Source organism: Balaenoptera ricei, chromosome 6 (assembly GCF_028023285.1).
Source record: "Balaenoptera ricei isolate mBalRic1 chromosome 6, mBalRic1.hap2, whole genome shotgun sequence".
Lineage (NCBI taxonomy): Eukaryota > Metazoa > Chordata > Mammalia > Artiodactyla > Balaenopteridae > Balaenoptera > Balaenoptera ricei.
Window position 1 is genome coordinate 119,775,421 of NC_082644.1, and position 69,960 is coordinate 119,845,380.

The 69,960-nt window shown below is 57.3% G+C and overlaps 1 protein-coding gene across 1 annotated transcript; it reads right to left on the reverse strand.

The window, feature by feature from the left end:
* Positions 1–29,400: 29,400 nt before the first annotated feature.
* Positions 29,401–56,951, reverse strand: OLFM1 (olfactomedin 1). Its single transcript, XM_059925957.1, has 6 exons — positions 56,704–56,951; positions 54,581–54,730; positions 48,874–49,029; positions 45,875–46,094; positions 37,515–37,621; positions 29,401–31,097 (listed from the first exon to the last, which is right to left on the reverse strand). The coding sequence occupies exons 1-6, from the start codon at positions 56,851–56,853 to the stop codon at positions 30,423–30,425; spliced, it is 1,458 nt and encodes a 485-aa protein (XP_059781940.1). The 5' UTR covers positions 56,854–56,951; the 3' UTR covers positions 29,401–30,422.
* Between the last annotated feature and the right edge of the window lie 13,009 nt (positions 56,952–69,960).

The following is a 69,960-nucleotide window of genomic DNA, read 5'->3' on the forward strand; positions in this document are numbered from 1 at the left end:
CCCAAGGCTCTGCTCTCCTCGGAGGAATGAACAGCCGGTGCTGGTGTTTCCAGAGCCCGGGGAGGCTCCACCCCCTCCTGGCTGCATATGGCGGCGTGCCTGCTACCCCCGACTCATCCCGAGACACCCCCACCTGCTTCCTAGATGCCTCCGTGCACCTGCAGCCCGGTGCCGGGAAGAGCTGGTTAACCTCCAGCTTCCCCGCCACGTCCCTACTTTCCATGCAGATGTGTCTCAGACCCCCGACATATGGTCTAGCTCAGGCGCACTCTCCTCTCGAGGGGGGACCGTTCCCCCAGAGGACATGCTGCCTTCACGCGCCAGCCTGGGTTTCAGCGTCAGAAGCATTGGCTGTGCACGCTTCCCTGCAGGCTTGGCGTGCGGCTCTCACATGGCCTTGGAGGCCAGCAAACCAACCTGCCCCAGGCTCCGGCCCCAGATGACCTCTTCTGCCCCACCTGCACTGCCCTGCCCTTCAAGCTGGGCTCCAGATGCACCAGAACACTGTTGGGTGAATCACATTTCTAATGAAGTTGTGAGGTGTGTGTGTGTGTGTGTGTGTGTGTGTGTGTGTGTGTGTGAAAGAACCTGGCTGGTTTGATTTCTCTCTTTTTTTTTTTTTGCATTTTCCAATTACCACCTTGGAACTAAAAAAACAAAACAAAACACCAAAAATCTGCTGTAAGCCTATAACAGCAAGACAGACATGAGCTCAGACTTTGCACCAGCTGTGAGTTCTTGGTTGGCATCCTGGCTCTGCTGCCCATCAGCTCTGCAGCCTTGAGCTGGAGCTTGTGCTTCCTGAGCCTCAACCTCCTGATCTGTGAAATGGGGAAGCAGTAATAGTGACTTTAGGGTAGTTGTGACGATTACATGGAATAAAGAGTGGGAGGCGTTTGGCACGGCCCTGGCACAGATTTGTGCTTGGGAAGCGGTAGTTACTCGTGTTATTTTCATGAGGCATCTTGTTAGACAAATAGAGAAAGAAAGAAGAGAGGGAAGGAGGGAGGGAGGGAGGGAAGGAAGGAAGGAGGGAGGGAGGGATGGAGGGAGGAAGGAGGGAGGAGGAAGGTAAAATGTCTCTAACTTAGGGCAGAGCCAACCCGCCCCCCCCCCCATCTCAAATCCTAGAATGGGCTTTAATCAGGCTTTGAGCTCTAATCCTCACAAAGAGCCATTTCTAGAGGTCTGCGGCCCTGAAGGTGGGAGCCAAGATCAGACCCCACGGAAGCATCTATCACTTGCTCCTTGAGCCTTCAGGCGACTCTTTGCATTGCTGCTACCCCAGGAGGCAAAGTTCGAGCTCTGTCCGGGGTCTGGGGAGCTGTGGTAGCTGCCCCAGACCTCACACTTGGTGACCGCCAGGCTGCAAGACGGGGTCAGGGGGGCGAGGGGTCGGGGGAAGATGTTGATTGTCCAATGAGCACCGCTGGGACCCGAGACGCACACATCTCACTTTTCTTAGGGCCCCTGCCCAACTCTTTTGAAGCCAGTTTTCCCTCCTGCCAGACAGCTGGTGGCACTCCCAAACTGGTCGTTTTCAAGGAATAAGGAGAGCGATATTTTTCCCAGACAGGCAGGGAAGACCCCATTCAGGGAGGGTGTGGGAGATGCACGGTCTCTGGAGGGACCCATGGCCCTGGGGTCTTGGCAGTAGTGACTTAGCCAACAAAGAAAGAAGCACCGGTCATGATGTGAGCACGATGATGCAGCCACACCCACCAAGTGCTACGTGCAAGCTCTCTATCCAGGGCCTTCGTGCATGACCCTGTCACTGGGGGCGTGTTCAGAGAGGACCAGGACCTCCTACTGCAGCTAACAAGGGAAGAAGCTTCCCAGGAGTCGGGGTTCCTTAACAGCTGAACAACGCGTGCGCCGTGCTCTGAACTACTTCACCAGGATTAAATGCCTCTCCCTCAGCCTTCTGGCCCGTATTCCATCCTGTCTCGTGAGGGTGGAGGCACCCCCAGTGGACAGCGCTGCAGCTTGTCTCCTCGAAATCCCCCCTCCCCTCCCTCCTTAGAAACCGTTTGTTTGTTTGGCACAGCAACATGCTTAGCTGTGGTTATTCCCAACCACACATCCCAGAAGCTAGGGTGGCCCCTGAGACCCGGTTCTGGTGGAGATGCATGTAAACTCAAGCCTGGCAGGTGGGACTCCTGGAAATGCCACCATTTTCTTGACCATAGGAGGCTGATTCAGGTGCTTATACCTTTTGCCCTTCACCCTTCTCCCTTCCTCCAGCATAAAGTGTGAATGATGTCTGGGGTTGCTGCAGCCATTTTGTGACCAAGAGGCTGAGAGTGGGTCCCTGATGTCACTGTGGGGTATGGATGGCAGACCTCTGGATTTATGTTATGTTATGTGGGGGAGAAAAAGAATCTGAATTTGGATAAGTTACCACAGTCAGGCTTCTGTGACATAGGTCAACTCTACCCCACCTGGTCCCCGACCTCACTGAACCTTTACTGAAGGGATCTATGTAAGCAAACTTTCTTGGTCTGTGCATGAAATGAGAGTTAAGACTGAAATGTTCCTCCTGCCAGTTACCTGGGCTGGTTCTTTTTGTAGATGGAAGGATGAGACCGCCAGTTTAGTGATGAAGTTCAGTATGGCCTGCAAGGGAACCGGTCCCCGTCACAGAAACAGCAGACTCGATGTTTGGCCTGGAAATTCAAGAGAAATCGTGATCTGTTCAACTGGGAACTACCTGCAACAGGATCACCTGGGGAGGCTGATGGGATTCCTGGGCCCGGCCAGACTCTCCCGATTAGAACCCCCGGGGGTTGGAGGGTGTTATCTGCATTTAGAACAAGCCCCACACCCTCCCGAGCCGAGTCCTCGCCGCTCTGCAGTGTCAGAGTCCCTGACCTGGTCCCATCTCTTTTCTCATTTGGGAAAAGCAGCTCCGGAGTCCCTCTAAGCCTCCCCTCCATGGGCAGCACAGTATAGGCTGCCTCCCAGCTCAGGGCGTCTCCTGTCTTGAGATTTCTCTGACCATCCAGGGAAGGGGCCGCTTACCTGCCCCTCTTCCCTCTTGAAAGTACACAGCTCAGCCCGGAAAAAACTGACATTAATGACATTAAAGTGCTGCCCCTGCAGTTCCTGGCAACGCGCGGCCATCCATCTTCCCTCCCCCATCAGCCACCGGCCCACAGAGCCGTCCACCACTGCCGGGCCCTTGACCTCGCTCTTCTCCCTGTACCCTTCTCTCTGTGAGTGTGTGCGTGTGTGCAAACGCGTGTCTGTGTGAGACAGCGCACTGGCCCTTCCCCGGGCTCTCCGCACGTGCATGTGCACACGTGAGTGTGTGTGTGTGCACGCATGTGTAAGAGACTGCATTAGGCTTCCCTGGGCCCTCCACACCTAAGCAGGATGCTGAATGTGAAATCGATTCAGGACATACTTTCTTAGGCAGTTAGCAAAGTCATCTGCGTGAACAATCGCTGCATCTCTTCCAGGTGTTTAGCTGGGAGCTGGAAATGTCACCTCCCTCGTCTCATAGGAGCCACTCAACAGCCCCATGAGGCAGGGCCTCGCTGTCCCCAACTTACAGAGGCGGAGAAGAGGCTCAGGCTGGTGATGAGACTTGCCTGCCTCCCAGCTGGTGGGCGGAGGGGCCGGGATTTGAACCCAGGACGTCCTCCCTTTTCTACAGCGGGGGTGCTGGCTGTGGACCAGGGACTCTCCAGCAAGCCCGGCCCGAGGCCCCCATGGTCAGACATGATGCCACCAACCCGCACACACCCCAGGGATCACTTTCATCAGCCCCTTTCACTAAGAAGGAAACAGGCTCAGAGGGCGCTGAGCTGCCCGGGGCACACGGCTGGGCGCTGCAGAGCCCAGGGAGGCCTGGGTTTCTCCGGCTGCATTTTACAGAATAGTTGCCCACTGACAGCCATCCGTGCTGCACCTCCCGCGTGGAGCCTGGACCCACAGCCAGGCTGTGTTTGGGCCACTATGTTACTCGGCTCCCAAGGCCAGTTTCTCTAAGCTAGCAAGAGGAGCAGGGGATGGATGTCAGGACAGGATGAACAGGAGGGCTGGCACCTGGGGACAGCAGTGAGGACTTGGGAAGGTGGCCATCAGGCCCCGCTGCAGAAGTGGGGGTACACCTGCCCCGCCTTCACCCCATCAGCAATCTCAGAGATGTCCCCCACGTCTTTCCTTGGCTCTGACACGGAGGAAGAGGAGGGAGCAGGGAGAAGAGGAAGGCATGGAGGCCGGCAGGAGCCCACCGCCAGCTCCTCGAGGGACTGGCATGAATTATCCAGGAGGGGGTTCTGCTCCAAGGGGAGCCTCGGCCCTGAGTGTGTCACCCGGGTGGTGTCAGAGTGGGTGAGATCACACTTCAAGGGCTGCTCCCCAAAACCCAGATGGAGAGCTTCCCTGGGACCGGGCCTTCAAAGCACCTGAAGCATCTTCTTTTCATATGTGGACTGATTTATTAATTGAACAAACACTGAGCACCTGGGCCCGGCACTCGGGGTGGGGGGGGGGTCCCTGCCCTTAGGGCGTCACAGCCCCAAGGCTGCAGTCCTGGGGGTGGGCACAGGTGGTTGTGGGGACGTTTCTGCTGCGGTGTCATTACCACGGTTCCCCAGGTGTCTCCCTCTCCACTCCACTCACCTCCGAGAGCACTTCCTGGGTCCCTGTGGGTGGTCAGGCCACGTGACAGCTTCTGACCAATGAGCTCTGAGCAGAAGGGGGTGTGGCACTTCCAGGCTGAGCATTTAATCGCCAGGACAGGACCCTCCAGAGCGCTAGTTCCCTCTGCTTCTAGGGGCTGCTTGGCCCACCTGCCTCGTGAGTGGCCAGAGCCTGAGGCTGACCCCATGGCCATGCCCATACCTGGGCCCTAAACCCTCCTTGTATTAAGAGACAGAGATTCTGTCAGGCTGCCCTGGCTGATTCAGGCGCTGAGACCCTAACCTGTGATTCCACACGAGATTGTGGTTCGGGATGTAGGCTTTCCCTTGGAAGTCTCTGAGAATGGGTTTGGGAATCCAAAACCTGTCACCTGTGGTAGAGGGAGAGGGGGTTGAAGGTAGGGTCTGGGGGGGTTCCCCCTACCTTCCCTACTTGCTCCCGGACGTGTGCTGATACGAGGTGACCCGAGATGGAGGGTTCTCAGTGACACCATTGTCCTTCTTAACGCCCCTCCCAGGGCTGCCCCGGACCCCCAGCGCCCGCCCCCACTGGCAGGCTGTGCTCAGCACCCCGTCAGAGGCCAGGTGGGCAGGGGAACCCAGGAGAAGCAAGGCCAGCCCAGCCAGACCAGGCGGCTGTCACACGGCCAGAGGGCCAGCTGGCGTGGGGCCCCCGGGAAGCAGAGAGGGAGGTCGGGCACGCCCTGATTCATGGCCCTGTCTGTCCCAGGCTCCTGGCAGGCCCGCGGGCACATCTGGCCTGGAGGGCAGCATGCACCGTCTCCTCTCATCAACAGAGCTGGCTTCTCTTTCTCCCTGACGGAGGGAGAGGTGAAGGTGTCTGTTCCCCATTAATCTTTGTGAGAAAGCACCACGGGCTGATGTAATTAAGCCCGTGCCTCTGGTTGCCATAGCGTTTCTGCCAGCGCCAGTGCCCATCAGCCGGCAGAAGTGGGTCACACGTTCACCTCCTTCTCGTTTGTGAACTTCTGTAAAATGATGAATCAGATCCATCCCTGTCCGCTGCTGTGAACTCACCCCCTGGCTGCTTCCCGCGCTGCCTTAATGAGCTGCCAGCCTGACGAGGGGGCTCCGCCTGCCCGCGCGTCACCTCTGGGTGCCAATTTGTCTCTGTTCCGGGGCCTGCTTGCAATTTCTGCAGCGGAGGCCCAGGCATCAGCCACATACAGTCCTGAAGGTCCTCCGGTGAGTCTGACGGTCCTGCCTCCCGAGATGTCTGTGGGGCCACCCTGTGATGGACGGACGCTGCGGCGGGGGAGCCTCGTCCAGACTGTAAACGTCTCCACGCTGGATTTTTACCAGCCTGGGCGGGGGGCCTAGAAGGGACTCCTGCTCTGCCCTCATGCCCCACCTGGGATGGCCCGGAGCAAAGTGCCAGCGTTTACAGAGTACCCACCTGCGCCAGACCCAGAGGATGTAGAAACGAATGGACGGGCTGCTGCTCTGGCCACGAGGAGGGCAGAGTCAAGCTTTTGCAGGTGCAGAGGTCCTAGGAAATGGGAAGGAAAAAAAGCACATTGTAGTAGGTCGAGTGGTGGCCCCCAAAAGCTATGCCCACCCCGAGTCTGCGTCTGTGACCTTGCTTGCAAAGAGCGTTTGCACATGTAATTAAATGAAGGATCTCCAGATGAGGTCATCCTCGATCAGGTGGGACCAAAACCCAGTGACAAGTGTCGTTAGGAGAGAAGGCGGGGAGACAGAGGAGGCCACGTGAGGACGGAGCCACCAGCCACGGGACACTGGAGCCACCAGAAGCTGGAAGGTCCTCTCGTGGAGCCTCCGGAGGGAGCGTGGCCCCGCCACACCTTGATCTTGGACTTCCGGCCTCCAGGACAGAGAGAACACACTTCTGTGGTTTAAAACCACCCAGTGTGTGGTAATCGGTTATGGTAGCCCCAGGACACTGATCCACCCCAGACGCACATTTGTGGAGGCCTCCCAGGAGCTGCCCTGCTGCCTGGGGGCACTTCTGATGGGGGAGGAAGGGGCTGCGCAGAGCTGGGGGGCGGGGTCTCGGAGGCACACTGTCAAGCTACAGCTTTTCACATGTTTCTAGCATCTCTGACCCCTGGGGCAAAGTACCAGCCTGGGAGCACCGAGATGGACTTAGAACGGGAAGAGTTCCCGGGAGCAGAGGACAGCACGGCCTGCCCGCCGGGTGCCTTGGGGAATGCGTGGAGCCTGGAACAGGCTCTGCCCTCTCCCAGCTGTGGGGTCCCGGGCGACACTCAGTGACATCACAGGGCGGCCGGGGGCCTGGGCGGGGGCGGCAGCGAGCGAGACCACCCACCCGTGCGGACTCTCCCTTGTACAGCTTATCCTCCAATGTGTGGGAGTTGGGGGGTGAATGAACAGATGAGGAGACGGGAAAGATCACAGTAGGAGCGACTGGGCAGAGAAGCAGGTGGTCGGAGTATACGGGATGGGGGACGGCACGTGGGTGCGTCCAGGGATGCAGTCTCCCAGGAGGTGACGTTAGGCTGAGATCTAATGACAGAAGGAGATGGCCCCTCTGAGATCCAGGGTCTGAGAGCTGGGCAGCGCATTCCAGGGGGAGGAGCTTCCCGCTGGGGAAGGAGCTTTGAAGGACAAAGCCTGCAGGCAGGAGGGCGCCAGGCAGGGCGCAGGTGCACCAGGTGTTCTAAGAAAGGTGTGGGGACTCTGTGCGAGCAGCAGACGCAGCCCTGGTGTCTGGTGACGGATGGCAGGGACCGGAGGAGGTGGTGGGGGACCTCTGGTGGCACTGGCTCGGGTCCAGGAGGTGAAGGTGATTCCAGTGAAGGTGGGATTAGATAGGGGGACCCATATGGATTTGGAAGGTGCTTTGGGAGCTGAGTGGACATCACTTGATGTTGGCCGGAGAGAGGAATGTACGAACAGCACCTCCCGGGATTCTGGTCTGAGCATTGGGAGGAATGTGGTGGCCTAGGGGCTCTGGGGACGGAGACCCTGTTAAGGGCAGGCATCAGCGGGCAGCCGAGGTGTAAGTCTGCGGCGAGGAGGAAAGGCCGGGTTGGACCGGGTACGTGGGGCTGCACTCCTGGAAGGGTCTGGCTCACGGTGTGGGCCCAGCAGACGCCGGCCCGTCTGCTGCCAGACTCTCCCCAGCCAGAGGGGATGGGGAAGGATGGGAGGTGGCAGGCGGCCACCCTCAGGAGGAAGAGCAGGGCCTCCTCCAGGGGAGGCTCCAGAGGGCACAGAGGGCTCTGGCCCGGCCCGTGGCTTGGGGAAGGTGCCGCTGGGTCCCGGCAGGCCCGGCAGGGGAGCCAGAGGCCGTGCCTGCAGCCTCCACTCTGCATCCCCGGGACCGCCTTCTGGGCCCTGGTCGGAGCCGGGGGACCTGATGTGGATGTGCCACACTGCCAGCCCTCCGGGCCCTGGCAGCCCTCCCTCCCCCAGAGACAGGAAACTGCATCAGCCTGGGGCCCGGCCCACACCTGCCGTTGCGACCTGAGGCCCCAGGGCCCTGTCTCCTGCAGGCGTATTTTTGGTGCTGACCGCCTGCCTCCTCGGTAGCAGGAAGGTCGGACTTCCCATGAATGACCTTGGGGAGCCAAGGGGGAGGGGAGGTGATGTGGGCTGGAGAGCCTTCCGGAAACACAAGAGATTTCATTTCCAAAGAAAAACACCCAGCACACCTCATCTCGGAGCTCCCGGGCTGGGCGGGGTTTCTGAGGGACACGGTCCAGGGTGAACTGTCTGCTGTCATCATGCCCTCTGGGCTGGCTCACCCGGGCCCACCTGGTGGGCGACCCCTCTCCTCCCGGGACTTGTGGATTCCTTCCTGATTACCAGACAGGATCCTCCCCTCAGCTGGACTAAAGAGGCTTTCACAGGGGCTCTGGCTGGAGGTGGTGGAGTAAAAGATGCCCACGGCACGTTCCAGCCCATTCATGAGCTTCATCGGATGCCCTGTGGGTGCCCGAGTCTGTGCCAGACTCGGGGGGCCAAGTGCTGGGACGGACCCTGAGCACTTTCGTGGGAGGCGAAGGAAGTGTCCCTGTGATAATTTGAGGGTGATTTGGGATGGATCGGGGCAGGGGGAGTAAGTGTGATGTGGGAGGCCATCTTGTTATGGGTTGAATCGTGTTCCCCAACTCCCTAGGTTGACGTCCTCACCCCCAGGACCCCAGAATGTGACCTGATTTGGAAATAGGGTCTTTGCAGATGTACCCACTAGGTTAAGATGAGGTGACGCTGGAACACGATGGGCCCTTAATCCAGCTGAGGAGGCACGGGGCCAGGAGGTGCACAGCAAGAGTGCAGTCAGCGAGGGCTGGTCCATGAGCGCGGTCCGCAGGCAGGACGACTCGGTGCGGGGCACACAGGGAGAGACATGCCCCCACCCGGGACACCAGAGGGCCTGGAGTCCCCCAGGACGGCCCAACAGGCTGTTCCCCGCAGAGACTGGAGGAGGGAGGGAGGAATCACGGAATAGCAGAAGGGAAGGTTCTGTGACTGCCTGGACCATCCCCCAACCTTGTGCATCACTCGGCTTCTGCAAAATATCACCCATTGTCATCGCCTGTTCCACCTGTTCTTGAGATTAGCGACTTCCGGGGAGGGGACGGATATTCCAAGGGCTGCCTTCTGTCCCTCGCCGATGCTGGGCATGTGGGCCTTGTGGGAGAGGGGAGGGCACAGCTGGTGGACTGACAGGTGCTGTGGTCCTGCTCCCAAGCTCAAGGCCATTCAACTCTTCCAACACTTTTCCCACCTCTCACAGACCTGAACCCTACAGGTGGGATTGCCGCCAGGCTTCTGAAGCTCTTCCTGAGATGAAAGGATAATTTACCGAAAGATCCAGAAGCTGGGGGGGTGGTGGGTGAGTGTGTGTCTCTTGCCTGTGACATCTTCCTCCGACCCCTTCCCAATTCTGGGCTCTGTTTGCCCACGTGCAGGGCTTCGGCCAAAGCTGGACGCCAGCCCCAGTTGAGCTCAGCTTTACAGACTCAGAAATGCTGTCTGCAGGCCAGTACAGCCCTCAGAGCTCCCAGTGATGAAACGCCATGCTCCAGGCGTGGAGACCTGCATTCTAAACTTGACATCACCAGTAACCAGCCAAGTGACCACAAGCAAGACACCTCGCTCTCCGGTCCTCCGTTTTCTCATCTGCAAAAGGCTCCCCTTCCTCTAGGAGATGATGGAGTCTAACGCACCAGTGAGAGTGAAAATGCTGTCAGCTGTAATATGCGATGCTGTGTTTAAATATAAAATACACAGTATGGCCATTATTAGCAGAGTCTAGGAAGACACATATACGCACCCACACACACACTGCATTTCGTCCTTACTGTCCTCATCCTTCAGTCCCCTCATTGCCTCAGAGCCAGAGGGGCCCTTGGTAGTGACCCAAACTGCACTTGTCAGGCTGGAGCCTGAGCCCACAGAGCTGGGCAGCCCGTGTGAACAGGTAAACACTATGCATTGTCCCGCAAAGTCCATTTCACTCAGAGATCTACAGGGAAGAAGGTGGAAACATTGCTTTACTACCAAAACAGATACAGCTCTATTGTGGAATAGAATTTAGAATATCGTGCCATCTTGAGAAAACGAGATTTCAAAGCACTATTGGTCCAAGTCTGACCACTTTAGGCTATGTCCCTACCTAAAAGCCAGCAGGAGCTTTGGTGGGAAAGCCTGGCAGGCTAAGCCCTCCAGTTTTCAGTGGAGGAAACATTTCCCAGCCTCCCTCACATGATAGATAGTCATGTGACTAAGTATTGACCAGTGGGATAAGCGAATGTGTCCTATGACAGCTCTAAGGACAGTTCCTAAAAGGCAGTTTGGTGAGTACCCTGTGACTCCTTTCTTCTTTGTCCCATCCTCCATCCTGCTGCCTGGAACAGAGATGTGATGGCTTGAGCTCAGGCTGCCATTTTGGGCCATGAAGACAAAGGCTACATCCTAGGGAAGGCAGAGGTGGAGGCTGGAAAGGTCTGGGTCCTGGTAGTTGAGCTGCCAAACCATCCCTAGGCTGCCCAGGTCTAGTCCTAATGGAGAGAGTACCTCTGTAGATGTGATGTTTGGAGGATGAAGGAGTTGGCTTGCCTAGAGTGGGGAAAGCATTCCCAGCAGAGGCAACGGCCTGAGCAAAGGTCTGGCAGTCAGAGCAAGATGTCATGGCTGAGAACGGCTGGAGCGTGGGGAGGAGGGTCTGAGGGCCTGAGGCTGGGAGGTTGTCAGGGGCAGACAGCAGGGACTGGGGGTCTTTGCACCCAGCATCCTGCTGGTCCCACCTACCTCCTCCCTGCAAACCCACCCGTCCTCAGGAAAGGATTCCATACCGGTCGCCTGCACCTGCCTGTGAAGTCAGCAGGAGTCTTGGGATGATCCGCCCCCAGACTGAATGCGAGGCTCTGTCCGCTGGGGAGGGGCTCCAGACACCACCGAGGGGAAGTCTTTGATCTGGGGATGTCTTCCTGCCTGAACCCCATCACTGGCAGGACCAGGGGAGCCCCAGGCACAAGAGTCCTGGCGCAGCCCCTCAGGGACTGACACGAGGTCAGTGCCCCTGACGCCCCTCCCTGCTGATGCAGGGAAGCCCCTATGGCTGAAAATCGGCCTTTGTGACCTGCTTTCGGTGAGCTCGGCTGTGCAGGGACTACTTTCCAGGCACAGAGAGGCTGTCAGGTCCCATGACGCTGCAGCCTTCCAGGCCCTCCCCCTGGCAGGCAGACGTGGGGGTCTCCTCCCAGAGGAAGCCTGGTAGACAGGACCTGTGGGATCCGGGCCTGGAGGTGAGGGTCTGGGTGGACTCACTCTCTCTCTGAGCACCCGGGGGCCGTGCTGATAAGATGGGGGTGGGAGGTGAGCCCTGGAAGACGGGGCGGGTCCAGGGAGCAGAAAACCCAGCTTCAGTCTCATCTGGTCTGTTACGTGTCTGTTCCATGTCCCCTTGGACTGGGGCTCCTGAGGGAGGGGCTTGCTTCAAACCTGTGCTCATCTCCACAACAGTTAGTCCCAGATGCGTGTCTGCAAGAATTTGTTCAGCGAGCCGTTCAAAGTCAACGCCATCTCCTTTGCTCGGAGCCGGGCTCCAGCCATCCCTGCCTGCCTCCTGCAATCTGGCCTGGCCCGTGAACTCACTCCCTTCACGGGACACCGGCAACAGCACCTCCAATACACCCATCGCTGTATCGCTCGGCTGGCTGCCCCCAGGCCTCGCCATGGCCAGACTGTAAGCTCTGAAGGGTCAAACTCGCTCAAGGTTGTACCCAGCACCAAGCAGATGCCTGGCTCAGACATGCCCCCCAGACAGGCGTGGGGGTGAAGGAAGGCGGGGTGGCCTAGGGAGGAGGGACGGTGCTGGAAATCCCAATCCTTCCCGCTCCCCGCACCGGAGCCGACACTCTGCAGGGCCCCCAGGACTCACCAGGCAGACCCCTGAGTTTTCTCATTCTTTCTCTTCCCCTGGGGGAGAGGGGCCTGGGCTTTTCCCTCCCAGAGGCCTCACTGCCTATAACGTGAGGGGCTGCCCTGTGATCCCAGCCCCCTTTGGCGAGCTCTGCCAGGCCTGGGGGTTGGGGGTGGCCATGGGGGTCACACTGCCCCGTGGCGATTCACGTTACAGCCGCGTTACAACGGGTTTTTTCCACTGCTTCCTCTGCTGCAGCCTCTTCCTCTCTGGCAGTAACTTAATTAGCTCTCTCTGTTTTCCAAACAGGCAAGCGTGACTCAGCACTTTTGCATGCGGTCTAAATTTGTCGCTCACCCCCTAGGTGTCTTTTAGCCCAATCCTGCGAGAAATTAGAGCGTGGGGTTAGAACAGGGATTAGAGGGTGGTTTCCAGCAGCTTCTGGCTTCCTGGTCTGACAAGGTTGGGTCCCTGTCGGACAGCCTTTTCTCCTGGCCGGCTCCCTGCTGGGGTGTGGTCACACGTGCCTGAGCTCCTTCCTGGGATTTTCCTTCCCTCTCTGGGGCGGGGCGGGGTGGGAGGGGCTCAATCCCCCGCAGTTGCTGGAAGTTAAAAAACAAGGTCATCACCCTCTATTGATCCGTCATCGAAGGCTCAGGACCGAAAAGCCCTCGGAGCTTTCCTGGGGCTCTTTGGGGTGTCAAGGGCAGCCTTCTTTCTGCTCTGTCTGCAGCCGGCTGGGGTCGGAGTCCAGGATCACCCTCCCTCCTGGCCCCCCTCCACCTCCTTCTCCTCTGCCCTCAATCTTGCCCCTCATCCCCGCCCCCCAGTTTCTCCCTCTGTGCCCAGCGTGTGCTGGGGTCTGGGGGACGCCGAGGTGGAGGCTGTGGACGTGGTCCCAGCCCTCGAGGACCTTAGCAGGGGGCCAAGGAGTAAACCAGCTGCCTGCTGGTGTGCTGTGACCCGGGGGTAGAGGGGCTCTGGGGCCCGTGGGGAGGAGCTGGGTCCACCACCCCCAGCGCTGACCGCTGGCCAGAGCCGTGAACACCCTGCACCAGGGGCCCTCACGTTGGCTGTCAAGGGTGATGTAGCCCAGGGGCTGTTGGGATGATGGGGGTCCCCAACACCCAGACCCGCTGGGGCCCCTCCTTGCCCACCTCTCTTCCTCTCCCCCATGCACACCCCCTTCCTCTCTACCTAAAAGCACCTGCTCCCCCTCCCAGGTGTGGGAGCAGGTGTGGCTCTGGCAGGGGAAGCCCAGGCTTCCTCTCTCAGGGAGCAGCTAGAGGCAGGTGTCTGAGCCGGGGGCGTTTCTGTGTCTCTGGACAGAGACCCCCTTCCCTCCACCACCCCTGTAGTCCATCTCTCTCTGCAGTGTCCCCCGGACCTGAGTGGGCAGCAGAGAGGCACCGGGTACACTGAGGGGACGTGTATAAGCTTCCTGGGGCTGCTGTAACAAACCGCACCGACTCAGTGCCTTAAGTAACAGAAACGTATATAAGTCCTAAAATCAAGGTGTCATGGTTTCTTGTGGCAGCTCCAGGGGAAAGTCCACTTCCCGGCCTGTCCTTGCTCTGGAGTTGCCCGCGTTCCTCGGCTCTCGGCCCTTCCACCGGCTTCGGGGCCGGCAGCGTCTTCCCTCCTCGACCTCGGCCTCCGTCCTCACGCCTTCTCTCCGCTCTGCCCTCCTCCCCCCTCCAGTAGGGACCCTCATGATGGCACTGGGACCACCCACTTCTTCCGGGGTAACCTCCCATCTCAAAACCCTTAACTCGGCCGTGTCTGCAGAGCTCCTTTTGACATGACAGTCACCTATCCACAGGTTCTGGGCATCAGGATGTGGGCCTCTCTGGAAGGCTGTTATTCTGTCTACTGTAGAGTCACAGCCTGACTCCTGTCACCCCAGTTCTGCTCAGCCTGAGAATAGCACCCATGGGCCTTGAATAACCCAACTGGCTGAGGGTCCGAGAGGTCCGATCCTCATTAAGGCCCAAGGCCAACCGCCACCGTCGGCTAAGCTGGAGGCACAGTGCTCTTTCATCACTGGCTGCAAAACATCATTACAGAGGTGGAATCAATTACACGTTAACATGTGTGATGCGTCCCTGTTTCTCCCGCCATCATTAAGCAACTGGACAATATGGCCAGATGCTCGGAAGCAGGCTGCTGACGGCGGTGTGAGCACCGCCAGAGCCGAGCTGGAGGGCCCAGCGGGCAGTGAGTGATGCAGAGGGCTCTTTACTGCCCTTGACCGGGGTCCCTGGGCCCCCTCGCCCCATCAGGCCTCTCCTGTTCGCCTCTCCGGCTCTTCCCAGGGATGCCGGCAGGAGCGACAGCCTCCCACCAGGGCCTTCTGCCAGGGCCCCGACTTGTCGCCATCCAGGCCTGGGCTCTGGCCCCTCCCCACCTGGTTCCTCCTTTGCCCCGGGTTGGTTTCCTGGAGAAACGGAGTGGGAGTCCGCTCACTTGTGCTGCTGCTACAGAGGTCCCGGTGTGGGCCCCTCCCCCAGGCCCGGAGGGGAGCCCCGAGTCCTGGCTCTGGCTTGACCTCCTCTCGTCGGAATTTCAGGAGCCACTGAATTTCCATTTTCTGTGGTGGAAATCGGAGTGGTGATCTCAGGCTGCCTGCTTCACAGCCTCGCCCCATGCCCCCTGGACCCATCTCCTTAAGAACCCGGGTGTGGCCTGTTCCCTGCTCAGCGCCCCCGGGGCTGCCCGCTGCCCATGGAGGTCCAGCCCCTTTGCAGGGGGGTCCCCTCGGAGGAGAACCTGGAGCCCGTCAGCGTGCTCGCCTGCGCCTGCGGGGAAGTGGAAGCGCCCAGCTCACGGGGGAGAGGACTGACCGCAGGGGGCACGTAGCCAGGGTCCAGGGACGTCACGCGCTGCCTGCCGACAGTGGCCACTGCGGGCCTGGCCCCAGCAAGCTGGCGTGTGTCCTTAGGAAGGCCCTCTTCCTCTCTGGAGGGGCCACCTTTGGCCATTCATCCACCGTGTGGGTGCTGGCTTGGAGCCTGTCACCCTGGCCCCTCCTTTAGGGATGAAGGGTAAAGGGAAGGTGGTCTGCTAAGGCCACTCGTGGGGGCTTGTGCCGCACGTGAAGATGAAATGCACCAGCGACACACACACACATGTGCACACACACACACACACACGCATGTACATGCATACGGTGGCCACGCTTGGCACTGGGCCAGGGTTGGTGTCTGGTCCTCACCGCCCTGCCAGCCCGGGTGAGCCTCTCCACTGGGGTAATGCAGACACGAGCTCAGAGAGGCTGAGTGACCTCCCAAGATCACCCAGCACTGCACCCCGACCTCTCTGAAGCCAACACAGTGTTTTCCGAGCGTGGCCCCAGATACGATTTGATTTCAATAACTGTGGCAAGGACTGGTCCCCGTCAGCCACCCCCACCATGTCCTGCTTCCCCAGAATCCGGGAAACTACAGCTCCCAGCCTCCCTTGCACTTGGATTGGGGCCACGGACTGACTCTGGCCGGTGACAACCACATGGCGTGTGCTCTGGAGGCTCAGGGATGAGAAGACCCTAGAGGCTCGGGGATGGAGGGATGGAGATCCTGGATCCCTGTGGCCCCGCATGGAAGGGAGAGGCGGGGAGGAAACCCGGGCCCTTAGTCCACTGCCCTTCCTCGTAAAGTATCAGAAAGATTAATACAGCCCATCGGTCTGTGGGTCGGAGACACGGTTGCTTCACACGAGAGGGGTCTCTGTCTTGGAAATGATAAGTGTCCAGAAGGTGGGTGGCTTTGACCGAGCTTGGAAGGTCAGTGCCAGGCCCCGCTGATTCCCCAAGCCAAGCAAGAATGCTTCCCGATCCCCGAGGCTCGGCTGGCATGGGGCTGTCATCTTCTGCCTTTAAAAGACCCCCGCATTGGCAGGTGCCTTTTGGAAAACCCCGTCTCCCCTGTGCCCTCTGGCAACCTCGGGGACATCTGGGCCGGCTTCCCTCCCAGTTTGGAGCTCAACCATTTCACATTCAGAAAGGGAGGCCAAGCCTCCAGTGCAGCTCACTTCCCTGATTTATAAAGTCAGCGATTCCGCGCAGCTCGCCTGGCCCGTGCTTCATGTTGCCCTTTTATACGCACTATCCATTTTACGACTTAAGGAAGAGACAGGAAAGCGCGTACTTCTCCCTACGTGGGAAATCGACAAGCCCAGCATCTCAATCAATACAGTCATATTCTGCTGACTTTGAGACTAGGCTGAAATGTCATCTTGGGGTGGGGGAGGGGCGGGGGGGGTTCTGGCCGGGAGCCAGAGAGATTTCTCAGCCGTGATGCTGATGTTATCGACAAATGATCTGGCACGGTACACAAACAGATGGTCCCAGCGTAGGGCCGTGCCTCTTGGAGGAGCAGTGCCGGGGAAATTATCCCCACCCAGCCAGGCCCTGCAGGCTGCAGGTTCCCCCTTAATCAACTCAGTGGGCGAGGCTGCTGGAGCCTCAGATTTACACACCATGGGGGCTGGGAAGGAAATGGAGGTCACCTCCCTTCGCACAGAGGGCACGTCTCCCCGACACCCCACCTCTGCTTGCATACCCCCAGTGCCAGGAAGCTCACCCCCGGGCTTCCTGAACCCGCTCCCTGAACCTGCCAGGCCCCTTGCTGGCTCCATCTCTTAAGGCTGAAGCGGTCCAATCCTTCCTCATCCAGAAGTGGGGAGGCTCCCGAGACCGGAGGTGGCCAGCCCAGCTCCTGCCCAAGTCACGGGGCTTGTCAGGCCATGGCTCTCCGCTGCTCCCTTTGATTCCATGCCCCTTCCCCCACCCCCCACCTCTCCCTGTCCTAGCTCTGGGCCTTGGTTCCCTTCGCCACACCTGACGTGGACCCTTTCCCCCTATCTGAACTCACCCCGGCCTCCCTGATCCCGCGGTGAAGCCTTGAACTAGGGCCTGCCGTCCGAAGACGCCTCACTCCACCCTCCTGCTTGGACACCTGCCCGACCCCGGGGCTGGGGCCTTGCTCCCTGAAGCCTGCTGAGGGGAGGCTGTGTTTCCCGCCCTGGACCCCCCCATGGGTGGGCCCTCCTGTCTCCACATCGTCAAACCCTCTCTCCTCCTCTCTGCGAAGACCCTGCCTCTTCCTGCATGGCCCATGCTGGGCAGCGCCCCCCCTCGTGGCCCCGTTGGAGTTCTGCGCACGGTCCCATCCCCGTGGCCCCTCAGCTCCGGACTCCGACTCCTGCTCATCCCCCAGCCTGGCCGCCCTGGTGGTGGGCCGCGCCCTTGACAGCCCGGGGCAGCCCCTCCTCCTGAATCCTGGTTCCAAGCCTCCGTCTCAGACCTCAACTCCTCGGACGTGGCCACGTTCTCACTATGAAACACGGCCGCTCCCCTGCTCAGCCCGCTGGGTTTTCCGGACTCTGCCATGGCCATCGGGCTGCCCTTCTCACTCTTCCGCTCCCTGGCCCTGCCCCCCAGCAAGCCGTGTCTTCGTGGACCAGCTGGGAGTACCCGGAGAAATGGCACCGTGGGGCATGGCGCTGTGGATCTCCTCTGAATTCTGACCACAGATTCCAAACGGGCACCCAGCACGGCCGGCGGACCAGGTGTCGCCCTGCCTTTCAAACCAATGTACTTCCGCCTCCTCTCCCTGGAGTCCAACCCCATCCTCATCCGTCTCCTTCCACTGACGTTGACCTTGACTCAGTTCATTGAGAAACAGGAATAGACAGTAAGGAACTCATGTTATCCCCCCAGAAGCCCCTATCTGCCTACCCCCTGCTGTTCCCGGCCCCCATCTCGGGCCGGTTTTCCTGTGTCCTCCCGTCTCGACATCCTAAGGGTCCTTCCCCTGACTGCCCTGCCCCCCCCCCCCCTTCCTGCACCACTGGCTTCTCCTGCTCTCTGATGGTGCCGTGAACATGCCCCACTTCAACAGATCTGTCCTGGGCCCACCTCTTCTCAGCAAAGCCCCTTGGAGGGGTTACCAACGTGGGCCTCTGGCTCTGCTCCTTCACCTGCATCTTCTCACCCTCCCTCCGGGCTCCAGCCACCTGCTAGCTTCCTTTGGCTTTACGCTCTCCAGGTCTGTGTCCATCTTGGGGACTTGGATCCAGCTGGGCCGTTGTACCTCCGAGAGGGTACCAGCCTCCTTATCGCCCATCCCGATTCGTCCGGGCCCCTGGACGGCATCTCCCCGTTGCTCCTTCCCCCTCCACCACCCTGCCTGGCGTTTGTTGCTAACTCTATCCCCCCCACCATGCGGTAGGCCCACGGAGGGGGGTCCTTGCAGTTGCCTTCACCACTGTGTGCCCAGAGCCTGACAGGGCATCAGGCACATAGCAGGTGCTCAGGAAACAGTGAAGGGTGGAGGGTGGACGGTATTTGGATAACTGAGGCCAGAAGCAGATACTCACAGCCCCGATCAACCGACACATCAAAGCAGCCGCAGAATAGCCATTGCCCAGGCCCCGAGCACAAGCCTCTCTGCTCAGACACCTGGGTTGGTGGTTCTTTGTGTTCTCCATGGCTCTGGGCGGGGCTTCCATGCAGCAGGTGCCCGTGGATGGAACCCCTGGATGTCAGAACAGAAGGGCCTTCGATCTTGGAGCTTAGAAAGGGAATGAGGTTGAGAGAGCCACGGCCTTGCCCGGGCCCAGCAAGCCTGCCTGGGCTGGGGAGACACTGACCCACCACTCCAGGTCCTGGGCATGTCCGTCTCTCCCCTCTCATGCTTGTGTGTCGACCAGGAGTCGTGGAGAGATTGTCCCAGGCTCGAGGGCATGTGCCACCTTGACAACTGTGTCCCTGTCTTCTTCCCCAGGGCGGCCAGACCCAGTGTCCCCACCTCCCTGCCCTGCAAGCAGGGAAACTTCTGGACCCCTGAGGGCTTTGCCTGGCACGTTTGTTAACCGATGGTTTTAACACCTGCACCCTCGCTCTGCTCCCACTTTCCCACAGGGGATGCCCCCGTCTTGGGGCAAATAAGAGCTTGGCAGCTGAGCTAAAATGACCTGTGGGTGGGGCTGGCCCCAAGCATGCTGCAGACCCCGAGCCGGCAGCACCCAAGTTGGGGTGGTTGCGTAATAATAAGGGTCTTGCATTCCAACAAGGCCTCTGTCCCCCTGCTTGAGCCATTTGCCTCAAGGCACGTTGGTGAGATCCCTGGCTGGGCCCCATCAGGCTGGTGGGGGTCACGGCGTGGGCTTTTCTGGGGTTAGGGACATAGTCTGGGGTCAGGGTGGGGACGTACGTGAGGGGCTCACAAGAACGGAATGGAAATCTGACTTAATCCATTCCAAGGAGATCTACGGGGCACCAGTGATGTGCCGGCCTCGGTGTGAGGCCTGGGGACCGGGCGGTGAGTGCGTCGGAAGGGCCTTTGTCCTCCAGGAGCGCGTGTGATAAAAATGGGGACCTGGGAGGTGGGTGTCAGCCTGCAGAGCAGAGCTGGCTGAAACTGGTTTGAGGAAAACAATTTACGAATATTGTTCTCGAGACAGCCGGTGGCGTCTAATCAAATAACATTTCCCTAACTCACCGCTAATTTGTTCTTAAGATCAACCTTAGGAATCCTTCCGACTCGGGATCTATTTTCTGATTCTGTACACAGCCCAGGTCTGTCGTTTCATTTGGCTGTTCTGAATAATTCACATCCTCCAAATTGCTCCGGCTCCTACTGCCGGGCGCCGAGGGAGATGCTGCACGGTGGGGCAGGGCGCGGTGGAGTCCCCCCCAACCTCCTCTAGCGGCCCCTGGGGTTCTGGGCGATTTCCAGCTGAGCAGGACCGGAAGGGACGTGACTGGCCTCCGCTTCCCCCGGAGGAACTCGGGGCTTTCTGGGTCCTTCTCTTCCTTTTTGTGTCGTGGCCCAACTTGGAGATTTGAGAAGCAGAAAGATATGCAGAGACCCCACTCCAAGGGTCACGAAGAATCATCACCGGATGGATGCCCCCAGGTCCCTGAGCCCCCCCGCTCAACAGGACGGGCGTGCCCGAGGGGGGTGAAAACTTCTCCTCGTTCCCAGGGACTCAGCACTCAATGTGCATCTCTCTGGAGGTCTGGAAGGATCTGTTCCATTGGAATGGGGAACTGACTCCGGCCAGAATTTGATCTGCATTTGGAAAGCCCGTTCCCGACTGGACCGCCGTTGTCCCCTCCTCAATGTTAGCATGTACTAGGAGCACACCTGTCATTCATGCATCAGCAAGCGTTCACTGCACACTTACTATGTGCAGGCCCGGGGCTGGGCCCTGGGGATGCACGCAGGTGGACCTCTCCCACGCTGTCATCTACGGGGGGCTGGACACACAGACACCACAGCCGGTGTCTGATGGACGCACTCCTGTAGGCAAACTGACCTGCAGGCGGAGAAGCACTTGGCCGTGTGAGCATTGGAGCCAACGTGCCAGGCGGAGGGGACAGCCAGCGAGAGGGCGTGAAGCTTCAGCTGCATGCCCTGGAGATGGTCACCTGCAGTCCGACATAGGCAGTGTCCCTTTGAACACGTGGCCTCGTGACTCTGAGACGGGCTGTGGCTCTGGCCATCGCTCTGGGGTCCGGGAGGCTGGTCTCTGAGCACAAGGTGGTCAGCAGGCCAACCTGCCTGCAGGAGGTCCCCTGACTGTTCCCACCTGAGCCTCCCAACCCGGGCCCCAAGGACTGCCGTGATGCTCAAGGGCCCAGCCTGGAGCCCAGCACCCTGGGCTCCGAGGAACAGGCAGCCAGGCCAGCCAGCCCCAGCGCCCACGTCCAGGGCCCTGCCTGGGTGCTACCTGAGGGCTGGCGGCTCAGATGTCCCTTGTGGTGACCTGAGGGTGGGTCCTATGTGGATCCCGCCCCTCCAGGGTCAGGGGTGTGGCCACCGTCACATTGCTGCCAGCGGTGGAGCGGGGATTTGACCAGGTCACACTGACCTCCAGCACCTACTACCTTTTTCACTGTCCATAGAATCTCCCTTGGTGTTAAGTTTCCATGTCCCTTTTGGATTCCTTTGTAAAGATGGCTCCCCCTGAAAGCCCGTGCTGGGGAGGAGAGCGGGAGAAGGTGGGCGCCTAAGAACGGGATGTTTCTTACCCAGAAGATCACCTTTCAGATGACTTTAAGCCTGTATTTATAGAACCACTGAGGGTTGGAAGAATTCTTCTGAATTTTCTGAATTTTTCTGAATTTTTCTGAATTTTTCTGTTATTTTATTGCGCTGCTATGGGTGAAACCAGCTGCTGGTTTTGTATCCGAGAATTGGGGCCTCATGACACCTCTGGAACCGTCTTTGTCTCCTCTGCTGGACCGAGAATGCCTTGAGGGCTGGGTGCCAGCATGGAGCTCGGCGCAGTAACTGAATTGCAGGGCTCACCGCCCAGGGCGGCCTTCACGCCAGCCTTCCCGGAACTGGTGCAGACGGACAGCCTCCTGGGAGGAAGGACCTGAGAAAATTCTCCTTCTGGACATCATGTCTGAAGCTCTGAGATGCACAGGCCAGGCCTGGAGCCGCTGAGCTGCAGGAAAGCTTTAACTGAATGTCTCCTTTCCCGGCCCTTCCTGAGTGAACATCAGCTTCTCTGAATGACCCGATGCAGCCGCTGTTTGTCTTCTTTATTATGGCCTGCCACCGCCAATATAACCGGGACACCGGCGCCCGCGTAAGTGAGATAAGCAGCTGGTAGGAGAGCCTGTCCCGCTAATTGAAGGAGATGGCGGCAGGAGCCAGGAGCTGGGCGGAGGGGCAGGGTGGGCGATGTCGTGGGAAGGTGGGCACCCACGCGGTCTCTGGCCCCGTGGACAGCCCGGGGGTCTGTGCTCATGTTGCCGGCCAAGACCATGCTGTTCAGGAGATCCGTGTGCACCACTGATGGGAGAAGCTCCGGGGGAGGCGGGGGGGAGGTGGGCAGGCAGGGGGAGGTCCTCCAGGAATAACCCGAGATTCAATAAGCAGAAATGAAACAATGAAGAACGTGCCCAGCAACATCATTCTCGGCAACCTTATTTTCAAGCCCATAGCGGGAAGGAGAAGATCAATAAGGAAATTGCTGTTTCTTTTCAGAGTCAGCTGCTGGGGCCACCTGTGTTGTCACAGCCCTCTCTCCGGGGCCCGACAGGGGAAACAAGAAACGGCCTGGGGTGGGGGGCAGCCCGTGTCCCTCCCCGCAATCGTGGGGACTCTGGCCAATTAGCAGACAGTGTATGACATCCCACCGATTTCTCCAAACATGGCTCTTCATTTGACACGAGCCGAAGGCCGGGTGTCCGGGGGGATGCCTGTCCCAGGTCTGCCACTGACTAGCCATGCTAACTTGTTGAGGTGTTAACTAGTCTCTGTGGGTTAGGTGCCTTCGAAGGGGAGCAAACGGCTGAGGGATCACCTGATGGAAGACACAGGTTTCACCAGACAGGGGCGGGAGGTGTGAGAGGGCCGAAGGGCTCCTCGCCTCGAGGCTGGGACCCCTGAAGTCTTCCGACGTGACGCCCGGTGCTCCCACCAGCCCAGGCGGAGGGTCACAGAGAAGCGGTCGCCTGCCCGGGGGTCAAGAGATGCTCCCTCCACACCCCTCCCCCGAGGCCCCTGACTGCAGCCCGTGTCCTGTGATGTCACTCTTCAGCTGTGCCCTCCCTCCATCGACGGCACAGGGCTCGGACCAGGTTGGGAGGCCTGGACCAGGGCAGGCGGGATGCAGTCTCCTGTGGAAGCGGGCAGTAGCCCCTCCCCTTTTGCCAAAGTAGAAATTAAACCTTGAAGGGGCAGCCAAGGAGGCTTCCAAGGCCTGCTTGCTGACCTGCAGCTGCCCCGAGTCTGATCAGGTGCTTGGAATTAGCCAGTGTGTGCACGCGCGTGCCGGTATGTGCACGTGGGTGCAGGTGTGTGTACACGTGGGTGCAGGTGTGCGCACGTGTGTGTACACGTGTGCGCATGGGTGCGTGTGTGTGCCGGTATGTGCAGGTGTGCGCACGTTTGTGTACACGTGTGTGCAGGTGTGCGCATGGGTGCGTGTGTGTGCAGGTGTGTGCGCATGGGTGCAGGTGTGAGCACGTGGGTGCATGTGTGTGGAGGTGTGTGCATGGGTGCGTGTGTGTGCAGGTGTGTGCACGTGGGTGCAGGTGTGCACACGTGGGTGCACGTGTGTGCAGGTGTGGGCACGTGGGTGCACGTAGGTGGAGGTGTGTGTGCATGGGTGCACGTGTGTACAGGTGTGTGCACATGGGTGCGTGTGTGCGCATGGGTGCAGGTGTGAGCACGTGGGTGCATGTGTGTGGAGGTGTGTGCATGGGCACGTGGGTGCAGGTGTGTGTACACGTGTGTGCAGGTGTGCGCATGGGTGCGTGTGTGTGCAGGTGTGGGCACGTGGGTGCACGTGGGTGGAGGTGTGTGTGCATGGGTGCACGTGTGTACAGGTGTGGGCACATGGGTGCAGGTGTGAGCACGTGGGTGCACACGTGTGTGCAGGTGTGGGCACGTGGGATGCAGCGGGATCGCGGGCACAGAGAGGAGAGGCCCCGTCCCCCACCCGCCGGCCTCCCCCAGCGACGGAGAAGCAGAGATGGATGCCAGCCCTCCGCCTCCCCCTGCTGCCCCGCTCAGCGCCCACAGCACTGACTCACCAGCACCTGGGGCTGGGCTGCGGGCTGAGCCCGGATCCTTACGGGCACACCTTTCTGGCATCTTCTGCTGCCTGCTGTGTGATGAATAAGCGTCTAGTGACTCACCAGCTGGAGGACAGGCCATGTGTGCCAACGGCCAGCCGAGGGCAGGGTGAGCAGAGCGCAGGGTCCAGAGCAGCCCCAGGTTGACAGCCGAGCTAAGGCGCCACATAGGACAAGGGGTTTCCCTGAAGATCCTCCAGAGGACGGGACCTCAGCTTGCTTTAGCGTCCTGGCCAAGTCCCTGGATTCAGACATTCTGTTTAGAACAACAAAGAACGGCCTCACAGAGACACAGCATCCCAAAACTACTTTAATCTTTGCTGATCTGACGAAATTGGTGAAGGCAAAAAAATCCCACTCAGATTGAATAATTACCCCTGGGGTGAGACTTCACAATCACAGGGATTAGGGGTCCTTGTACACAAACCTTTTAAAGAGCACTTTAAAAAGCAATGGAGTGGGGACTTCCCCGGTGGTCCAGTGGTGAAGAATCCACCTTACAAGGCAGGGGACGCGGGTTCCATCCCTGGTCAGGGAACTAAGATCCCACATGCCGCGGGGAAGCTAAGCCCGAGTGCCACAACTACTGAGTCCTCGCGTCTCAACTAGAGCCTGCGGGCCGCAAACTACAGAGCCCACGCGCTCTGGAACCCGCACGCCACAACTACAGAGCCCGCGTGCCCTGGAGCCTGAACGCCACAACTAGAGAAGAGAAAAACCCACACACCACAATTAGAGAGAAACCTGAACACCGCAACGAAGAGCCTGACACAGCCGAAAATAAATAAATAAATAATAAATAAATAAATAATAAAAATAAATCTTAAAAAAAAAGCAGTGGAGTAAGTGCCTATGTCTTGGAGGCCATGAATATTCACCTCTAGGCAAAGTTATGGAAATTTATGGAAATGGTAGAATTTCCAGTGACAGCATCAAACAGACTCAGAAAGAGGAGAACCCGGAAATGGAGCCTAAGTACGTGGGACCCTCAGCCTAGGACTCGGGGTGGGGAGCTGGGCCATGTAATAACTCATGTTGGGACAGCTGGGCAGCCTTTTGGCAAAAGGTCAAAGTGGACCCACACGTCACACTACATAAACCCCAAAGGCACTACCAGTCTTAACGTAAGAAGCAAGCCCGCATTTGCACCAGGGAAAAATGAGTCCATTCATTTTGACGGCCCTTACTGTGTCTCGAGAGCCAAAAGCATTAGAAGGGTAATTGATAATTCTGACTACATTTTAAAAAACCCACCATGACCAAAATCAAGATTGACAAACCACAGGATATTTGCAACTCCCAGAAACACAAAAGCTGACTTCCCACATATACAAAGAACTCCTAACATTTATATGGGAGAAAATTCTCAGCAGCTGAGTAAGGAAAAATGGGCAAAAGATATGAACTGAGAGTTCCCAGATAAATATTGTCAATGGCTTTGCAACATACAAAAGATGCTTCCCTAACTCTTCATAAGAGAAGTGAAAATTCAAAGTGCTGGGAGATACCACGTCTTACCTCCCAGATTGGAAAACTCCCAAAGATTTTCCAAGCACTCCATGGGGAAATCTGCACTCTCGTACACTGCTAGAAGGAAAGTAAAGTGGTGCAACCCCTGTGGAAGGGAATTCAACAATACTGGGCAGAAGGACAGAAGCGTTTACCCTCAGACCCTTTATTCCAAAGACACATATCATGTGCAATACGTGATGTGATTTTACACGAGGTTATTCACCGTGGAATGGTTTTTAAGAGCAGACTATTAGAAACAACCCAAATACCCACCATGGGGGTGCTGGTGACACACACCATGCCACATCTACACAATGGGATACACACATCAATGAAAAGGATGAGTTCCACGTCCTTAATGTCACCTTCAGGGAAAATTATGTGAAAACAGCAAGATGCAGAGTAATTTACAAGCAGGGTTTAGGCACAAATTGATGCCTCTCTTTGCCATTGGGTTCAAAGGACTCTATATCTCATTCTTATAGCCTGTGAAAATAATCTCTAACAATAGATTTACTAAAGCAAAATCCTGCTACAGGAGACCTTTTCAGAAACAATTCACCCAAAGGAAATCAAATGGAGATGGCTCTCACGAGAGCTGCTCCTTAATACCAAAGATCTGGGCCACCAAGAAAGGGACGTCTTACCTGATGGTGAGCAGACCAGCCCCTTCACACCTAGAAGGCTCTGCTCTGCCTGGGCCTGATGACGCAGGGCATCAGATGGATGATCCCGCTTTGAGCTCCTGAGCCCCGGGGACTCAGCCTCACTCTTCGCGGACCAACAGTCCCCGGATCATGCTTCTTTCAGTGAAATGTGTCACGTCTTCCTGGGCCACGCCTACACAGGTGTTGGACAAGGATTGGACCCAAGTCCCCCTGCCTCCCAAATCCCCGCTCCAGCTTCTAGGAGCTGCCTCTGGGGGTTCATTTCCCTGTGAGCCCCGAGGAACTACCTGCCTCCCACAGTCCCAGCCCAGCTGCTACCTTCTCCAGGGACCCTCAACGGCCTGAAGGTTTCCGATGTGTCCCCGTGTTGGCCTGGGCTGTCCTGTGCACGTGGACACTCTTTCATGGGTTGGAAGCTCAGATGTCCTGAGACAGTTTCCATCTGAGGACGGGGAGCCTGGTGCCTCTTCTCCAGGTGGCGTGAGGTCAAAGGGATGCGGGGGAAGCAGGTGTCAACATCGGCTTCTAAGTAGTGACTATGCCCAATCTTTACCACTTATAATCTGCAAATGGGATTACGTTAAGTGTTCCAATTAAAGACAACGTTCTACCCCCTACCCTGGCCCGTTCAGCTACCTGAAATCACCATCGCCTTCTTTTCCCTTCTCATGGGTGGAGCCTGGCACTTCACCAGTCTGAGACCCCGCACTTCCCAAGAACCCAAGAGATGCCTCCTTCCTGGTCACTTGCGAGAGCTCGGCCACCCTCACCTCACGCCTTCCCTAAATGACAAGGGCATCGCGACTCCCGGAGCTAGAGGTGAATTCCATGGGCAGCTATGTGGGGTCACCCATCACAGGCCTCCTTCAAGAAGAAACCTGCGGAAACTAGAAAAGTTCCAGGCCTACCCAGCTGCACCCAGGACTTGGCATCTCATGCTCTGGCCTCCGGTACCCACCAAAGAACTGCTGAGTTTTGATTCCAGGCCAAACTTTTAATAAAGAAAATTCATCTACAGATGTTCTGCCATCAGCCAATATATTCAGTTATTGGAATCCGGGAGATTTAGTGGCAAGCCGGTTGTTTTATTTTCTCTCTGGATGGAACCATTTTTCTTACGTATTTAATATCCTGGAGGATTATTTTCCCCGGCAAATACTCAGTCGGAGACAGCAAATCCATTCTGAACCTATCAGGTCGTTATTTTGTCTTCTCGTGACTCAGAGTAGGTATTTGTACATTTGCTGTCTCCTATGCCATTAAGGGGAAATTATGAAGAGTTCGGCCCATAATTGCAGCTGTAATTACTTAACAATCCCTGCCTGATCCTGCCTGGACAGACTCCCATCACGGCTTCACACGGGGAATAAAGTCAGTGGCGTCTTAGACTGTCTTACTGAAGTCGGGGCTGTTCTATGAAGAACCAGCTCCTGTCTCTCCCGGGGAGGATTTTGCGCGCCGGGTCCCTCCAAGGTAACTTGCAAACATGAAAGTAGGAAAATGCCTCCCACTTCTAAAAGTTTGAATGCCATGGCTGTGGCAGTGGCCTGTGCGAGTCTTCTTGCTTGGGGAGGACTTGCAGCTAACGAGACTCTAACTGAGTATCAGGCGTTTCCTACCATCCCCACCCCGCTTCCTCCTCACAGTTCAGGGTATCTGGCGAAGAAAACCCAGTAGCAACAAGAAAGCAAGAAAGGATTTTTTGGATTATTTTGTCTTGGGCTTGGTGAATTTAAAAAAACCCCAGATCTTAAAGAATATGCTGGGTATAAGAGAATCACAGATGCTGGGAAGATGGGGTAGTCCGGAGCATGGGTGATGGAGGAAGGATTTAAAGGAACAGGAAAGAAGCAGTGATTCCTCCTTGGAGATGGGGAACGGGAAGCTTCCAGAAGGCGGGAGCTCTGAGCTGGGAGGGGAGGAAGGACGTGGGGAGGGCACAGGTGAAGGGGCCAAGGGGTTCCGGAGTGCCTTGTGCCCGGAGGTTGAGACCTGCTCGGTGAGCCCCACAGCAGCGTGTGGGCAGAGGCGAGAGGCTGAGGGGCGCTGGGGTCAGAGGTGGCCTGGGCCAGGCCCGAGGTGGCAACGTCCCCTCGCAGTGCAGTGTCTAGGCGGCCCCCAGCGTGTGGTAGAGACGTGGCCCCCGGTGTGGGGGGGGTGGGGGGTGGGGAAGGGTCCCAGGAGTGGCCCTTGACTATGCAAGGCCGCCGCCCCTCCCCCAGGCTGCCCTGCTGGCCCACACCCCCAACACTTTTCCAGGGTCCTCTGGCATCTCCCTCCCTTGGGGTCCAGGGCCCACCCAATTTCTCATGGGCGAGCTGACTGTGATCCAGGGCTCCCAACAGTAGGCAAGCCCTGGCCAGCGGTCATTCCTTTCTGCTTCAGTGTGTTACTCCACCGGAGGGGTTGGAGAGGACAAGCGGGGCCTCCACCCTACTTCGCATCCCATATCTTCCCAGCAATTGGCCGGATTCCAAGGGCGCCCGCTGTGACTAGCAGACACGGTCCCCACGCCCCCGCTGCCTCCTGGCCTGACCGGCTTGCCGTCTCAGTGGCTCCAGCCTCCGAGGGGTCCCGGGGACGGAGTCAGATGTTCTTAGATGTTCTCAGACTGACTCCGAGAGTACCAGCGCCGTGAACGCCAGCTACACCCCCTCTAAGTGCCGCCTACACCCCTGCCTGGGGACCCGCCCAGGTTCTTTCCAGGACACGTGATGGAAACTGAAGGAGACCGTTTCGGAAACACATTAGCTCCTCTGCTCTCTGGTTTGGGTGCGGTGCCAGCTGGGCTGAGCTCACGGGGGCTGCTGGCTTCTCCCCAGGCCCACATCACAGCCCTGCTGTCCAGCCTGCCAAGGAGGCCAGCCGCCCCAGAGCAGAGGGAAGGGCAGGGGATGCAGTGGGTGGTCACCGCATGCCACACCCTGCCTTGGCCTCTAGTGCTGAGGCGGGTCCTGGACTGTCTTGTGAAAGGAGAGTGACTTTGACCTGTGCCTTCTCTGGCCATGTGAATCCTCAGGGCACTCCAGAATGGCTCTGTCCTGCAGAGACCTCAGGGCCCACTTAGAGACGGAGGCTGTCTTGGTATCTGCAGGCCTGGCCGTGGTGGTCTGGGCTCCCCCAATGCACGAGGTTCTCTGTCTCCAAGGCTCAGGGACCCAGACCCCAGACAGGGCTGGCCACTCACCTCCTGGATCCCCAGTGCTCCTAGGGAGCCAACTGGCCAGAGAGGGCCTGGGTTTACCTTTGCCCACTTTTCGGCAGGGTCTCTGCGGATGCCCCCTGCCACGTGGGAAGCGGGTGCTTGTCCCAGGCTCCTTCCAGCTGTGACTAGGAGGAGCCTGGCGGGGTGGGGTTGGTGGGACTCCCAGTGGTGTAGTCCCCGGATTCAGATTCACCCAAGGAGTGGGGACCTCCAAGCTGATTCTCGGGCTCCGGCCCTTGCGGGGGATGAGTGCCTAGGGACCCAGTGGGGCTTGTGTCCAGACCGTGCCCTGTCCTCTTCTGAGAGGGGCACTCACTCTGGAATACATCTGCAAGGATCTGGAAGTCTCGGTCATTTTGAAAACCTTCTGAAATGACAAACGAAGCAAAAACATCTCCTAATATGTTTATTGTTCCTCAGATAACCGGATAGTACAAAGTTTCCCTCTTTTTTACTTAAAAAAGGTACTTTCCGCACACTGTTACCCTCAGGAGCATTTCTTTCCCGTTGGAAACCGAAGTTTCCCTAGATGAGCCCTTCTCATCTGTGGTTACACTATTTAGATAATTTAACAAGAAGAGGATATTTCCTTTCATGATTATCAACATGAACTTGATCATCTCTCTATAAGGGCGAACATTGATGTGTTTTTTTTAATTTCTCTTTAGAAACAAAAACCATCCACTTACTAATCCAAACTACGGAACTGCATTTACAACATTCATGGCATCAACTAAACAGACAATTCACCACCTCGAGGAAACAACAGACGGACATTGCACGATGTATCTACGGGGTACGCGGATTCGAACGGTGTGGCACTGGGCCTGTCCAGGCCACACACGCCGGCCACCGCTCTCGGGGACTAACTCGGGTCCACGGGCTACTTGGAGTCTCAGCACAGTTCATCTAAGACACAACACGTGGTCAAGGACGGCAGCGGTGATGAGATGCGAGTTACACTAGCCTACGCGGCCCCCTCGGCCGCCGAGCAAGGCCCGGGGGAGGGGGGGCTTCAATGAGACACGACACTCAGGTCCGTCGAGCTGACCATGATCTACGGACAAGTCCATGCGAGCCTAACAGTGGGTTGTTCTCGGTGAGAATAGGCCAACAGTCAGTGCCTTACTTCTTGAGTATATTGACCAGAAAGGGGACCAGGGCGGGGGAACCGGGGAGCCCTGGGCTGCAGTTCCAGCCGTAAATACGGGGGCTTCTTCCCACACCGGCCGCCCTCCGGCTGGAGCTGGAGAAACACGGGGGCAACGCCACCCCGTGATGCCGGAGTCCACGCTGCTGCTGATTTTTCCAAATTAGCCTTGCTCGTCTCACCAATGTTAACTTGGCAGCTGTTCCACAGGAATTTCCAGGTGGGTGAGGGCTCGGACCCTCGGCTTCCAGGCCGAGGGGATTACAACTCGTCAGACCGGATGACGTGGAAGAGGGTGACGTTGTAGAGGATCTGGTGGCCATTGTTCCAGGCATACAGGGCGCGGTCCTTGGGGTTGTAATCCAGCATGGAGATGTGCGAGTACTTGTTCTGGAAGGGGATGTCGATGTACTCGTAGGTAGAGGCGTTGGTTTGGTAGGCGTAGTGGACCTTGGTGCCCCCCGAGTAGCCGTTGGTGACGTAGAGGGTCCCGCAGATGATGAAGGCCTCGCCGGCGCTGCGCTTGGGGTAGCTGGTGTTCCAGGTCTGCAGCACCTGCAGGGAGACGGGGTCCAGCTTGCTGATGACGATGTTGCCGGCGTTCTGGTTGGTGGCATAGACAGCCCACAGCCCGTTCTCGTCCACCATGAGGTCGATGTCCGAGTGGCCACCCCAGGCGTAGTGGTACATGTTGTTATAGCCGGCATAGTCCAGGCTGCGCGTCTTGAGGATCGTCTCTGTCTTTAGGTCGAACCTGATGACAATGTGACTCTGGAACTTGTTGAAGTAGATGGAGCCGTTGTAGACCACCTGCCCCGTGCCGGACCAGGGGTGCGGGAGGCGGTGGGACGTGAAATTGTCCGTGGTCATGAAGGCCAGCATCGATCTGTACTCGCGGACAAAGCGGTTGTTGTGGTAGCCGTCCATGTACCAGACCTGCGGACACAGCGGACCTGTCAGTGGTGCTGAAGCGGGGGGGACCCCTCCCGGGTAGGCATCCCCTCCTGGACTTGGGATTTAGTGATTCGGCACCCAGAGAAGGAGCTGGAAGGACCGGGAGAGAATAGACTAAACAGGGTCATGTCATTCCCCCAAACCCAAGGGGTGCCTTTCACGAGGGGCCAGGGCTATCTCCCCACCAGGGGAGGAAGCGTCCAGCCTGCAGAAAGGACACCATGCACGTGGGTGTGGGAATCGACAGCCTGGGACCTGCAGCCGCGCCGTGGGGCGTGGCTGGCACCCACCCTCTGCTGTTCCCGCCAAGTGGGTGGGGCTGCCCCCAGGCTGTGGGTCATCTGGGAAGGCCGGCCCTCCAGCAGCATGTGACACCGCCCTCCAGCAGGACGCTGTGGCAGAGGGCACAGCCGCCTGGGCCCGCAGGAGGACAAGTGCCCACAACACCGGGCAGTCTGCAGGGATGACCATTATCAAGGTCGCCAGGAAGGGCGATGCCCGATACCCCAGGGGGCGCGTGCGTCAGGCCTCTCCTTTCGTCCAGGCCCTCACAGCAGGCCGGACTGAATCACCAGTCCGGCGGGGGGACGTCATTCATTTGGCACTTGGGATGCTCCGAGTGTAATCACTCTGTCACGCCCAGTCCTGGGAAAGTGCCTCTCCCTGAGGAATCCGGGCTTCCAGAAGGCTCTGATTGCTCAAATCAACCAAGATAACAAACCCAGTAGAGGCCCAAGTTTGGGGTCACAAGAAGAAGAGCTTTCCGATCACTGCTTAAATGCCCGTTGACTCGAAAGCTGTCTAGACTTTGCACAAAACGCTTTAGTCATTTTCAACCAACATGAGAGCAAATTAGAAAGCAATGCAGTTAGTCAGAGGAAAATCTGCCGGGCTAATGCCGTTCCCAGTGCACCTGTCTGGCAAGAAGGCAGCTGCTTTATCCGTCAAGGGCTCTGCCGGCTGCAGGAGGGATTAAGGATGTGGGAGTTTTCAGACACGGTATCGCGCACGAGTTAAAAATTTTTTTAAAACCCCAAAAACCTGTAACCTTGCTCCTGAGACATCCATTCAGATGTTTAGAGGCAGATGTGCTTTTTGTTTTTAACAACATTTTTTTTAAAGACTGGGTCTCATTTGAGGCTTTTCCTTATCCTTAGCCTCTGTCAGAGCAGCCCTCAACGATGAGGGTCATGCATTAGAACGGGGCAAGTGCAGGGCTGGGCGGGAGGTGTCAGAGGTCCGCAGGGTGATGTGCAGACGCCCTGACATCTCACCTCCTCTTGGCTACCTCCCAGACAGGGAGCTCACTACTTCTCTCAAGACTTCGCTCAAGTGACAGCCCCCCTCTGCCCCCTCTCCTGACCCCCCATCTCAGCTCTGTCTGCCTCCCCCACGAGTGGGTCTTTGATGGTGGGGACCCGGTTGGGTTGATGCATCCCTGGACCCCCAGGGATCAGCACCTCCTTCCTGTGGGCAGAGCTGGGTGAAGTCAGCATCCAATTTCTAAGGATTTTTAAACTGCCTTTTCCTCCGATAAACTGGCAAGTTGGTCACAGGGGGCAACACTTGGAAAAGGCAATTTAGGGTGGGAGAGAAAATCAGCACAGGTGCTAAATGTGTAACAACCAGCTCTCGGCCTGGAGGGTTTAAGCCACCAGTGAGCCCCTCTGTGCAAAAGAAGAGCGCATCACGGGACCCCCAGGGCCTGCGATGAGGGCCCACCTTGGGCAGTGCCTCCCACCCCCACGAGTTCACTCCGGTCTCACCTCAAATGCCTTGTCCTTCCCCGCCTACTCCACGTTCCAAGGCTCAGATGGAATCCCGTCCCCTCCAGGATGCCGCCCAGAACCGCTGCATCTGAACCGCTGAGGCCTGGAACCAGGGTCCTCAACCTGGCTGGGTCCCCTGGGAGCTTTCACACCCCAGAACAATGACACAGACCTTGGGGGTAGAGTCGGGCATCGGCTGGTTAAAGCTTCCAGGGGATTCTAACGTTTGGGAGGGTCCCCGAGACCACCTCTTCCAAGTCCCCAATTCGGAGAGGCCCAGGGGTGAGGGTCTCGCCCAGGGCCACACGGTCTGTTCACCAGAAAGCAGACTGCATCTCGCACAGGACACACCCACTGCCTGTCTTCGTTGGGCCACTTCCTCCCAGACTCCCGAGGCCGTCCTCTGAAATGCCCAACCGACCCCATAAAGCAGGTTCTGTTCACGGGCACAGACAGAAGGGGACGGTGACCTTCCACTCGCTCATTCCTGGGCTTGACCACCATGCCCGCTTCACCCACCACCGCCCGGCAGGATGGCTCGGGTGGCCCAGGTGGCCATGCGCCTCCTGTTCTCCAAGTGATGGGAACTCGTTCCCTGCCCTCCGGGCGCTGGTGACCTCAGGGCCACGCTCCATGCAGGCTGCAGCTCCCTGTGGCCATCGTCCTGCGGGAAGGACCATGGGGCTGCAGGCTGAGGAGGGGGAGAGCTGAGAACACACCGGGGGACAGAAGCCAGGGCAGCCCAAGGGAACAAGGGGCCCTTGGGGTGGCAGGGCTCAGAGCCCCCGCTGCGGGTGCTTCTGTCAGCAGAAGGAAGGCCCCCCGGGCGAGTGGCGAGAGGAGCCCCCTCGGCAGGTCTGAGGCCAGTGTGCAAGCTCCCCCATCCACGAGGGTCCCTTTGCCGGAAAAGATAAAACAAAGCCACCTCCGGATTCTTTCTTTGTAAATGCCACGCCTTGAGTGGATGTGGCCTACCAGCTCACTGGAATCAAAACGCCCAACACCAGCTCCCCTGTAAGAAAACCTGGGTATTCCCACATCTTGACTGCATTTTGGTTCCACACGGTGGAGTTTACGGAGAACGTGGGGTTTTCCTAATTGTCCCTATTATTTTCATGTGCTTTTTAGTGAAGAGGGCCATCTCGGGGCAGGGCAGGGCAGGGCGATGGTGTCGAGTCTGGCCCCGTCTTACGTGATGCAGGGATGTACCCGGGAGGGGCGGAGGTGGGGAGGGAAGCTGCCCAAAGGGCCTGGCTTAGTAACGTGACCATGTCCTCTCCTCCCTTTGGCGGGGCAGGCATCTGTCACATGTCCTCCTGGCAGGACCTGACCTCAAGGAGCCAGCGCGGGTGGGAAAGATGCTCTAAAGGGAGCCCTTAGCTGAACAGGTGAGTGGGGAGGTGGGAGGCTTCACTGGGGAGAGAGGGTTGAAAAGGGGGCGAGGTCAGCAGCCCCAAGACCGTCCCCGACCACACAAAACAGTCTGACCGTGCAGTTCGGATAATATAACCTTGAGGAAGACGGATTCCGTAGGAATAAAATACCTGGATGGCTGTGACACTGTTTAGATGACAGGGAAGGACTTTTAAACACTAAACTGAGCTCACTGCTGTTTGGGAAACGAGACGTGTTCTAGTGGTGAGACCACCCTTCTGAACATGAACTTCCTGGGGGCCAGAGGCTGGCTGGTCCCCTTACCAATGTCTGATGTGAGCGGGCCTGGGACTTCTACAGCGGAAGCACGGCTGTAAGAGGGATGGTGGATGCCAGACCTTAGAAGGGTCCACAGTCAGAGGTACGCGCCTCAGCGTCTTGGTCTCCCAGGGGAGGGACACAGCCTGGGGGGACGAGAGCATGGCTTCCGGAGCTCTGGTGCCATCAGAAGCTTCTGGACCGGGTGGAGGACCACCGGAGCCCAGCACAGTGCCTGCACACAGGCGGTGCTTAATGAATGAGCTAACCTGGTTCTAACAGCTCAGCACAAAGGCAGGGGGACCCGAGAGCCCCTTTGAGGGCTCCCGGACAGGGGTCCCAAGGCAATTCCCCATCCTGGCTGTTGGCCACACCCCTCTTTCCTCGCCGTCTGTGGCCTCCTGCACTGAAGCTGACACTGATTTATTTTTTTTAGAGCGAGTTATTGGTCTCCTGCGTGTGATCAAAATTGGATGGAGAATGGAAAAGATCCAAACAAAACAGCGCCCTTCCAGATCAATGGCAGGACCTGGGGACGTGTCACTTAGCAGGCTGTGAGTTGGTGGCTGTGCTGATCTCACGGCTTGGGGGAGGACTGCCGACTGCCCAAAGCTTTGGAGCAGGCCCCCAGGGTCTCCTGCCAGCGAGCTGGTCTCCTCCCTCCTCCCCACACAGTCAGCTCCCACAAAGGCCCCCCCTTCCGCCTTCCTGCTTGCACTCTGTCCATCACCAGGGCCCCCTTTCCTGGAGGGTGATCAACTCATCAAGCAGAAAAGAGATGTCTAATGTCCAACAGCATCCATCACCACCTCAACGGCTTCGCAAATGAACCCACATCCTCACGGTACGGGGCATTCCAGGAGCCCTGATACGTGACCTCTGGGAAAAGATAATATGACGAGTGCTCACTACAACAAAGGAAATTGACATCAACATGGGGACCCAGAGGCACATCTGCAGTGTCAGATGGGGCGAAATCCTCTAGACCGGGGTTCGTCCTCTGCAGCACCAAGGTCATTGGTTCCAGCTCATGGATCCCAAAAGGCCTGCTGGGTCAGCGGGGTGTGAGTGGTGGGGCAGGCAGAGGGCAGACAGGAGGTGGGGAGAAGGCAAGGGAGAGGAGGGTGATTCGGGAGACTCAACCTGGAACATCGCGGTTAATAAATGGTTAATAAGACCACCGGCCAGCCTTTCCTGAGACCTTGGGCAAGTCACGTGACCCTCCTGGCCCTGCGTTTTCTCATCAACACAGCAGAGACAACTGTGATCTCCGGTGGGAGGGCAGCCGTGGGACCAAACCAGGCCAGGCACAGGTTCGCTCAGCTGAGGGCTGGGCGCACGTGTCGCTGCGTCCTAGAAACCAGTACTTCCTCTTGTAGTTCAATATATACATCACGTGCTCAGGGTCTGCATCAACATCTTGTTTTCATGTCTGCGTTACTGTTACTGTCACTGACATCTGCGGCAAGAGCACACTCCTAACCAAACTCGGAACCAAAGTGGTGTTTTCCAGGGGGATGCAGGTGAAACTGAAGAGTAGTCAGGGTAACAATTGGCCGATTAAATGGTTCATTGGTAATTAACTGGTAATTCATTGGCCAATTAAATCCTTAGAAAACTTCGAAGGACCAGCTAGCTGTCACCATTCAGAAAATAAAACACAAACAAACTTCACCCCCAAGATACCGGACCGGGTCATTTCCCGGGTTTGCAGCCTGTAGCCGGCCCCCTCCTTCCAGAACTCTCTGCCTGCAGACCAGGGGATGAGGCCTGGGAAGAGGCTGCTGGCCTGCTGGGGGGTGGGTAAGGAAGGGGAGAGACGGGGGTTCCTCCCACTGGAGGTTGTGGGATAAAGACAGACGCCCAGATCGCTGGCAAGCCCGTCACGGTCCCCCAGGCGTCTCCCCCAGAAGGAGAAAGTGTGCCGCTTCCTGATCTAAACAGAAGCGATCACACCGTCTAACGGGTGGGAATGGGGCGGGGGAGCAGCAGAGATCAGAAGTCTCAAGACCCCTCCCCACTGAGGATCCTCCAGACAAGGCTCGGAGGTTCTCAAATGCCTAAGCTCCTTTCTCAGTCTGCCCAGAGGAAGAGTTGAGTTTTTTTTTAAGTGTTTATTTTCTAAACGTCCTGCAGGCAAGGGGCTGGGTAAGAGAGGCCCTGGACTGTTGAGACGGTCCTCTCCGGGTGCCAGCGGTCAGGCTGGTGGACCACCAAGGCACAGGGATGCCCAGAGCTCCTTTCCTCCACTGAGAGCCAGAACCCTGGGCGTTCGGAACCTCCCTTCGCTGAAACGCTCCCAAAGGACGCTGTGGTGACGGACGGATGTTACCCGGGCCCAGTGGGCCAGGCGCCACCCTCCCAGCCAGCCAGTCCTCTGCTGCCCACGTCCCAAAGGGACTCCAACGACAGAACCCAGCCCCCCACCCCATCCCGATCAAGACAGACGTGCCGCTCGGTCGTCTCTCTCTCCTTTTATGAGGTTTTTACCCAGGGGGAAAAGTCTAGAAAAAAAAGAACATGGCTTTTTCCTAAATCAAAAAAGAACATGAGTTTCCATCAGCCATGAAAGGAATGGCAAATGAAACACAAATGAGAAGTCATTAAAACAAGAAGGCCTGACCATGCTGTTCCTGAGCGGAGCAGGGCCAGGGCTGTGAGCATGGGAAGGTTTCAGCCCAGAGGCAGCCCCTCCGCTCCCAGGGGCAGAGCCACGCCCGGGGAGGGGTTCGCAGGCGTCCTCCTGCCCCGTCACCGCCACGGTCATCCTCACATCGGACCTGCCCCGCGGCCTGTGACTCTGGCTTAGTACAGGGACCTCGGCAAGGGACCTGGGCCGCTCCCCAAAGTCCCTGGAACCCCACCCCGGGGGCACCAAGTTTCGCTCGTCCACAGCCCCCCCGGCCCCAGACCCAGAGCCAATGAAGGAAGCACTTACCCTGTTATCACCTTCTGGGGCCAGCGGGTCCGTCATCCAGGACCCAAACCTCGAGCCGGAGGTCTTGATGGTCACGGGGTCACTTATGCCCGTCAGCTTGCCACACGCTGGAAGGGAGGACACAGCGCAGGGGAGTGAGTGCCTGGGCGCAGCCCCAATACCTGCCCCTCCCTCGGCTGCCGCTCAGCTACTCCTGCCCTGCTCTTCCCATGGCACCCCCAGCCCCAAAGGCCAGAGAGGCCACCACGCCCTCCCCCAAGCAGAGAGCAACGGAGGCCAGGGCAGGTGGGGAGAGGGATGTGCAGCCCCCTGGGCCTCGGGCCGGGGGTGCCGGGGCCGCACCTCCCGATGGGGCGGCCAGCCTCGCCCAGACGCAGTTTTCTCCTCTGGGAAGCGGGGGGCAGCAGCCGCTGGACCTCCTAAGGAGAAAGTGCATCCGCGGTCCAGCGCAAGAGGAAGGGCACTCCTTCCCCCTGGAGGGCCTGTGAGCTTCCCTGCAGGGTGACGGCTCCCTACTGCCCGGAGGAGGTGCCCAGGGGCCGGAGGGCTGGGATTTGAAGTCACTGACGGAGCAGAGAGCACGGGGGTGACGGCGCCCTCCCGTCGCACAGATGGAGGCGGGAGACGGGCTGGGATGCACTCGGGGCCACACCGCCACTCGGGCATTCCCAACAGCCCAGCGCCCTTCCCACTGCCCCTGATAGCCCCGGGCAGCTACCATGCCCAGCAGAAATCCCCCTCCTGCCACCTGGATGCCAAGCTGTGTGCGCAGCCCTGAAGCCTTCCGGAATCAATAAAGTCAGCCAGCCTCAGAAGGGCAAAAGTTTCCTGAGCCTCAGAAGCCGAGTGGCCCCTCGACGTAGGCAGTGGGCCCTGCCCTGCGGGGACGCGTGCCTTCTGGGACGCCCTCCCTTTCTTCCAGGCCAGGCCTGCGTGTAACTCCCCAGCTCTGCCTGCTCTGCTAAACTGCCACTGTATTAGCAGGTGTAGAGGTCACCCTGCAAAGTTCAGAGGAGACCTGCGCGTTTTCAGAAGATTGCCAGTGACTTAACCCAGGGACCGTGGTTTAGCCGGGAGTCATCCCGCCAAGTTAGGTGGGTCCGGCCTTGGGGAGGGGCCCACGGCCACCTCTGCGCTGTCTGGGGTTCCTCCCACTCTCTCCCCAAACTTAAAGTGGGGCAAGCAAATCCATCAGCATCACTGAACAAGACTGGAGAAGTGGACTCCCCGGACCCCCAGCCCAGCGCCTGGTGCCGCTGTCTCTTTGTGTTGTCAGGAGAGCTTGTATCTGGGCAACGCGGAGGCCTTGGACCGGGATTAAGAGCCGACTGCAAGCAGAAGAAAGGCGGTTTTACACCCAAATTCCCATCAAGTCATGCTGCCCCGCTCCTAAGCCCCAGCGGTGCCGCCCCCCAGGCTGCTGCCTCTGGCCCAGATTCGAAAAAGGAACTCAACTATTTTTACTCGCCCATCCCTTCCCAGTGTATATTTTGCCTGTTCCCCTTTCAGGAGGAATTGCATACTTTCCCACTGAAATACTGTCCCCTCAAGGCCCGAGGCCATCACTTCCAGGGCAGGTAGGTGAGTCTGCAGACAGGCGAGGGTCCCTGCAGACAGCAAGTCTGCCCGGCCCTGTCCACACCCCCCATCTGAGGGAGGACAGACAGAGGACAAAGGGACTGGACATTACGTCCAGGTTAGCCAACATCTACAGCAACCAGAAGTAAGAAAAAAGTGGGTCCTTGGAAATCTCGCGAGAGCGTGTGTGCCCACCAGAGCCCCAGACCAAGTTCTCATCCCACGAGGGTTTTGAGAATTTGGGGTGGGGTTCCCTGAGGGTTCCGTCTGGAGGAGGGAGGGCAGGGGAGAAGCAGGACACTAGGCTGGTCTCCCCCCAGCACCCTCTTGGTTTCTGTGACCCTGGGGGGTTCTGGGCTGCCCCCGGGAGACAGCAGACCCTCCAACCTGGGTGGGAAATGCTAACGGGGGCCATCGAACAGCAGAAACAGCCCTCCTCCCTGCTGCCCAGAGACCAGCAAAGTGCCCCGTGTGAATGTCCTGTGCAGGGCCTCCCCACCGCTGAGTCAGGGACAGTGGTCCTGTCTGCCGCCCGGAAGGAGAAGTCCCAAGGCACCGTGGCCCCAAGGGTGTCACGGATCGGGGGCCCCGGGGGGGATGCCTGCTGGTGCTCCATCGCGGGCACACTTCCCAGTGGGATGTCCACTCACGCCAACGCCCTGCCCAGCCTTCAGCGGCCACACCCGGCCTGGGACGACCCCCCCCGAAGGAGACAGACATCCATCCTTTACATCACACTCAGAAAGTGAAGATGGCGGGTGGAGGCCTGGCTCAGCTCGGCCGCCTGCCCAGCTCTTCCCGCCTCCCTACCTTCACTCAGGCCCACCCGCATCAGGAGAGCCAGACCCCCACCCCGCTCCTGCCCTCCTGTCTTCCGTGGCTGGACCCACACAGATGCCTCTGCAGAGCCCACTCCCTTCCGGATGGCACCCACCCTGCCTCCCTGACCCAGGTTGGGCCTGCACACCCCCTGGGCTTGGACCCAGGCGTCCGGGTCTCACGGCCCCAGGCAGGACGCCCCTGCCCCCCGCAAGGCTCAGCCTGGGGGAGCTGTCCAAAATGAATGAACGAACGAACAAATGACTCACCTCTCAGGAACCGAGAGGTATAATTATCCATCTCCCAGAAAATCCTCGTCAGCCCACGGCTTTGCCACGTAACCCGCCAGAGGGGACGGGGGTGAAGGTGGGCCGCCTCTGCTGAGGGCGGCTTCCTTATCTGCCAGAAGGATACCCACCCCAGAGGCGGTTGTGGGAATTAAAGCAGTTAACCAGTGGGGAGCTTCTAGAAGGATGCCCGTCACGCATAAGTGCCCAGGGAGGCCAGCAGCCATGGATTCACACTGAGACTGTGGCCAAGTCCAGGCCCGGGGCTGCCCTGGATGGTTCCACTGCGTCCGGCCCACAGAGAAGGGCTGCGGCTGCAGAGAAGGGGAGACCGTCTGCGGGGGGCCTGGGGGGCGGGAGGAGGGCGTCTGCACCAGCCCCAGCCCCGACCTGCCCTGGGCTGAGGTCTCCCCCAGCGCACCCTGGCCCGAGGGGCTGAGCCCACGCTCCCCCAGCCTCTCGGCGGGAGCCTTAAAATCATGGATGAGGAGCCGGCAGAGAAGGGCCCAGCTGGCCCGGGAGGCCTGCTCTTCCAGTTCCTGGCTGTGGGCTCAGCTCTCCACTGGGGATGGAGGCAGCCCGCCCTGCTTGAGTCACGGAGTTATTTTTGGTTCTCCATCCAGACTGGCTCTGCCAAGACCTCGGGAACTGACAGGATCTAAAAAAGCCCCGCGGCAGAGCCGCAAGGCAGAGTCTTGGCACGTTCCGTTCACAAAAAAGTGTCCCTCTCTTGTCATGAGAGCTCGGGCTTCGTGGATGGGGAGGGGAGGGAAGCCGAGCAGGTCCATCTCAGAGGACGCTGGGCTCCAGGCTCAGCACCTTCAGCTGGGAGGGCCCTGAGGGCCCAGGACGGGTCTCAGGAGGGAGGCCGCCTTGCAAAGCTGGGAGCCTGGACAAAGCAGCCTCCGCAGATGAAATCCTCTGGCCCCTGCTATTCCTAGAAGGAGGCCACTTCTGAACAACAGCCCGAATGACCTCTGACAGGAGCCTGAGCAGGCCCAGGGCGACATGCCCGCCAAGGAATCGGGCCAGAGACCCGAGGGTCTCTGGGGGCTGACTGCTCCACAGCAGGCAGACGGGTCCAGGGGCCGCCGGCCTCCAGGCCCATCTGCCTCGGTCCCAGCTTGTATCCCTAAAGACTGGGAAGAGTTGAGCTGGCAAAGCTGGGAGCTCAGACAGACACACGTCCTTGCAGAAGAGCTAACCTGGGAGGGAGCAGCTTCCCTGCAAGCCCAGGCCCAGAGCCCCGGGGGCCGCCCTGGACGCCCATCTCCCCTCCGCACCTGGGCAGGGACGGGGACGCTGAGAGACCTCTTGCGATCCCGAGCACTTCCCGGAAGGAACCTGGGGGGACACCTGCCTGCCTGCTGGGACCACTGAGGTCACTGCCGTGAGTGGCACCTGGACTCGGGTTCCCTCCCACCTCGCCGTCCTAGTCAGTCCCCTGCAGACTGAGACACCCTAAACTTCCCTCTCAATCCCGAGTGCAAATCCGCATGTGCTAACTTATCCACTGTCCTTGGGAGCAGCTCACTCACCCGGCTCCATCCCGGCCTCTGGGGAGGAGGTAAGGGCCCCTCTCTCTGTCTCCTACTGAGGCCTTTAGCACCGGAGAACCAGGACGGTCCAGTTGGGGGAAGCCCTAAAGTCAGCTAGTTCTCCTCATTTTACAGACAGGACTGAGGGCTGACACTAACGGGCACGTGACATGCCCGGGACACGTGCATGAGTACGAGCGACGTTCTGCATTGGATCTTAAGTCTCTGCTTTTGGCTGGTTTAGCTGCTGGGGCATCTGATTCTGCAGGCTCTCCACGGAGTAGCAGTGAAAGCTCGGGGGACGGGGTCGCCGGGCAGCTCTGCCTCTCCCGTGCCCCGGAACCAGAGGAACTGCAGGGGAGCCGTGGGGACCCGCCTCCCTTCCGGATGATGCCCGAGAGATGCTGAGCCCAACCTCCAGTTCTAGAAATCAGACTTTCAGACTCACGCTCTGGCTGGGCCATTAGGAAAAACATACAATCCCATCAAGAGAGGGGTTTAAAAATAATGGAAACAGAAAACCAATGGAACCTGCGGTCCTTGGTTTTTTTTTTTTTTTTTTTTTTTCCTGTGTATGGAATTGTCAGCAACATCAATTTGAAGAGAATAGAGACCTAATTAAGAGCACTTTTGGGAAACTGCAGGGAGACCCTCTTCCCCATAATTACACCAGGAAGGTAACCGAGATGCTATTCACCAGAGCAAGGAACCTACAGTCAGACTTCAGACCCAGGAGACAAGAGGCGGAGGTGGCGGGGGGCTGGGGGTGGGCGGGGGAGGCCGAGGAAGGAACTGCCGACCTCTGAGACACTACATCTTCAGAAGTCCTACCCGCCCAGGACAGCATCAGTGCTGGCTTCCCCTGTTCTATGCTTACTGGCAACCTCCCAGCAAAGAAACAGGCTGCTAAGACGGTACCTATTTGCAAGGCTAAAATAAAGACTAAAATAAGCAGCCACAGGATATTGGTTGGGTCTTTAAGTTACCGAGCTTGAATGAAAACCTAGGAAGTGGGAGAAGCGGCAGCAGCTAAATCTACGTATTACCTGTTGTCTGTCTACCTACCTACCTACCTACCTACTTATTATCTGTTGTCTACCTACCTACCTACCTATTACCTGTTGTCTGTCTACCCACCTACCTACCTATTACCTGTTGTCTACCTACCTACCTACCTACCTATTACCTGTTGTCTAACTACCTACCTACCTACTGACTTACCTACTTACTTATCGACCTACTATCTGTTGTCTATCCCACTACCTACCTACCTATTTACCTATTATCTGTTGTCTACCTACCTACCTACTTACCTACTTATTATCTGTTGTCTATCTACCTACCTACCTACCTACTTATTATCTGTTGTCTACCTACCTACTTATTATCTGTTGTCTATCTACCTACCTACCTACTTATTATCTGTTGTCTACCTACCTACCTACCTACCTACTTATTATCTGTTGTCTACCTACCTACCTACTTATTATCTATTGTCTACCTACCTACCTACCTACTTATTATCTGTTGTCTACCTACCTACCTATTATCTGTTGTCTACCTACCTACCTACCTACCTACTTATTATCTGTTGTCTACCTACCTACCTTCCTACCTACTTATCTGTTGTCTACCTACCTACCTACCTACCTACTTATTATCTGTTGTCTATCTACCTACCTACCTACCTACTGACTTACCTACTTACCTATCTACCTATTATCTGTTGTCTATCCAACTACCTACCTACTGACTTACCTACCAACCTATTTACCTATTATCTGTTGTCTATCTATCTACCTACCTATCTACGTATTATCTGTCTACCTTCCTACTAACCTACTTATCTATCATCTGTCTGTCTAACTACCTACCAACCTACCTACCTACCTATCATCGGTCTAGCTGTCTCTTTACCTAGCAATCATGTCTAGCTATCGTGAACTACCTACCCACCTGCCTACATGTCCTATCACCACCTACTCTGTGCCGGGCACAGTGTGCAGCCCGTGATGTGAATGGTGTCTGTGAACTCACACAGTGACCCCAGGGCACAGGGACTCCTACGCCTTCATCTTACAGACGAAGAGGCAGCTGGAACGCAAAGTGGTCAGTGCCTTGGTTGAGCCACAGGGCCATCGAGTGGCACTTACTACTTTAGGACACTGCCTCCCCCAGATGGGGGTTCTCAGTTCAGTGTTCACCCGCATCACCCAACCGAGTGCTGGTGAAAGACGGATCCCTGCCCACCGGCCCGAAGACTCAGCAGGTCCATCTACAGGTCAAGGTCTTTCTGAGCGCAGAAGTGACTGCACTCAGTGGTGGAGAACAGGGCTCCGAGGGCCTCTTTATCCTCTCTCCTTACTCCCAAGTTGGCCATTTCAGCGGTCCAAGGGGAACCATGTGAAAGCCACAAGATCCCAAGCCCTAAAGTGAATTCACCCAGCTTCTAAAAATAGGCTGAGTTCGGACACGAAGGCTGCTCGTCTGGGAAGGGCAAAATCCTCCTGGAAAGACCCTTAGCTTCTCATCAGTTGTAACTTTGCCCTCTGAATTTCTATTTTGCTCCTTCATCCGTTAATTGGAAAATGTGAAGGTTTAATCTTGGTTTACCACTGGTCTACACGGTCTGTCTACCGGGGCATAAAAATGCTGCTGTGGAGAAATAAGTAACAAAGAAACCCCCAGGGGCCGAGAGCCCTCAGGGGGAGCGTTGGAGGGTCTGGAGAGAGGTGATGGGAGCTTAGGGTAGAGGGAGCTTTATGGGTAGAAACCCAAAGACAGTGCTCACCAGAAGTATTCATGTAGTCCCATAACCACTGATAAGCCTGATAACCAGTAACATTTCAAACATTCCCGCTGCCTCCTGAATGCTGAAATGGGAAGAGCTGGTAGAGACCGTCCAGCCCAGACCCCCTCCCCGGGATTGTCCCAGGTCACCCAGTCCTGGACACACCAGGACGTGGGTGCCATCAAGCACATCTGAAAAACCGCAGCAGATAATCCTTCACATGATGCAAGTGTACACATCACAAAGGATTCGTCCTAATGCCCCCAACATCGCTCACTGCCCTCTCCCGGACTGGGGAGCTTTACTAGGGCACCTAGAACGGCATTAAAAATAAACTAGATGTGGGAACAAACAAAAAGGTTGGCTGACTCGAGCTCCTTGCCCTTTGAACGTTCTCTCTCTCCCACTTAATAGCAATGGGGATTTTTTTTTTTAAAGTATTTGTTCCTTTGGGATGTTTTAAGTTTAAAATAAGGCATTTGTAGTGTGTGTGGGGTGGGGGATGAAAAGGGAATCAAGTGAAAACATCAGATAAAACCTAAAGGAAACTTTTCCATAAAGCAGAATTACCCTCAAAGCTACCCTAAGTTACTCTTAAAAGTAAACCATATGAAAATGAACAACCTCTGTGTTAGAGAAAAGTGGGTGGAAGGGCCAGCCAATCTTTCCTAAGAAAACCTGAAAATGGAATTGGGATTTAAAATGTGCTATTTAAAAGTGGACTCCGACGCCAACACGTTAAGATTTGCTAAAGCAGTTAACACGAAAGTTGATAAGGCGAGTGGGTATCAACCACAAATAAGACTCCGAAGGAGCCCAGGGGCCGCCGGCCCCCAGTCCCACCCCTTCCAGGCACCAGGAGGGACTCCCTGGCTTGTTGCGAATGGCAAGTCTTCCACTGTGACGTGATGGATTTTTCTGCATGATTCAGTATCTCAGGGAGCTCCATCAGCCCTCGTTCGCAAGCTGGAGGGAATCTAAGATGTATGTTTCCCGCTCTATGAAAACCTGTGTCTTAAAAAGTCACCCAACCCACACATACACACACACACACACACACACACATTCTTCAGATGGTAGGTAACACCTAACATCATTTTTCCAGATGTGCAGCTCAATGGGGTCTGTGAGCTGGCCTCTGCACAGGATTGGACAAGGCCCTAGGACAGGTGGTGCCTACTTCCCTCAGCTATCTGTCAAGGTAGCCCTACCCAGGAGCCCTAATCCAGCCATTGCTCGCTGACGCCAGGCGGGCGCTGTCCACTTCAGCACCACTCCCTAAGCCTGAGTGAGCTGAGCGGGGAGGTGGGAGGTGCAGTGCCCCGCCCCGCAGGGTGCCGGGCCTACCTAGTTTTTGCATGCATGCACGGAGCCTTTCTTCAAGATTGGACACTCTGCTCTGAAGTTCATCGTAGTCATAGGCGCCAATTTCTTCTTGCAGCTCGTTAAGCACTGACGTCAGATTCTGGACTTCCTCTTTAAACTGCAATACCAATTTGGCATCGGCCTTGTACTCTTCCAACACAGGTATCAAAGGCCTAAGTTCATCCATTTTCGCTTTTATCGCCTGCAAGGTTAAAATAAGCTGGGTTCAGTGCGATGCGTGCAAAAACTTGTAACACCCTGCCTTGGCCTGGCTTCTCCCTAGGTGAGGGAAAATGTCCACACTCCCGCTTTATTTATAGATTGATTTATTCTGGTCCACAGGAGTTAGAAGAGCATATTAAACAGTCTTCAGAACACCAACATATTTGGGAAAGGTCTTTATTGTCAGTTTAGAATGCAACATCTGAAGGTTACATGCTTTAAGTCACATACACAAAGTTTCTTTTTTTTTGGTTTTTTTTTTTCCAAAAAAATGCATTGACAAGGGTTCAAACTATTCATGAAATGCATCTACAGTTGCATGCAAAAGAGATCCTGGTTGTATTCAAGGTTCCTTAGGGGTATGGTGCTAAGTAACGGGAAATAATAGTAAAAATGCAGGGTGCAAAAAAGCTCTCTGGCCCTCTGTCATGGTTACATGGGAGTGGACTGCTTCTTCAGTCACTGCAGCATTGAAAAAACTCTTTTAAGTTAGCCCTGCAAGCAAAAAAATGAAAACTGTTGAAGAACTAGCTTACTAGCCTGCCTTAAACAGATAGCCATTAACAGACAAATATTTTCACGGTCACTTAAAAACAAAAAATCACACTTCAAGGCTAGAGTCAGTCCAGACAAACTGCTTTAACAGCTATGTAGATGCCCTCACAGCAATTTCTGCTGAAAGTGTTTAAGGCAATTAAAGTGTGGTCAAAGGCAAGGGCTGCTTTTCTTCCCTCAGAGCCATAGTGCCCCAGATTTGGGAACTGTGACGGAGTGCTTGCAAAGAGGAGCTAGCCCACAGATGCTGAAGACATCCTTAGAGGAATCTGAGTCTACCCCAGAGAAGGGAGTGCTGGCCTTACGAGGAGAGACACAAGCTCTTTGGGGTCGGGCAGGTCAAAATCTCTTTCCGAGATAATTCTTGATGACATGTCTGAAGCAAGGACACGTCCACCTGCACCCACCAAGAGCGATTGGCTCATTTCTCCTCAACAGGACCAACCTGCTATTATTTTATTTATAATATAGATTTATAACTTCATTAGCTTGCCATTTCATCTATATAATGTATTGCTTTTACAAGCGAACTGGTTCTTGCTTCATGCGGGGAGCATACATCAGAGGAAAACATTACCATAGAAAGGGCAGGAAGACCTAGGAGTATCAGCAGTTTCCAGTCCAGTGGGGCTGTGTAATTTGACCCATTCATTTAGATCTGGGCTAGGTTTCTAATTAACATGCATGTGTACCTTAATTAAGGGGCATATAATTTGTCAATTTAATCATTTTGAAGCTGAGTAAACTCTAGGTGTATATATACATATTTGTACATATGTATATATAATTTTAGGTCAAACCAACTCCAGCTTTAATGTCCAGAGTTACATGGAGAAAAGGAACACTTACTGGGAAGTGAGAAAGATGTTGGCATCTCTCTTCCTTCCCTGCAAATCTACAGTGAGCCTTGTCACAGCTAAATTAGGTCAGATGTGAAGAACTGCCCTGAGTGATCCCTGCTCAGAAATGGCTCTAATCAATTAAGCTAATCCTTGGCTAATCTGATTCACCTGCAGCAGCTGTTGAGTCAGGAAGGACCAATCACGTGCCTTCCTAGCTAATCTGCAACTTGGCTGGAGAAGCTGGGACCTGGGGCCCTGGCCTCAGAAGCTAATAGGTGTGAAAACCGCACCTCAACTCTGCCCCTTTCAAGGTGAGTTTCGTCAAACCAGGGTGAGGGCAGGTGGCCTCTCTGTTTCCAAGGAGTGCTGCCCTTTGCAAGAAAAAGAGCTTCCTTGCTGGGCTCCTCCCTGGCCTCAAATTGCTATTCTGGAGGGAGAGTGGGAGCAAGAAGGGGAACCATGCAGTCTCGGAGAGGGAGGAGGGAGGAGAAGGAGGAGGAGAAGGAGGAGGGAGGAGAAGGAGAAGGAGAGGAGGAGGGGGAGGGGGAAGAGAGGAGGAGGGGGAGGAGGAGGAGAGGAGGAGGGGGACAGGGAGGAGGGGGAGAGGAAGGAGAGGAGGAGGGGGAGGGGAGGAGAGAAGGAGGGGGAGGGGAGGGAGAGGGGAGGAGGAGGACAGGGAGGACGAGGAGAGGAAGGAGAGGAGGAGGGGAGGGAAGGAGAGGAGGAGGGGTGGGGGAGGGGAGGGGGAGGGGAGGAGGAGGAGGGGGAGGAGGAGGAGGAGGGAGGAGAGGAGGAGGACAGGGAGGAGGGGGAGAGGAAGGAGAGGAGGAGGGGGGAGGAGAGGAGGAGGAGGGGAGGAGAGGGGGAGGGGGAGGGGAGGACAGGCGGAGGGAGAGGGGAGGAGAGGAGGGGGAGGGGGAGGAGGAGGGGAGGAGGAGGGAGAGGGGAGGGGAGGAGGGGGAGAAGAAGGAGAGGAGGAGGGGGGAGGAGAGGAGGAGGAGGAGGGGAGGAGAGGGGGAGGGGGAGGGGAGGACAGGCGGAGGGAGAGGGGAGGAGAGGAGGGGGAGGGGGAGGAGGAGGGGAGGAGGAGGGAGAGGGGAGGAGAGGAGGGGGAGGGGGAGGAGGAGGGAAGGGGAGGGGGAGGAGGAGGGAAGGGGAGGAGGAGGGGGAGGGGGAGGAGAGGAGGAGGACAGGGAGGACGGGGAGAGGAAGGAGAGGAGGAGGGGGTGGGGGAGGGGAGGAGGGGGAGGAGAGGAGGAGGGAGGAGAGGAGGAGGACAGGGAGGAGGGGGAGAGGAGGAGGGGGAGGGGGAGGAGAGGGGGAGGAGGAGGAGAGGGGGAGGATGAGGAGCAGCACACATACCTTGAACTGCCTGGCCAGGTGTTGCTTATGACTCTCCTCCACCTGTTTGAACTTGGACTCCAGTCCTTTCATCTGGTTCTCCATCTTCTCCACGTACTGCAAGTCCCTCTGAGTCCGCCTGTCCAGGACCTCTATGGATTGAGACATGTTTTGCACCTGTCAAAAAGGCAACAGATTCAAGGACGGAGCTGCGGCAGGTGCCCGAAGACCTCATCTGCCTCCTAACGAACGACAGTGACCTTTTCCACATGGCCAGCCCCCTGGGAGCCAGAAGCGGCTCGTGCGTGACTTACTAGTTAATCACCAGTAGCAGGGATTGTTATGACCAAGAACCCCCCAAACAGAGCAAATTGGTTCGGTCAACATTTCTTCTGCCATCTTCCAGGACGTGTTCTTACAACCAGGGGTGCAGGGACTTCTGGTTCCCTGTTGGTCATAGCTCCAGGCATATGGCTTTGGGTGATTTTTTTCTTCTTTTTTTGGGGGGTGGGGTGGGCAGGTGATTGTTTCTAGTCTCTTTATTCTGCAGGATGAAATCGGTCAGGCAGGCATAAACACCAACAAAGATGAACAGCATAGCTGGGCTTCCCCCACCTCCAGGCACAGATCTCTTTCCCCCTAAATCTCACTGGGTGTCTCGCTGAGAGGGCTGATTGCATAAGTGCGGTGCTCGGGAAGCAGGGGACTGGGCTCCCGGGTTCTGCATCTTGCACGTCATCCGTCACATCCCACAGTATCATAGGTAGATGACTGTTCTGCAAACATGTACATTCAGAACAGAGATTCAGGAATCAATCACCCAGCAAATGAAGAATCTCTGTTCCACATCTTTACAGGCAGATCTGAATTGAGTCTAGCCTCAAGATGAAACTTTAATATGCAACAGGGTTCCAGAGAGCTTCAAAGAAAAACAGTTTTAGTGCAGCCACCTGCCAGTGCATTTTATTTTCAGGAAACTGGCTTGCGCTTCTGTGCCAAGGCATTTGGGGTGGCAGGGAGGTGGAAAGAGGCTCAGGGTGGCTGAAGTGCTATTTGGGTCATTTTCTCAGAATCGAATCCAATTACCAGTGGGAAGATACCTCCATAACCGCAAATCTTCATTTCTGGTTTTTCTGCTGAATTTGCAAATACCCTCCCTTTTTGGAACTAAATCATTTGGGTATGAGGCTTAGCTTTGCCTGGTCAGTAAAAGAAGAGATGATAGTGTGGTTTGCACTTCTTAAGGTATGTCCTTCACCCCCCGCAAATAAAATAAATGAGAAAGAGCAACCAAATGGGGGAAAAACTGATACCGCTCAACTCAGCGCTTAAAAATGCCTGGGATTCTATGGCTTGTTATCTGAAAGTAATGCACACATATTCAGTTTAAAAATTCAAGTTTGTAAAATACAGTTATGTGGGTGACTCTGACTCGCTCTGATCCTTTCTGTTTCGATGTTTTAGGGGAAACTGAAATATATTTGCTCTGTTACCTTAGGTCTTCCTGTCCCCCTCAACAGTTTGTTCTGTCACTTTGAATAACTGAGGACTTCTTTTGCGAAAAGCTGTACTTCCCTTTATCCTTCCAGGCCCAGCCCAAACGCCACCTCCTCCAGGGAGGCTTCCCTGATGAGCCAAGCCAGAAGTGGCCGCACACCACTTGGAAACACCATCACCTTGTTGGCACCATGCCTGCGTGGCAGTGACCCACACCCCTGTCTCAACTGCCTTGCTGGACAACGGGGGGAGGTGGATGGGCCTCGTTCACACCTGTGACCCAGCACCTAATGCACAGCCGTAGGGCGGGAGGAAGGAACAAAAATGACAGCTCCAGTCAAGACCCCTCCTCCTCCTCCTAGGGGGATTCTTGATGCGACAGCAAAACCCACAAGGTTGCCGGCTTAAACCTGCTGAGCAGAAGCCGCGGGACCCTCGCTGGCTTCAGCCTGGTTCTTCTGCTGGGGCCACACACAGCCCTCTGGGCTGTTCATCTGCCAGAGAAGGATGCTTTTAACAAATTTAAAAGTTTTTAAATTAAATTTTAAATTTAGAAAACATATTTCAAAGATGCTAAGTCACTCAGTCGCTTTAATACACCCCTCCTATGGTCCTTCCCAGGCCGGATGAGCACCTCCCTCTCCAGCTGATCAGAAAGCAGATAATCAAGCCCCAGGCGGCCATCACACTCCTGCATCCTCTCTGATCTCCTGGTCTAGAGGCCCCGCCTCTGAGCGCGTCCATTCTCTTACCTGTGGGATGTGTCCCTGAGAAGCCAACTGAGGAGTTCAAGGTCACACAGCTACCAAAGGCACAGTCCCCACCCCCCCACCCCGCCCAAGGTGGCTGCAGGTGCCGAGGGGGGAGGGGCGGCAGCAACCTGCGCAGGCAGCAAACACAGCTGGCCTGGAGGCGACCACTGATCGCTAATACTTATGGGACGTTTTCTACGTTCCAGGCGCTGTGCTGAGGCCACATGGATCTCATTTGAGCCTTACAAAACTCTGGGAGGTGGGCGCTATTTCAAGTCTCATTGTACACAGAAGGAGACCAAAGGCTCAGAGAAGTTAAGTGCCTTGGCTACTGTCACACAGCAGACACCCACCATGCAAGGCCCGGACTGACTCCAGAGCCCACACTTTGAAACTCTGGGCCATGAGCTTCTTCAAAGAGAACAGAGCCTGAGGCCCCTGCCGCCTTTTGCCCTGGGTCCTTGGCCCTAAGGCGGGGTGAGGGGGCTGGTTTTCACGAGACACTGGTGCTAGGCTCCGCTCAAGACTGCAGGCCAGTTCAAAGCAGCACCTCTGGGCTCGGGACCGAAGGCTCCACCTTTGGAAGCTCCTCAGGTGGGTTTTAACAGGACGCCAGGCTGGAGAAACAGGCACAGCTGGGACCACAGGCCCACGGACAGAACAGATGCTCAGACGGTGCCCACCGAGAAGGAACGAGGAGGAGGAGGCTGGGGAAGGAGTGAGGGACGCACGGCCCTGCCCTTCTCGTGCAGCAGGCAGGCCCTCTGTACAACAGACGGCTTCTGCCTTGAGAACACAGTGCCACGAGGGTGTAAAGGCGGGCTTTAAATTTTTAAGCAGTAACGCTGTGGCGTACGCAGGCAGGAAGGAGGCCTCCAAGGCCTGTGTTCCCAGGGGCTCGCAGAGCTTTCTGGAACTGAACATGGCCTCCCAAGGGCTTGAGGGGCCACCCCCCAGCCGCCCGAGGCCCCTCCGAGCTCCACCTCCCTCCTCTACAATAATGAATAATTAAAGGCCCAATTAGGCTTCGGTCTAGTCTGGTGTCAGTGAATGTTTGTGGAACCTGTTACATGCATTTTTCTTTAATTCTTTTAAAGTGATTTACTGGGGTGGCCAAAGATGGCAGCACAAAAACGCACAGGTCCTCGGGGGACCCAGGCGGCAGCTCCTCCAAGCCCTCCTCCTGCCCAGGCCCCTTCCACACAGCAGGGCCGCGACAGCCTCAGGGACCCCCCACCCTCCACACTGACTTCAAGAAAGGGACCTGCTTTGCCAGAACCTGTGTGAGGGTCTGTGCATGAGGCGGGCTTGAACCGAGCTAGGCGGACTCCGCCGGCTGCCGGGCCTCCTCCGGGCCTCCCCGCGGGGTGGAGGCTCTCCTCCCAGCACAGGCCCCCCCAGCGCTCCTCAGCTGATGAAGAAGTCATGGCTTTACTGAGGGTGTGTGTGTGTGTGACGTGTGTACGTGTGAGGTGTGTGGTGACTGTGCATCTGTATATGTGTGTGTGGTCTCTGTGTGTTCAGTTACATGTGGTGTAGGTACATGTGTTGTGTGTGGTGTGTGTACGTGTGAGGTGTGTGTGGTCTCTGTGTGTATCTGTGTGTCCAGTTACATGTGGTGTATGTACATGTGTTGTGTGATGTGTGTGTAAGCGTGAGGTGTGTGTGGTGACTGTGCATCTGTATTTGTGTGTGTGGTCTCTGTGTGTATCTGTGTGTCCAGTTACATGTGGTGTATGTACATGTGTTGTGTGTGGTGTGTGTAAGCGTGAGGTGTGTGGTGACTGTGCATCTGTATATGTGTGTGTGGTCTCTGTGTGTATCTGTGTGTCCAGTTACATGTGGTGTATGTACATGTGTTGTGTGATGTGTGTGTAAGCGTGAGGTGTGTGTGGTGACTGTGCATCTGTATTTGCGTGTGTGGTCTCTGTGTGTATCTGTGTGTCCAGTTACATGTGGTGTATGTACATGTGTTGTGTGTGGTGTGTGTAAGCGTGAGGTGTGTGGTGACTGTGCATCTGTATATGTGTGTGTGGTCTCTGTGTGTATCTGTGTGTCCAGTTACATGTGGTGTATGTACATGTGTTGTGTGTGGTGTGTGTAAGCGTGAGGTGTGTGTGGTGACTGTGCATCTGTATATGTGTGTGTGGTCTCTGTGTGTATCTGTGTGTCCAGTTACATGTGGTGTATGTACATGTGTTGTGTGATGTGTGTGTAAGCGTGAGGTGTGTGTGGTGACTGTGCATCTGTATTTGTGTGTGTGGTCTCTGTGTGTATCTGTGTGTCCAGTTACATGTGGTGTATGTACATGTGTTGTGTGCGGTGTGTGTACGTGTGAGGTGTGTGTGGTCTCTGTGTGTATCTGTGTGTCCAGTTACATGTGGTGTATGTACATGTGTTGTGTGTGGTGTGTGTAAGCGTGAGGTGTGTGTGGTGACTGTGCATATGTATTTGTGTGTGTGGTCTCTGTGTGTATCTGTGTGTTCAGTTCCATGTGCTGTGTGTGATGTGTGTGTGTGTCTGTGTGCATGTGCATAAGTGAGCACGTGTGTGTGGTGTGGGAGGTGTGGCCCCTCTCCCGCAGGGCGTGAAGGGGCCTGATGTAAAACGCACCCTCTCCCTGGGGAGGGTGGTGAGTGGAGCCGTAGGGCCGCTGTTTCTCCTTCTCCCCTCAGCAACTCCCAGGACAACCGGCGCTCAGGTTACCTGAGACCCCAGGGCTCCTGGGCGGAATGTTCCAGGAAGCGGGTTGCCAAGATCCATGGGGAGCGCCAGCGTCCGTGGGGGGCAGAGGTCGCCGGGCCAGGTGGGAGGCCGGCCCCGGGTTTGAGAGCCAACCCGGCTCCCCTGCTCACTGGCTGTTTGCCTTGGGAGAGTCAGCCCACCTGCCTGGACCCAGATTTCCACTTCTTAAAACGGGGTGAAAATCTCACCACCTTCACCTGGCTCTTGTGACGATCAAGTGAAATAACGCATTCAAACCGCAAGTGCTGTGCCCAGGTGGGTTACAAAGGTGACGATTTAATCTGCTTTTGCACAGGGAAGGCAGCCACGGGCGTGAACGCCTGGTCTGGCTGTCGCTGGGTCCAACCACTCAGAAGCGGGACAAAGATCCCACCCAGCGGCCCTGCTTCCGGGCTCCAAGGGAGCTCTCCCAGGTTCTGCTCGGCGACAGCTCTGAGCCCTCTGGACCACAGGCTGTGGGCGTGACCCGGAGATGGCGGTGTGGGAGAGGAGCCCCAAATGCTCCCTCGCTAAAGCCCACGTGGCTCCCAGTGGAGCTTTTCGCCTCCTCCTGGGCAGCCCTGGGGGAGTCTCCATTCCTCCCTCCCTCCCTCCCTCCATCCATTTCATTCATTCACCAATATTCCCAGTGGGCCATGCCAGGGAAGAGTGAGGCCTTGGAGCTGGGACGGACCTTGCTGCCAGCGTGGGCACACAGATGCACACACACGTGCACACACCCTGCGTAGACTCACCTTCTCCAGTAGCTGCCTCAGCTGTTTCGTGCGGGCATCCCGTGAACACATGGTCTGCTGGGGGGCAACCACAGTGCAGATACACCTGCCCTCACTGTCCTGGGCAGAGCTGTACACCTGCCAGCTCTCCTCAGGGTTGGTGGGCAGCACCTGGAGGGGAGCAGGTGGGGCGAGGGAGAGGGAGGGAGAGAAAGTGAGACCAGAAAGCAGCGCACCGGGGATGACCATCCACGTCCAGCCCCCGGGAAAGGGCAGAAAGAAGTGGTCCAAAGACATGTGCCGACCGTGGGGAGGTACAAACAGGGAGGAACACAGACAGTCTCCCATCAGGATCCCCAGGGCTGGAAGGGAGTCAAACAGGCACGACTCTTTAAAAAATTGTTTTAATTCAAGGGATTTTTAAATTTAGGGGATGTTTGGAGTTTTGGCATCTGACCCAACTGATAGGTTAGGTGGAAGGGAGGGGTGACCGGAGACGGCATGCTGGCTGAGGAACAAGGCAGGAAAGCAAGTGGCTGGCTGACTCACAACGGCACGGAACTGAGAAATAAGACCTCCTCCCGTAAGGTGAGCAGGGGAGGCTGGTGCAGCCTCTCTGCTGCTCCCTGGTACTGGAGAAGCAGCCCCAGTGGTACTAGCCGGGATCCAGCAACCTCTTAGCCCAGAGCTGCAATGACCCTGAGCCCCAGCAGTATTCCCGCTGGCAGTCTGGTGGAGGCTGCCCGCGAAGATGCTGGGCTTCAACTCCGCACAGGCTGCCACCCACTAGCCATTGGGCAGATGTCACCAAGTTGCTGGTGACATGTTGGGCAGGGGTCACACCCAACCTCACTCCTGAGGTGTGCCCAAGGACCGTCACGAAACCAGAGCTGCACATGGCTGCTGACATGGTGACATGGCTGGTGTCACCTTACAACACAGCTCAGGTGGTCCCGCCCATGTCCATGGGGCAGACAGACACCACTGTCCGAAAACACCCCGAGTACAGACCCTGCAGCCTGCCCGGTGGCCTCAGGTGGTCACCTCCCTGCTATTTTTAGCGTTGGTATGGGGAGAAGTTGGGTGGAGGGAATCCACAGTAGATACATTTCATTTCATTCATTTCCAACCCCAGGAGCTCAGGACCCAGAGGCAGGAACAAAGTCATCAGGAAGAAAATGCTGCATGCAATTCTCGGAAGAGCAGGTGAGGTGAGCGGATGACGGTCTTAGAAGGGGTCACCAGGAGACCTCCTCCCCGAGCACTGCGCCCTTGACAGCCCAAAGGCAGCGTGAGAGGAAGCCGCGTGTCCTTCACCTCTCCTTTTGGCTTAGAGGAGGCGAGCCTGAGGCGCGCCCCTTCCTCCGCCGGCGGCCGTTCCCCGGTGGTTCCGGCTCAGCCTCGGCTCCCGCCACCACCTAAGTCAGTCCAGTCCAGAGGCGGCCCTGGCCGCTCACCCCCTCCCCCAAGGCATCGAGAAGCTTTTGGGTAGGCAGGGTGGGAGGAGGGCGCGGAAGGCGAGGGGCGAGCCCCGCAGCTGAGGCTCCCCGGGCCCCGCCCGGCCCCTCTGCACCCTCCGCCGGCGGGGACCTTGTGGATCTCCGCATGGGGTTGGGGAGAGAAATACGCCTTGGGACTTTGAGGGCAAGAGCTCCGGAGCCCGCCCGCCCTGGCCCCCTCCGGCCGGTCCAGTCCGGCTTTTGCAAAGTGGGGCGGGCTCAGTTCCGAGCCCCGGCTGGACCCAGCCAGACTGGGGTCCACCGCGTCTCCACCCCTTACTTGCTGAGTGACCTTGGACAAGTCCCCAAGACCCCTGCTTCAGCTTCCTAACCTTATCAACAAGGGACTTATTAGTTGAATGAGGACTCCAAGCCTCTGAGTCCCTGGGCAGGCTCCCCGGCCCCGCGAGGGGACCGGGCAGAGGCAGCAAGCGCCACACAGAGGGGACCGCGGTCGGAGGAGTGGCCGAGGCTGGGGTGTGGGGAGCAGGGTCGCCACCGCAGCGCGCAGGAGCCGCCTCGGCCCCCGCGCGTGCCCTTGCCCCTGCGCCCTGCTCCCCCGCGCGGCGCCCTCCCGCCCGGGGCCGGGGACCGGGAGGGAGCGGGGAAGGAGGCCCCGCCAGGGCGGGCGGCGGGCGCACTTACGCCGGTGCTGCGGTCGAGCGTCCCGCCGCTGGCCGCCGAGAGCTTGGTGGTGTTGAGGCCCACCAGCGAGGGCAGCGTCTGGGACATCCAGTTGGTGATCATGGCCATGGTGCTGAGCACAACCCCGATCTTGAGCAGCGGCACCGACATCGCGCCTGGAATGCCTCCTGCGCCCGCGCCGCGCCGGCGCCGGCTCCGCGCCCCGGGCAGCCTTCAGGCGGCGGGCACCGCGGCGGGCAGGGGCGCCTGGCCGTGTCCCCGCGCCCCCTCGGCCCGCCGCCGCCCGCCCGCCGCCGCCGCCGCCGCCGCCCCGCGAGCCCCGGCCATGGCCGCGCCGCCCCGGGCGCCCGGGAGAGTGGCCGCCCCGCCGCTGCCCACTGTCCTCTGCCACCCGCCCGCCGCCGGGAAGAGCCGCCGGCTCGGGCTCTGAGCGCCGCGCGGACTGCGCGCGGGGGCCGCGGCCGGGAGGCGGGGACACGTCCGGGCGGCGGCCGACGCAATCTGCCCAGGAAATGGGTGGATTTTTCCTCTCCACTCCGGCTCCCCGCCGCCCCCTGGCTGCTGGCAGCGAGGCCTGCAGAGCCCCGTAACCAAGGAGTAGGGAGCGGGTGGCCCCGGAGGAAAGACAGACCACCCCCTCCCAAGTCTTCAAAATCCGCCCGCGCAGACGGCGGCATCCCTAGCGCATGGGCTGGCCGCTGCCCTTCCACCCTCAAGGCCGCCGGCCAGCGAGGCCCGGGCACCCCTCTGAGACCCACCCCACCCATGCCCAAGGCCTCCGCCTCGCTGCAGGGGACCTGCTTGGCGGTGGCTCCAGGCTTCCTCCAGCCCGGCAGCCCCCTGAAACCCAGCCAGGAAGGAGAACTCTTGGCGGGCTCCGAAAGCAGCCCCTGGTGGGGGGTCTCCAGCCCCGGCGCTGGGGGAGGGGGCTAGGGGAAAGGCCCTTCTTGGAGCCCGGGACAGCCAGGAGCCCTAAGGCCTTTGCTGGCAGCCGTGGACCCGCCCAGTGTGGGCTCCTGGGTCCGGGTGTGAGGGGTGCGCACGCAGCAGGGGTGCAGAAGCTGGGTGTGGGTTTGGGGCTCAGGCCTCCGCGCAGGGTTTCTAAAGCGGCCCCATCCATGGTGAGTGTGGTGCAGGTGGAGCCCTGGTCAGGGGCCTGGGGTCTGTGGCTGGGGGGCGGGGGGGGGGTGTCCTCACTGGCTCTCCGGGGTGGGGGGATCCTGATGCCCAGGCAGAGGGGCAGGGCAGGCTGGCACAAGTCCCCAGCCCTCGGCAGCATCGGTGTCAGGACACATGTAAGTCTCCTCGGAAGCGCAGGCCTGACTGGGTCAAACGTCTTTATAGGGCTTTAGAATTTGCTGGAGGCTTCTACCGGGAGATGAAAGGCACTTCCTCCAGGCCTCCCATTAAGCTTTTCTCTGCTCGGTCCCCCTATGTAGCAGGGACTCAGTTACAGCCAGGATGGTCCTGGCCTGAGCATTGGTGTGAGACCCATGAGCTGAAGGGGCTCCTTCGGTTTGTTTTCCTGGTTAATGCACGGATCTGTGGCAGCCTCTGGGTTGGAAGCAGCAAATTTCAACAGTTGGGGAAGGGCGCCATCTCCCAGCTCCAGCGAGAACTGCAGGCTCTGCTCAGCAACTGCGCTGCTCTGAGTCCCGCCAGCTGGGTCTGCGGGGGCAGCAGTCCCCCACTCTCCGCCTTTCTCCTTCAATGAATGTTTAACACCGATTTAGGGCCACGGGCTGTGCCGACCCAAATCACTCACACCCGCTTCCCACTGCAGAAGGACATGGACCACTTATTTTGTTGGAACAACTTCAAATCCAACCCAATCCAATCTCCAAAACCTCACGCCATCCATCGCGGAAGCTGCAGGTATTTACTTATCGCCTACTATGTGCAAGATGTGGGGTGCAGTGTGCTGCAGACCCCAGATCAAAACCACGACACGAGGTACAGCCTGCTGTAAACCCCAGGACAGAAGCAACAGCAACGCGATAGGTCAGACTCCGGGCATGGTGCGTGAACGAAAACTTCCCTGCAACCAACCGAGCACATGCATCGCCAAGAGAGGCATCTCAGAGTGGTCACTCCGTGTACAGACTCTGGGGCCAGACAGCCTGGGTTTGAGCCCTGGTTCTGCCCCTTACTGGTTGTGAGACCCTGGCCAAGGTAATTAGCCCTTCTGTGCCTCGGTTTCCCCATCTGTAAAACGGGTTTAATAATTGCAGGATGTGTAAGGATTCAGTGAGTCAGTGCAGGAGCAGATGGCCCATCCTCGCCATCCCCGCTTTGCAGATGACCAGAGGTGCTCACAGGGGACGCTCAGCTGAGTGACTGGTGCGAGAACCTGTGATGGAGCTGGGATTCAATGCCCCTGGACACCTCTGCCACCTCTCCAAAGAGCTGCTTTTGGCTAAAGACCACCCACAAGAGATGCTGTTGATACAGACAGACAAATGCGGAGGAGGTATTGCTGGACCTGAAAACAGCTCCCAACACCCAGAGCTATGTTCTAGGAAGGTGAGCTCCAATTGAGCAGATACAGAGAATTAAAAAAAACCTCTCCTGATCTTGAAGAACTTCTGATCTGATTTCATGGCAGTAATGTCTCGCGGGATTTACAATGGGTACTCTAAATTAGAAGAGTGCCAACCTGGCTGGCTTGTTCAGGGGAGGAAATGAAATCCAGGTCATTTACACCGATGAAGCCAAGTCCTGCTCCAAAGACCTGCTGGAGACTAGACCACCCAAGGGTTGAGGAATGCCTTCAGCTCCCCTGGCCCCGGACTCTCCCAGACTCTCCAGGGGACAGGCAATTAGGGCCAGCCTGGAGATTTGAAACCCCCTTATCATATTTCTCCTGAGCTTGCAGTCCTGATAGGGAGCCTAAAAGGGTTTATGGCATCCCCTGAGGCATGGCTGAGAAGCAGTCTTTTAAAAAGATTTGGGTTACTCACGCTGGGCTTGCCAAATGTGGGCTGCACCTTGGAATTCCTACAGCTCCCTGGGAACTCAGCTGACCCCAGGAGGTCAAAGCATTGAGAGGGATGGGAGGAAAAGCTGACCCACACCCCCTCCCCCCATGCCTTTAAATCCTAGTCGTCATCTCATTACCTGTTAGTTCTCTATAGAGAATTGAATAGATGCACTGTTTTCGCCCCTCCCACCCACCAGCCAGGTCCACCCTGGCCTCCTCTCACACCCTCTGCTCCCGCTCTAGAAAGTTCCATGCTCCTTTCATAAATGTTGCCTCAGACTGTCACGTCCAGACAATGGGAGGGAGGCCACAGCCCCACCTTGTCTTATTTGCTCCAACAGAAATGGGGTCCAGTTCGGGAGAGGCACTTTGAAGAACGGGAACAAGAGAGTTCAGTGAGCACCTGGCCCTCCGGGCTGAACGCATGGCTCTTGGGGCCCCACAAACATTACCATTTCCTATTTTCCGGGTAAGGGAACTCATCATAACTAGTGGAGGACGGTCTGGTTTCTACTGAGTAAGTAATCGATCCTGACATGAATTAGAAGGTGGTGTCATTATAGAAACATCTGAGAGTCAGCTCTGGGGTCCAGCTGGGTTAGGGTTAGGAAACACCCCAGAATGTAACACTTGCTCAGAGCAGAGGACTTGGTGCTGCCGGATTTTAGAGGCTTCCACACGTGGCCACTCCCCGGAGCACACACTCCGCTCTCAACACATCACCAGCATCTCAGACCAGCGAGGACCCTCTGCCTGCGGACCCCAGACGTGGCCTCAGAAACCTCAGCCCCTCTACCAACGGTTGGTGTTGACTCTGGAGCAATCCCTCGAGTTGCTTACGGGGTGACTCAACCAATGCCCTCTCCCCAGGGGCCACGCATCACTGATTCCACCTGTGCAGAGTCACCATGACCAGATTTGGGGGCTGGACTGCCTGGGTGGGGCACAGGCACCCACCCATCGGACAGCAGAAGTGTTTACAAGCCTGAGAACTCTTCGAGTCCTGCTATGCTGTCAGATTTACAAGCAGCATACTGGGGTGATGAGTCAAGTTATTGATAATATTTATGAATACACCTCTGTTCTTTCTTTGACCCTCAGACCCCCAAAGCATCACCTGAAGCAAGTAGGAGTGACTTTCCTTCTAGAGCCACCTGTGAGAGCCATGTGCACCCTGGGGACATCATTGCTGGGAGGTTTAAGCTCCCGGAGGGTGTCCTGCGTGCTCACTACACTGTTGCACGGAACCAAATTGCCCTAGATGAGCGTCTCCAGGTGAGGGCTTCTGAGGAGACAAAGCCTGGGGCTCCGGCATCTTCCATCCCTTCTCTCCCCTGGACTCTTCAATCCAGACTCTTCCTAGTCACTCACTCCCTTACTGACCATCCGATTTTAAATGTCATCGGACCGTACATCACAAACACCCAGGCCAAGTCCCCACTGCCCAGACTAGAGCGAGGAGATGGGGAAGCCCGTGTCTTCTAAACACCGCTCGAGAGTGAGGAAGCCGCTCTTGCCCATTGTCACCTACGTGTTCGTCATGGGACTTAACCTGGGTGCAGAAGAAGGGGAGACCCTTTCAGCAAGGAGGAGCCGTCTTCTCTGCGGCTGCCCCATAATTATAAATTACGCCAAATGTCACAAACAGCGTAACCAGGACCGCAGGCGTGTGGGGCGATTTGGAGATTTAGATGTTACATCAGCTAAGAAGGTCTGTGTCCTTTTTCTTAATTCCTGGATCTCAGTCGTCAAGCAGATGCTGGGAGATTTGAGGGGTGCGGGGCTCCCTGCATGAACCTTTAGGCCGGAGAGAACCGAGGCGGGGGACCCAGTGCACCCTCGAAGGCGCCCTCCACCTCCTGGGGTGAAGGGGCTTGTCCGGCTCACCCAGCCTCAGTGGCAGGAAGCAGACCACCCCCAAGGGGTCTGACACCCACCCCACCCCCCAGCCTCTTCCCCTTCGAAAAGCCAAGCTCCAAGTTCAAAGCAGGCCGAGCAATGGGCCACACGGTTAGAGACACGGCTCTCAAACCCTCTTCCAAAGGCCATATGAGCTGCCGTGACGGCACCAGGTGCCCCCTTTCTTACTGGTTCTCAGTGGTGTTTAGCCGTTTCTCTACTTTTTATTCTTCTCTCTCCATCTTAACAAGAACATGAACTCGGGTGCCAGACAGACCGTGGAGCTGCATCTGGGGTCTGTCACCTACCTGCGGGGTCACTGGGCAGGTTACTGACCACCCGCGCCCCCCTTTGCCCCTTGAGCCTCGGTTTCCTCATTTCGAGATCGAGGACAATAACACAGGGTCGCTGGGGCGGCTTCTACCCGACCCAGATTAAGCTCCTGGTGTGTGTGTGGGGGGATGTTTGACACTTGTTGACACTCCAAAAATATTAACCCTCGTGATTGGTTTTCTCCCTAGTGCTTTAAGCTCCTGGCCAGTTTCTGATAGGTAATAATCTGAAAAAATGAAGAGATGTGGATTTTCCTGTTCCATTCTCTCCCCCCTTACCTGAGCCATGGGAATGACCTCACGGCTGCTGCTTCCGGGGAAGGGGGGAGAGCATCTACGGGGCACCTCTCAGAGCCGAAAAGCGGCTCCTGTCCCCAGCAGCACAGGTCACAGCTGGCGTGTGTCTAATTCAGTTTAGCCAGTAATTAGCTTTGTATTACTTTACATGGGATGTTAAATACTGACTACAGGGCCTGATAACTTTAGTAATAAATACAACCCAGGGCAGAAAATTACCTTTCTTTTTAGTGCGGAAAGCTAAAGTCAGTGGGACGGGGAGCAAATTGCTTCCAGAGACAAAGCAGCTGCCTGACGCTGAGGATTTACAGCTCCTGCCCCCCTGGTGTTACAGAGCCTTCTCACTGAAAACGGGAGCCGCTCTCTCGTGCCAGCTGTTTGTGTGTCTGGAGATGGTCTCTGGCCAGCCCCCGAGGCAGCGGCCAACCTCAGTGCAAAGATGGGATCAATCCCATGTATGCTGAACTAACCGGTTTAGGAAAAGACCCCAATGGTCCTGAACCCCCCAACTCCCTGGACCACTAACACCCCAGCATCCAGGGCACATGTGGGCCTAAAATCTGGGGGACACGAGGGGCTGGGGCACATGAACAGGACGTCAGTGGGATCATTGGGCCGAAGTTTTGATTCAAGCAGGTGACAAAATTCATGCTTCCGTCTGAATGGACGGTTTTATTCTTGTTCAATTTGTTCAGGGCAATGGGTTGGGCTCTTCCACTCTGGCTGAATCTGAGGAGGAGAGAACAGATTTGAAGTGATGGGATTCTGAGGGGCTAACTCCACGCCAGCCCCTCTGTGACACTTGCCTGTCCAGACACAGCACCCATCACCCACCCCCGCCTGCCCGCCGCCGAGTCCACTCACATCTCTTCTCAGGTGCTGAGACCTGCACACAGCTAACCAAGCTCCAGAAGAGCCCAAAGCAGTCGCCCCGTAAAGCCTGAGGGCACACGACAGCCCCGGTAACAGCTGGCGCTCGAGGATGCCCTGTGCTCATTCACAGCTGGAAACCCCACCCCCACCCCAAGGGGTCGGGGTCGTCATGTCGTTAAGAAAGACCACTTCTGGCTTGGGGACTAATGAGAAGAGATCCACTTGACTCCGGAGATAAAGCAAATCCCTCAACACTCCTTTGTCGAACTCCAGATACAAGAGCCAAGGTTCTGGGCCCTTCTCCACGCTGCAGCGTCTGTGTGCAGCCCCCCTTCTGCCCACCTGTTCCTTCCCATCTTCCTGCCCCGGCTCACCCAGGTGCAACTTTGGACCCCGCGCAAATGGCACCCCTTCTCCAAAGCGTTCTCAGCTCCCTCCGCTCTGATCCCAGAGCCCTCATGCCTCTTAAACAAATAGATATGGCAGAGCCTCAGGTCTCCCCACTAAGCACCACGGCCCGGATGACAGACAGCTGTACTCAGCAACGCTAGCCCAGGTTTGACCGAGTCAAGCCCGACCAGCTGGCATCCGAGAGCTGCATGTGGCAGGAAAGGAGGACAGAACCAGAGTGCGGGTTTGTAGGGGGGAGCCATCTTCGAGCGTCAGCTAGCTTCATTCTCCTTGTTTTAAAATGGTAGACGTTCAGGCTGAAGCTCAGAGCCTTTCTCAAGGCAACCAGACAGTGGCTGGTGGGACGGGGAAGGGGAAGGGCAGCCGGGTCCAAGGTCATTGTCACAGAGCTGCCCACCCCTTTCATGCCATCACACACGGGGGATGACGTGCTTCTCTCAGGGGAAGGCGAGCTGGGCTGGGGTGGGCGGGGCTCAGGCAGCCCCAGCGCTGCCCCCCCCCCCCCAAGATGAGAGGTCAACTCCTCTCCTGCATTCTGCTGGGAAGCTCCGAGGACACTTCTCAAGGAGCTTGAAACACCAGCCTTTTATTGAAAATCACAGAACAAGACCCAGTCAAGCATCTTTCCATCTGAGGACAGAGTTCATCTAGGCCCACAAACCTGGCGCGTAGTAGGCCATCCATCACTAGCTGGCATTTGACTGAGTGGCTCATTGTAAGCACGCTGTCGGGAGAACAGATGGCCCGGCCATGTGCTCTACACTCCCCCCCTGCCCCCGCCCGTCTGCCTGAATCCTTCGAGCAGCGCCTGTGAAGTGCAGGTAAAACCCATACGTTTCTGACTTGTTCCCATTTGGACGGGTCCTAATCCATAAACATGGTGGCCCTGGAACCTTGTGTCCACGTCCCTTGGAAGGGCCCTAAGACTGAGGGTGCCGCTGTGGGAGCAATTTACCTAAAGTGGAAGAGGGAGAGGGTGGAGGGGAGACAGACACAACTCAGTCACCACTGCTCTGCTCTCCTTTTCCTGAAGCCCAGAGGTATTTTACTCATGACCCATGTAGACTGCATTTCTCCTGACACCATGCAATGTGGCTTCCTAGGATCGAATTACTTCAGGATCAAGAAAGCAAGGTTCTTAGGTAGGGGTGTCCCCAAGGAGCTCTCAGATTATTCAGAGCAGCCCAGCCCTGTACCCACCCCCACCCCCAATCCCAGTCCCTGCCTTAGAGGTCACTGATAAAGGTGCGAGGCACCTGGCCTGACCCCGACGAAGCCCACCTGGGCAGGACCAGGGTAGCCCGGATCCCTGGAGCTGGTGGCTGAGCCACTCTCTGACCCCTTCACAGATCTGAGCTGGTGGGAGAGATTTTCGCCAGGCGAGCCTTTGCTCCAAAATCCCACCACAATTAGGGATACTGGGCTCCCAGTGGAAGATTCTGAAAGCACAGCCCCAGAGGCAGGCGCGGGGAGGGCAGGGCCTGCCTCCCGGCTGTGTTGAGGAAGACATTCCCCTGAGAGATGCCACAGCTCAGCTGCAGAAAGAGGAGACTTCCAAAGAAAACAACATCGTTTGCCTTCCTGGCCCCTGGAGGGCCTGGGCTCGGGGAGCTGACCAGGGTCCTGAAGGGGATGGTGCGGGCAGCCGCGTGGGCAGGGGCTGGCCACATTCAGATGGCTGGCGCCGCCAGCGTGGCCAGGCGAGGGCTCTCACCACCGAGACTAAGCTTCCAATTGAAGCTGAACCAAAAGTTTCTTCCAAGAACAGGGGACCTTTAAAAAGACTGAGAAGTGAACCTCTGGAGGAGGGCGGGGAACGAGGGCTCAGGGAGCCTGGAGGTGAGGAGGCCAGGAGGGCTTGGAGGGCCCAAGGGCAGCCACTTCCAGGGCCACCCAGACCAGCCAGCTCTTTCCCGAGATGTCTAAATAAGGCGCACACTGCCTGGCTCTATGTCTGTGGGGTGCGCGCTTGTGGAAGAGTGTGTGTGAGTGTGTGTGAGTGTGTGTGCACGTGCATCCATACGGCGTCCATTCACAGAGCACGAGTCTGCCCCTTGGGCAGGCCTTCCCTGCAACCAAGAAAACGTCACTCCCAGAGACCAAGCAGAACCTCTCCAGGGGGCCTGGCTGGTTGTCTGCGTGGCACCAGCAGGGTCGCTGAGGTTAGGTGGGACAACAAACCCTTCCGATGCTGGGGCTGAGGCTGCACTTCCCGGCAGAGCCAGGGAGCCGGCAAGGGCTTCAAGGCAAAACGAGGGAAGCTTATTCCAGAGCCTTCTCTCCTGTGATCTACCTCTCACCCTCTCGTCTCTCCTTTGTTTCCTCTTGTATTCTGAGAGGGAGGGAGGCACGGAGGGAGAGAGGGAAGGAGGGTCGGGGCAGCTGGCTCTTGGGGCCAAGGTGCTGGCAGCCCACCCACTTGCTGGACTTGCAGCCTCTCCCAGCTCAGACCGTGGCACAGTGGCACCATCCAAAGGGCATTTTAATGTCACTCTGAGCAGCCTGGCTCCCGAAGCTGGCAGGCTCTTCCCAGCACCCTGGTGCCAAAGCAACACCTCCAGTCCGGCGCTCCCAGACAGCCCTTCTCCTCCCAGACGTGCCAGCTCCGAAATGCATTTTTAAAATGGAGAATACCAGCCGGAGACAGGCTCTCTAACGGTACATTGTTCAGGGATGGCGAGCCCACTTAAAATGCCCAGCGGTCCCCACACACACTTGCCACTCACACTTCATGCCGCGCATGTGGCCACAACCGCCCCCCAACCCTCCACATGGAGCCCACAACGCACCCCAGCCCCAGACACGCCGCCTGCCCTCCCCGGTCTGGTCTCCACGGCACCATTCCCACCGCCAGCCCAGGGAGCCCCAAAGGCAGCATTATAGCCAATGCAGGATGCTCCAGAAGAGGGATGCAGGGGGTGGGAGTTAGGTCAGATCCACCTCTGAAAATGCCAGGGGCTTGGACATCCTGCTCTGTCTTCCTCCCAGGTGACAGGAGCAGACAAATGACCCCCCCCCTCCACTGCTGCCCTTTGAACTTCTCAGCAGGGAGTGGTCAGCCAGGGAGTCCAGGAGGGAGGGACAGGGCTGAGGGTCCTGGGGGGCACGGCAGCACTCTCGGGTCAGCCTTCACCCCTTCCTCCACCCCAGGTGCGCCTGGCACTCCGGCCGTCTCCCCAGCCCCTTGGCTGGGCGCCCGGGCAGGGGTGCCGGGCCGCGCGGTAGCTGCTCCCCGACTTTGCCGGGCTCCCCGGGGCCGGCCGGGCGCCTCGCAGGCAGGGAGGAAAATGGCGTTGGATGCACGTACTTGAGTGAGTTCAGTGCCCATCAGGATGAGGAAGAGGAGGCTGAGGAGCTTCCGGGCCGGTTGCATGTCTCGCGAACACCTCCAACGTCCTGGCGTGCGGGGAGCCCTGGGTGCTCGGCGGCCGGCGGCTGCGTGGACGCGGACGCGCTCCCGGCTCTGCTGGCTCCGCGGCGGCGCCCGGCAGTGTCCCCGCGCCTTCAGCACCCGGAGCAGGCGGCGCGCGGGGTCTGCTGCGCGGAGCCTCTGCTCTGCATCTCGAGCGGCTCCGCGGTCGCCCGGCTGGGCGGCGGGCGGCGGGTTGCGGGCGGGCGGGGCGGGCCGCCCCTAGGCCCCTCCTCGGCCCCTCCTCCTAGCGGCCCCGCGCCCGCAAAGCTGGGGCGCGCAGCTGGGCGGCCCGGGTGCCAAAAGTTTGCCGGGGAAGGGGAGGGGCGGGGGGGGGGGCGCAGAGGGCCCCGCGCGCCACGCTCACGCGCGGGAGCGGGGAGGGCGGCGGCGGCGGCGGGGAAGCAGACCGGGACAGGATGTGACATCAAAAAGGCGGGGGAAATTTAATCGGAGAGAAAACTCCACCCTGGCTGGCCTCGGCGGCGGCGCTCCAGGGCCCTGGCAGCCGGGATCGGGACGCAGGCGGACGGCGTTGGAGACCCGGGCCCCCCTGGACTCAACGAGTGGACGCGGAGTGGGGATGCGGAATGGCGGCTGCGGGAGGTGACCTTAGAGGCCACCCTTTAATGAGATAAACTGAGGCTGAGACCCAGGAAGGATGATTGGCGGTGGGCGGGGGGGTTAAGGGGGGTGTTCGGAGCTAGAAAGTGGGCCATCTGGCACTGACAGGTCTCCTTCCTCTCCTTCTGCGGTGGCCAGCAAGGGGGCGAAGAGGGAACAGACATTGCGTGCTGGGGCTTCTGTCCCCACGTGGGGCGTGTGGGTGAAGGTCTGTCCTTGTTTTCACGGTTCGCATGCATACATGGAGGTGGGCACGCACAGGCCCGTGGGTCTGCCCTGGGTTGTGTGCACATGGGTTCAGATGGAAGCCAGACACAACTCTGCATACCCAAGATGCCTTCGCTGAACCAGGAGCCTAGGAGAGTGCGGTGGGCTTCCAGACCACCGAGCCCCGCCCGTTGTCATACCCCCAGGCCTGGAGATCACCCTCCAGCTGGTGAGGAGATGTGCTTTCTTCCTTCCCCCCTCTCTGCGTCACCCCCAGGCTCTCCTTTCACATGTACTCCCAGCCCAGATCCAAGTCTTAGACCCCAGGGAGCTTATCCTGGGGGCCACATTTTCCATCTAAATCCGGGGGGAGACGTCCCTAAGCACCTCAGTTTTCTGAGAAGCTAAGATGGCAATAGGTATTTAGAAACACCTCTCTTATCTCTTTTCCAGTGTTTAGCGTTTACTCTTCGGAAAATAAACTCTATAAAGGAAATATCTAGCAACAAGAGGCTCCAGACCTGATAATTACAGAATGCAGAGCAGCAGGGGGTGATGTGACCCAGCCCTCTTACACTGTAGATGGGGAAGCGGGAGCCTGGGGGCATAACTCACATGGGGTCACCAGAGCAGGCATCCCAGAGCAAGGATGGGATGCCAACTCCTGCCCTGTCAGCGTCCACCCTGGCCTTGAGGGGCCTCTGCCTCGGAGGAATTCTGTCCTCTGAGCCAAGGGACAGAGCTACAACCAAGGAAGCCTGGATGGACTTTCTGGTCCAGGGCTGGACTTTCTGGTAAGGAGTGAGCTTCCCAGCCCTGGAGGTGTTTAAGCAGAGAGAGTTCCTGTGGGATGCCCCCCAGGCTGAGTGGACCCTGAGGGTCTGAGATGAGGTGGGAGGAAAGGCGAGGTACAGCTGCAGGGGCTCTTTTCTGTTTGCCCTTCCTCTGTCTGATTTACCCGCGTGTTCTCCTTCTCCTCAATGAGAGAAAGCTGTTTGTCAGCCCCATGGCCTCTGGGCTCCTGGTGACCCATGAGAGACGCTGCATTTGGAGCTGGAGGGGCTGGTGCCTGGTCCTGGCCCTTCCTGGGAGTGGCTCTCTGAGCCTCATTTCCACTCCTGTAGAATGGGGTTGAATGATGCGGTGCTGCATGTCTCACAGGCTGTTGACAAGATCAAGGGCAGGAATGGGTAAAAGTGTTTTATAAGCCTGAAAGAACGATGAGAAAGGAGCTGACTGAACCTTGCAGCACCCCAGACTCCACCCAGCCTCTCCCTCAGCAGCTGCCAGGGACAGAGGCTCGGGAGGGTGGGCAGGATGGTCACGGAGCTGGGATGTGACCCAGTCTTGGGGTTTTGTTTTATGGACGGGGGAGGAAGGCTGTGTTGATTTCCTCAGGTGGCCTGAGAGCTAAGATGTAAGAGTAGCAAGAATTGCTTTTTGTTTTAAAAATCATACAACTACAGCAAGTCCCCTACATACAAACGAGTTCCGTTCCCAGAGCGCGTTTGTAAGTCTAATTTGTTTATAAGTCCAACAAAGTTAGCCTAGGTACCCAACTAATACAATCGGCTAGATAGTACTGTACTATAATAGGTTTATAATACTTTTCACACAAACGATACATAACAAACAAACACAAAGAATAAAGAAAACATTTTTAATCTTACAGTACAGTCCCTTGAAAAGTAAAGTAGCACAGTACAACAGCTGGCATCCAGGGGCAGGAATTGAGTGAACAGGCAAGAAGAGTTACTGACCAGAGGAGGGAGAGGAGGTGGGAGATGGTAGAGCTGAAGGGTCCTCAGCAATAGGAGACGGAGGGCAAGCTGCAGTTTCACTCACGCCTGACGTTGATGGAATGCACGTTCGCGTCTTTGAAAGTTCGCAACTGGAAGGTTCGTATGCAGGGGACTGTATGTGAACCAGTAATTCCATGTCTGGGCAGATACCCAAAGGAGTTGACAGCGGATTCTCACAGAGATATTTGCACACCCATGCTCATAGCAGCGTTACCCACAACAGCAAAGAAATGGAAGCCTGTGTCTGTTGATAGATGAATGAATAAACAAAATGTAGTATGTTCATAGAATGGAATATTATTCAGCCTTAAAAAGGAAGAAGATTCTGACACAGGCTTCAAGGATAAACCTTGAGGACATTATGCTGTGTAAAATGAGCCAGTCCCAAAAGGACAAGTGTTGTATCGTTCCACGTACATGAGG

Excerpts from the sequence above, each read along its gene's own strand:
- OLFM1 (XM_059925957.1), bottom strand. The coding sequence starts at position 56,853 with ATGTCGGTGCCGCTGCTCAAGATCGGGGTTGTGCTCAGCACCATGGCC. Across the intron at positions 46,095-48,873 it reads ACCTGGCCAGGCAGTTCAAG|GCGATAAAAGCGAAAATGGA; the intron begins GTATGTGTGCTG and ends TTAACCTTGCAG. Across the intron at positions 31,098-37,514 it reads CCCCAGAAGGTGATAACAGG|GTCTGGTACATGGACGGCTA; the intron begins GTAAGTGCTTCC and ends CTGTGTCCGCAG.